Source organism: Humulus lupulus, chromosome 3, assembly GCF_963169125.1.
Source record: "Humulus lupulus chromosome 3, drHumLupu1.1, whole genome shotgun sequence".
In the NCBI taxonomy this organism is placed as follows: Eukaryota; Viridiplantae; Streptophyta; class Magnoliopsida; order Rosales; family Cannabaceae; genus Humulus; species Humulus lupulus.
The window spans coordinates 184,940,435-185,012,523 of record NC_084795.1 but is presented as its reverse complement, the minus strand read 5'-3'; the positions used below and the strand labels follow the sequence as shown (position 1 = coordinate 185,012,523).

The 72,089-nt window shown below is 41.1% G+C and overlaps 1 non-coding gene and 1 pseudogene across 1 annotated transcript; both read right to left on the bottom strand.

Moving 5' to 3' along the window:
- Positions 1-20,522: 20,522 nt before the first annotated feature.
- LOC133825263 (asparagine--tRNA ligase, cytoplasmic 1-like) lies at positions 20,523-65,151 on the bottom strand (annotated as a pseudogene).
- LOC133827857 (small nucleolar RNA R71) lies at positions 52,465-52,571 on the bottom strand. Its single transcript, XR_009890507.1, has one exon. It is a non-coding gene; the product is annotated as a small nucleolar RNA R71 (small nucleolar RNA).
- Positions 65,152-72,089: the final 6,938 nt, after the last annotated feature.

Here is a 72,089-nt window from a genome sequence, read left to right as displayed (position 1 = left end):
CAAATTTAGGGTAAGTTTCCAAGTTCAAATTCAAAGTTGTGATTTTAGCATTCTGTGTGTCTTTGAGTGTTTTGAGAAGGTTTCAATGGTTCTGGGCATTTGGGTAACTTATTGGGGTCAAAATTCCGTTAAAATCTGGTTAGAAAACTTGTATGGGTGATTTTTGGAGGCTTAGGCCAGTTTTGGGTGATTATGGGTTGGAGAAATCGCAGAAAAAAGGAACCCATACGTATGGGTTTGTGTACTAGTGCCCTTGCCCTTATTTTGGGTGTCCATGTGCTATGCAGGGGGAGTTTGGGGTGTCTCTGCCTATTTGGGTGCCCCTGCCCTTGTTTTGGGTGCCTCTGCACTATGCAGGGGGAGTTTGGGTATCTCTGCCCATTTGGTCGCCTCTGCCCTAGGGGTGGCGCCCCTGCCCTATGCCCATTTCAGCATATATTATTTTTAGGGTTTTGGGAAAAGCTTGGAGGCTCGGGGGACAATTCCATCACCTGGATTGGTGGAATTGAAAGTCCCGAGAGCTAGGGATAGTCCTAGAGTCTGTTTACGGGATTAGTTCTTAATGTGGATATTATTTATGTTGTGATTAGGAGTACCACAAGGCTCAGGAAAGGATCATGCTTGGGGTCGAATCATTTCTAGCATAAGACCTAAGGTAAGTGGTATATGCACATAGATCTAATCAATTGGTATGCTCATTAGTATTTAATTATCTACACATATGTGGTATAATTGATATTCAACCATCATGTTGAATGTGGGGCTGGACGGCCATCGCATTGAGCGTGGGGTTGGTCAACAAAGCGTGTGGAACACAGGTCGTGAAGGCGAGTCCAATATGAGGGTGCAGTCCCCACTCGCCCGGCATGAACCGTGAGCTGAGTGCCTGCGTATGCATCTCGCTCAATTGGGTCGCTCGGCAGGGCTATTTCACTAGGCCGTGTAATTGATTCGTGGGAATGAAATGGATCTCTCTGTAAACTGTGAAATGTGGTTACAAGTTATATGATTGAGATAAACATATTTGGTAACTATGAAGCATGTGTTTGTTGCTTATAAATAGTTGAATTACAATTATGCTATGTTGGGTTTTCTTACTGGGCCCTGGCTGACAGGTGTTATGGTGCAAGTAAAGGCAAGCTAGATGTCATCAACTTGCTAGTAGGTGACATATCACCTTGGTGGCGATACATCGCCTGCATGTAGACAACGTTTCGCCTGACGTATTCGTAAAAACACGTAAAATAAGCTCCAATTACCGAGTTAATTATCTTTAATCCTAATGATGGTGCCTACACTATAAAAGGGTTCTCATAGAGTTTTTGAAGACTTGATCACTCTCTCCAATCTCTTTCTAATATCTCTCCCTCTCTAGCTTTGAAGACCAAAGTTTTCTTCAAGAAACTCATCAAACATTGCTTGACTTGCATGAGTTTCAAGGCTTGTTCAATCCCAAATCTCATTCTACTTGGTTGAAGCTTCAAGCAATTACAGAACGCTTGGAATAGAGAGTTTGGACAACAATTTTCTTATTGTGTATAAGCCTTAGAAGTTCCCCAAGTTTTAATATTCAAGTTGATCAATACAAAATGTTGTATCTCTCTAACCCTAAATCTTTTATTTTGTCATTCTATTGTGTTTATGTTGTTAGTATTGATGATCATTTAATCACTTAATCCTTTGTTTTTAAGATTTACATTCATACAATGAACATGGTTCTTTGAATATCAAGATTTGCATTCATACATTGAATAAGGTTCTTGATTTGCATCTAGGATTTGTTATATTGAAAATTTTCTATTGTACATTGTTGATTAAGAAAGTGCAAAGCCATAAATTCCCAACAATGATTATGTGTAATTATTTAACTAATTCATTTTTATTTGAAACATTTTATATTAGTTGTAATTAATATTAATTAGTGTTTGGATTAATATTATAGATAGTTCAATATTATCTTAGTATAAGATAATTATTCAAACTAATAAATTAAGATAATATTAATTTTAAATTAATTGATATTTTATTTTGAAATAATATTTATATTATCTTTTAAATAAACATATTGTCTTAATTTTAATTAAACAAACAAATGAGAAAAATTAAGGACATAGAGTGTGGTACACGCCACTCACTATGCTTCATAGTGAATGGCGCCACACTCACGTGCCAAGCCTCCCTGTAATTTGAATTTTCAATTTCAAATATTATTTGTTTATTTAATTTGATTAAAATAAAAATCCAACTCTCTAGATTTTTGTAATAGATACATTGTTTATCAGACGTATCAGTTAGATAAGGTCAATACTCTGATAGTAAAACGTATTAGTCAAATTATAAGTTTGAAAAAGTATTAGTCAAATTATAAATAAAGAAAATAAAATTGTTTTATTATCTTTATAAGATTGAAAAAGATACAATCTTTATCAAACGTACCAGTCAGGTAAGTGGATAGATTTTTCTAAGTCTGAAAAATTCTCTAGAACACTCTAAAGCCTTCCCTTCTCCAAACTTTCTAGATCTCATGTGTTGAGAATATCTAGAAAGCCTAAATAATAAAACCAGTAAATCTTTCGTGCCCACACACGTCTTTATATTTTTGAGGAACAACTTGGAAGATTGTGGTTTGAGTCTTCGCGTTGATAGAAAAATCAATTGATTATACAAAAAGTCTCAAGGAACCTTGATAGGCTACAAGAGGTATTGTTCTTTCCTTTTTGTGTGTAGATTTAATGTATAAATATATTTATTGATCCTGGCTCGGTATTAATAATTTTTAAAACTACCACTCCCTTCTGTTGCATCCCTAATTTTATTAAATTAATACCAACAGATATTACCAAGTAACTTCCTCATTATGTCCTTCAATAAGATATAGTGTCTCTACTTGAGAGCACTTCTCACTTGATCCCAAGTCTTTGAGCCTTTGGCTTCTTCTAGGCAATAAAGGTTGCTCACCAACCATTTTAGGAGTCTCCTCTTAAGGCTCTCTAATTTGAATAGGTTCTTTTGATTTGTTGTCATCACATGGCATGCTCTCAAAGAACTCAACCTCTTTTGATTAAATTATCACATTAGACTCCAAGTCTAACAATCTATAAGCTTTGCTATTTAAAGCATAGCCCACAAATGCACATCTTACAGCCCTTGGACCCAATTGGTCCTTTTAGGAGTCGTTCTCTTGCAATAAGCAAGACACCCCCACACTTTAAGATAACCAATATTTGGTTTCTTTCCTCTCCATAACTTATATGAAGATATATTATTTTTCTTCATGGGAATACGATTCAAACTATGACATGCTGGTAACAAGGCTTCACCCCACATATTAAAACTCAATTTTGAATGTAATAGCATAGCATTAATCATTTCAAGAAATGCTCTATTTTTCCTTTCTTCTATACCATTTTGCTATGGAGTATATGGGGTGGTACATTAATGTATTATTCCATGCTCTTCACAAAACATGTTGAATTAATTTGAGAAATATTCACCACTCTTAACACTTCTAAGCACTTTTATTTTTCTTACTAATTGATTTTCAACTTCCGCTTTATCAGCTTTAACACATTAAATGCTTCATCTTTGTTCTTAAACAAATGTACATATGTGAACCTAGATAAATCATTTATAAAAGTGACAAAATATATACTTCCTCCTCTAGTCAACATGTCATTTAGTTCACATAAATCACTTTGTATCAAATCTAACAATTTAGAATTTCTGTTAACACTAGGAAAATGTTTCTTAACCATTTTATATTTTACACATAGTTCACACTTATCATGCTCAACATTATCATAATTAATCAATCCACATTTAATTGCTCTTTTAATTGTGCTAAATCCTATATGTGCAAGTCTAACATGCCACAAAGTAATAGAATTTGAGTCAAGCATATAACAAGAAGAACCAGAAGCTTTATTTTTCATATCATCAATTAAGGTACAAAGTTAAAACATGTCATCACAAGCACATCCGTTTTCTACAAAAACACCCCCCTTTGACAAAGTAAGCTTGTCAGAATCTATCACAACCTTGATTCTCAATTTGCAAGCAAATTGTCACTTACAAAGCTTCTACTCATTTCCTGTACATACAAAATATTGGTGAGTAGAACCTTCTTGTCGGAAGTGAAGAATAGATCAATTGTTCCCTTGCCTTCAACCTTGGATCTTTTCTCATTGCCCATTTTGGATTTCACGCCCTTCATTAGAAGTCCCAAAGGTCTTGAATAAAGATCTATCATAAGTAACATGGATGGTAGCACAAGTATCATATCACCATCCACTTACCTTTCAACGTACGACATTAATCCCACTTAGTGTTGTCACTAACTCTTCTTCGGTTGAATTAACCCTTGCCTCATTATTGTGGTTCCTCTTGAACCTACAATCTCTTGGAAAATGGTCATTCTTGCCACACACAAAGCAAGGCCCTTTGTAACTCTTGAATTGACATTCATTCTTCTTATGCCTAAGGGTTTGTAACCATTGCCTTTATTCTTCCCAATTCATTTGCCTTTGTTGTTGTTGGGAGGTTTAGCCACTACATTGGCTTTAGAAGTCTCTCCATTAGACTCTTCCACATTCTTATCTCTTGAGCGAGTTTCCTCCTCAATCCTCCAGTGTTTGAGAATTTCCTCCAAGGAAATCTCCTCATTCTTGTGGAGGATTTTCTTTCTATAGCTTGTCCAAGATGAAGGCAACTTGGCTATAATCACACCAACAAGGAATACAATACAATATTAAGTTTGTGATAGATTCCGACAATACAATATTACGATATTAAGTGTAGATAGCTTATTTAAAATAATTTGCAATTCATGAATTTGTGGAAGAAAGGGTTTCATATCATGAAACTTAAATTCCATATATTGAGTAATAAGGAATTTTTTTGTACCTTCTTCTTCCGCTTTGTACTTTTTTTCCAATTCTTCCCAAATCTTCTTAGCGGTCTTTGTATTGGTGTAGAGATCATACAACTAGTCTGAGAGAGCATTGAGAATGTTACGCCTACATATTAATTCATCTTCTTCATGTTTCTTCCTTTCTTTGATGACTTCTTGAGTGTCATCCTCATTAGCGGGTTCTATGGCCTTTAGATCCTTGTTTTGGAAATAGAACATCGTGAGAGTAGTTAGCAAGAACCTAATCTTGTCTTGCCAATGAACAAAGCTAGTTCTATCAAATCTATCTAATTTAACGAAGTCTTTTGTCATGAATTTCAAAGCCAAAATCGAAGATGATTCTTCAATGATGATGTACCTCAGATAATAAAGAATTTGAATGTTGGGAGAGACTGAGATTGCACCACCACAATAATAAATATCTACACACAATTATCCTTGAAAGAGTTCAATAAAAGATTGAGATAGAGAAATGCAAATCCTAGTTTTAGAACAAAACTCTTGGATCTTCTTGAAAGCTACAACCCTTGTTAGAACACAACTTGAAACTTCTTTTTCTTTGATGAGAATCAAAACCAATGCTTATATACGAGGAGTATCGCTCTCAAAATTCTCTATTTCCTAGCCATTAATGGATGCTTGATGCTTTGTCTAGTAGGAAATGGGAATTGGGATTGAACAAGCCTTAAAATTCACAAAGACAAGCACTTTCTTTATGAATTTCTTGGAGAAAAATTGTGATCTGAAAGCTAGAGAGAAAGAAATTAGAGAGAGATTTGAGAAAGTGATGAAGTATATCAAAACTCTAAGAGAACCCTTTTATAGTGTAGGCACCGTCATTAAGTCCAATTAATAGGATTAGAGATTTTGAACACATTATTTGGAGCTTAGAAAAAGTGTCTGTACGGACACGTCAGGCGACGTGTCTCCTACATATAGGTGATGCTTCGCCTACCAGCAAGCGATGCAACACCTTCAAGGTTGCAACACAACACAACCTAGGCAGGTCAAAACTCTCAAAACTGATTAAAAAAAGGATCATATATTTTCAGTAAGTATTTTTTTTTTTGTGTTATCATTTTACAATCTAATTCTTTTTTCGAGTCCATTAGAATAAGGCATTTACTATTTAAAGTTTTGTCTAGAGCTTTGACTCTATTTAGATATTTATTGCTTAGGTTTTTTTCTTTTTTCTTCATTATTATAGCTCCAATGATTATATAATTTATTGGAAGAGGGGTTCTCTGTTGTGAATAGATACATTTTTCTTTGTATCATTTCTAACAAGGTTGACAAACTAGGTGGATACGTAAAATATTTTCTTTGTTTTCCATAACTTTGACATCTATGAAAAAATATTGTGACATTTCATTTCTTACAGTATTTTCAAATAGAGTGTTTTTTATATATTTAAATGGACGATTCCATCGTTTATATAGTCGAAAAGAATAGTTTCTCACAAACTCTTTGGGCATCCTTTGATACTTCATTGTATCACTTTGCATCCAAAAACACAATTTTTAAATGCCTACAATAGAAACTCAAATTTCACATCTTCACTGTATGAAACCATTTAGTGTTTTACACCTAAGTTGCGTAAGAACACTTGGACTTTGTATTTCAACAAATCCTAATAGGAGCCAACATTAACGAAGGTTTATGATTGTAGTGTGGACCATTGATACACAAATAAAATAGGAGTTTTTTTCGCTTTTTTACGGTTCTTAATTTGTTTATTAAAAAATACGTACTCAAATTTTCAAAAATAAAATTTTCAAAGTTTCATGATTACAAAAATACAGTCTTAGGAAAAACAACTAGAAAGCACTCAATATAAATCACATCCATAGAAATAAAATACCAAAAATATGGAGCTTAATTCAGAACAATTATTTAGAAAAAAGAAACTTAATAAATGAAATATCACAACTCACACTTGGAGATAGCTGAGTTGTCGAGCCTACTGCCATCTGTTAGGAGTTGGTGTGGTGGTGCCATGGAGATAGTGGCTGGTGGTGGTGGCCAGCGAGGGAGGAAGACTACTTTGTAGTGTGGTGGTGCCGTGGTGATAGCTAGTGGTGGTTGCGGTTTTGAGAGTCGAGAGTGTAGGATCCCATGCATAATAGTTTAAGACAAGGTTCATATTTAGAAACAATAAAAACATGAAAACAACAAGAATATATTCATATTGAAAACTTAAATTGATATATATATAATACTCATATGTATGCAGCGGAAAATATGAACTCCTCCCTTTTGATTCTCTAACATTTTGTCCTTGTTGAATGCTAGGTATTGTCAAGAATAAAATACTGCAATAACAAACGAAACCACAATCTTCTAATTTTTTCTCTAGATCGAACCTAATTGAGTGTGGGCTTGTTCTCAACACATGAGATAAGAAAAATAAAGAGAGAAAGAGAGAGTGTACGGCTGGTGGCAATAGCAAGATTTGGAAGTGTTACTTACCCAAAATTGTGTAACCATATTCCTCTCATAAGCTTCCTATTTATAGCCAATACATAGGGCATTAACTGATATATTTAATTACCAACTAAATAATAAGTATTAAAAAAATAAAAGAGATATTCATTCAGCCAGAATACCAACCTCAGTCGACCTTTATAGTATAAGAAACCAAAATATCATTTTTGAATTTTTTTTCAAATTTGATTCAAAAATTCAAATCTTTATTTATTTATTTATTTTAATTAAATCTTTGTCAAATTAACTAATCATAATTTGAACCTTGATTTAATCTATTTTATTAACATTAATATTAATTTATCAATATTAATAAGATGACCCAAGTGACTATAAAATTACTCTTCAGAGAATTTGCAACTAAACCCTCAATCTTTCTCTTATTTCTTTTCTCATAAATGCCAATAAATAATATGATAGTATTTATTCCCGTTGACCCAGTCAACAAGATATTTATAGTTGATAATTAAATCAACTGTTTAAGACTATTATGTCTGATTTATTTAGAGACGACATGAGGACCATGGATCCATGAATTCAAGCTACAATAAGTTCTTGTGATTTCATTCTGTTGACCCTGATTTTGGCCAACTGACACGGAGTCAAATATGCTTGATGTGGACAAATACTTTGAAAGGAATGTGATGACAGATACAATAAAGAACACAAGAATTTATAATGGTTCGGCCCCAGAATCTGGTAACAACCTACCTCCACTTGAATTATTATTGATATAGGATTCAAAAGAGTGATCAAAGAACTAGGGTTCAATGAGTTTCACCAACCTTTGAAGAACAAGACAATATATCAAATAGAATAACTCTAATCTCAGATAATTAGAATGCAAAAAGTCCCTCTCCCTTGAGCTATCTTTCTCTATTTATAGGCTCAAGGAAGATTTACATTAATTTGTTACAGATATTATTTCCTAAATAATCGGATACTCAGGAAATCATGGGAGATAATTTCGGATTCTATCATAATTGCATAAGATTTTCTCTGTGTATAGCATGCGTACGACCAGGCTAGTCGTATATGGAGATCGAACGTTGTGACAATAGATGTCTTCCTGGTCAATAGTCGAGCACAAATTCTGCCAGATGTCAGCCACGTGTATTAAATGTTTGTCATGTCATCCATGCCTGTTTTTTGGATAACATTTGCCCCCCAAGTTTGTTTAATGCGACCAGCAATAAAGAAACTTTAGGGAAACAACCGTTCATATCCCCACGAAATCTGTCAGGATCCCCATGCGTTTTTTAAAGCTGTGACATAATTATGTCTAATCAAGCCTTTTCAGTTTTCAAGACAACAATTTGACGGCTTATACACTTCCCCACGTTTAGAAAATGGGAAGTAATGGGAAGTGGAACGAGATCTCCATTTAAGCGTGGAAGTTTGTAGGTGCCCGGATGAAGGACTTCTTCAATCTGGTAAGGTCCTTCCCAGTTTGGTCCGAGCACTCCAGCAGTGGGGTCGCGGGTATTCAAGAAAATTCGTCGTAGCACTAGGTCGCTGACGTTGAATTTCCTTTCTTTCATCTTTGAGTTAAAATATCAGGCGACCTTTTGCTGGTATGCAGCAACTCGGAGTTGGGCTTTTTCTCGTATCTCCTCAATTGAGTCTAGGGACTCCATCATCAGTTAGCTATTTTGGCTCTGGTCGTATGTGATGCGTCGATGTGAGGGGGGATCTAATTCAATAGGTAACATAGCCTCATACCCGTATGCTAAGGAAAACGGGGTGTGACCTGTCGCTGTTCGATGAGAAGTTCTATACGACCAGAGTACTTCAGGCAGTTGTTCTGGCCATGCTCCTTTAGCGTCTTCCAGTCTTTTCTTTAGGGTGTCCTTAAGCGTTTTATTCACTGCTTCAACCTGCCCATTTTCTTGTGGATGCGCGACTGAAGAAAAGCTTTTAATGATCCCGTGCCTTTCGCAGAAGTCTGTGAATAAGTCACTGTCAAACTGGGTGCCGTTGTCTGAGACAATTTTTCGAGGTAAACCATATCGGCAAACAATGTTCTTGATGACAAAGTAGAGAACTTTTTTGGTCGTTATGGTAGCGAGTGGCTCAGCTTCGGCCCATTTGGTGAAGTAGTCGACTGCTACAACTGCGTACTTCACTCCGCCTTTTCCCGTTGGCAGGGATCCAATCAAGTCTATACCCCATACTACGAAAGGCCAAGGACTTTGCATTTGTTTTAACTCGTTTGGAGCTACGCGTGGGATTTTGGAAAATCTTTTACACTTATCGCACTTTCGGACAAACTCCATTGAGTCTTCGTTCATAGTCAGCCAGAAAGAGCCCTGCCTCAGAATCTTTTTCGCCAAACTTTGCCCCTAGCGTGATCCCCACAGAAGCCTTCATGTACTTCCCTCATCAGCTCCTTAGCCTTCTCTGGTGTAATACATCTGAGCAGTGGCATGGAATATCCTCTACGGTATAGAACACCATCGACCAGAATATACCTAGCAGCCTGCCTTTGAAGAGTTCTGCCTTTGTTCTAATCTACCGGTAGTACACCATTTGTAAGATACTCCAAGTAAGGCGCCATCCATGTGTCTCCCATCCGAATTTCCATATTGGCTTTAGTTGCTTGTATGCTCGGCTCGCTCAATCTTTCTACTGTCACAATATTCAAAGTGTCAGCATCTTTTGCGCTTGCGAGTTTGGCTAAGGCATCTGCGTTTGAATTCTGATCCCGAGGTATTTGCTGGAGGGTATACTTCTTGAACTGGGCCAACAGATCTTTAGTTTTGTTCAAGTAGGCCACCATTTTTAGGCCTCATGCTTGATATTCCCCTAGAACTTGATTCACTACCAGCTGTGAATCATTGTAAATATCCAGCACCTTTATACTCATGTCTTTTGCCATTTTTAATCCAGCGAGGAGTGCTTCATATTCAGCTTCATTATTTGACGCTGTGAAGTCGAACCTAATGGCGTAGTGAAATCAATGCCCCTCTGGCATTACCAAGATCACTCCTACTCCTGCGTGAGATTCGTTGGACGATCCATCTGTGAATAACTTCCACGAAGGAGCGTCATCTTGGGGCTCAAGCGCACTAGGATTTTCGCACTGCTCATTGTCTGGGAGTTCAGTGAACTCTGCAATAAGATCAGCCAAGACTTGCCTTTTACTGCTGCTCGCGGTGAATATGTAATATCGAACTGCCCTAGTTCGACCGCCCATTTTAATAAACGCCCACCCGCCTCTGGTTTTTGGAGGACTTGCTGAAGGGGCTGGTCAGTTAAGACTGTAATGGGATGGGCTTGGAAGTAAGGACGTAGCTTCCTTGAGGCCAAGATTAAACAATAAGCTAACCTCTCGATGGGAGGATACCTCAGTTCTGCTTCGATTAGCCTCTTGCTTACATAGTAAATCGCCTTTTGTACGCCTTCTTCTTCTCGTACTAGTACCGCACTAGCAACAACTTCGGTGATCGCCAGGTAAATGAACAAAGTTTCTTCTTTGATAGGCTTTGACAAAATAGGAGGTTGTGCCATATGGTTTTTTAAGGCTTGAAAAGCTTGCTCGCAGTCTCCTGTCCATTCAAACTTCTTGTTGCCTCTAAGTAGATTAAAGAAAGGGACGCATTTATCCTGTGACTTAGAAATGAATCTACTTAGGGCTGTAATTCTCCCAGTTAAACTTTGTACATCCTTGATCTTCTCTGGCGATTTCATGTTGATCAGGGTTTTTATTTTGTCGGGGTTGGCCTTGATTCCTATTGAATTAACGATGAACTCCAAAAAATTTCCCGATCCAACTCCGAAGGAACATTTGGGAGGATTTAGTTTCATCTGGTACTTGTTCAATACATCGAAACACTCTTGTAAATCCTTCACATGTCCTTCTGCTTTTTTCAATTTTACCAGCATGTCGTCCACGTACACCTCCATGTTTACTCCGATCAACTCTTTAAACATGTGGTTAACCAGTCGCTGGTAAGTCGCACCTGCATTTTTCAGAACGAAGGGCATCACTTTATAACAGTATAATCCTGTATCGGTCTGAAAGCTAGTGTGATCCTCGTCAGGGGGATGCATACTAATCTGATTGTAACCTGAGTATGCATCCATGAAGGAGAGGATCTCATGTCCTGCGGTAGCATCGACCAGCTGGTCAATTCTTGGGAGCGGGAAGCAATCCTTCGAGCAGGCTTAATTGAGGTCTGTGAAATCCACACAGGTTCGCCATTTGCCGTTAGGCTTGGGAACCAGTACTGGATTAGAGACCCACGATGGATAAAACGCCACCCTGATGAACCCATTCTCCTTTAATCTTTCAACTTATTCTTTTAAGGCTCTCGACCGATCCTTATTGAGCAGCCTTCTTTTCTGTTGCACGGGTGGAAAACTCTTGTCTATGTTTAGGACATGGCTGATAACTGCAGGATCTATCCCAGCCATGTCTTTGTGTGACCAGGCAAAGACTTCCTAGTTCTTCCGCAAAAACTCCACCAGTGCACGCTTTGTGGTTGGTTCTAAGTTTTTCCCGACTTTTACGACTCTGGTCGGGTCTTTTTCGTCAAGTCTGACCTCTTCTAGGTCCTCGACGGGTCCAACATTTTCCTCAAAATCCCCAAAGCGAGGATCTAAATCTCTATCCTCACTTTGGGCAACACCCTATTTGGTGACCTCATCACCGGATTGGGCTTGTGTATCAATAGCCATCTGCAACCTATTTGGGGGAGTGCTCTTTGACGTTCCCTTCTTCGCCTTCGTGACTGAGGCATTGTAGCACTCCCTGGCCTCCCTCTAATTTCCCAACACACGTCCTACCCCTGCGTCTGTCGGAAATTTCATGGCTAGGTGCCATACTGAGGTGATGGCTCGAAGATCAACCAGTATAGGCCTTCCAATGACTATGTTGTACGCCGAGGGACAATCAACTACTATGAAAGTAGCGAGTAATGTCCTGGTAGCAGGCACTGTACCGGCTGTCACTGGAAGTCTGATTGACCCTACCGGGGCGAGTCCCTCACCGGAGAAGCCGTATATTATTTGGTTGCAGGGCTCCAAATCCTTAACGGACAACTTCATGCGTTCCAGCGAAGATTTATACAGGATGTTGACTGAACTTCCTATGTCAACTAGCACTCATTTCACCATCATATTGGCCATTTGAATATCCATGACCAGCAGATCAGAATGTGGGAACCGGACATGTTGGGCGTCGCTATCAGAGAAGGTTATATCACCCTCTCCTGATCGGGCCTTTTTTGGTGCGCGGTCCTCCACAGTCATCATCTCGATGTCCTGGTCATGGCGCAGAGTCCGAGCATATCCTTCTCTGGCCTTTCCGCTGTTTCCCGCGAGGTGCGGGCCTCCACAGATGGTTAACAATGTGCCAGTTACGGGGTCAGGCTACAAAGGTGGCGAGCGTTGGCGTGTGGGCGCTTGCTCGTTGCCACCTGGAGCTTCTCGTTGGGAATTTCCCGAGGCCCGTATATATCTTCTCAAGTGTCCTTGTCTAATAAGGAACTCGATCTCATCCTTCAGCTTGTTGCATTCATTGGTATCATGTCTGTAGTCGTTATGATAACGACAGAACTTGGTAGTATCCCTTCTCGAAATATCCTTTTGAATGGGAGAAGGTTTCTTATAAGGCACACTGGAACTCGTGGCCTGATAAACCTCTCCCCGAGACTTAATAAGGGTAGTGTATTTAGTGAACCGAGGTTCATAACGATTACCCTTGGCTCGTTTATTGTCAGAGGTGGAAGGCTCATTGTGCGGCCGTTTCCCCCCATTCTTGCCATTGCCGTTCCCGTTGCCTTTGCCGTTGCCATTGGGTTTGGACCCATTGGCGGCTTTGGCGGGCTCGGCAGTCCCCTTGTCCTTGCCTGGGGGCTTCCCTTCATTGGTGATGGCATCCTCGAGCTTGATATATCGATCAGCTCGATCCAAAAATTCCTGGGTAGTTCTGACCCCATGTTTTCTGAGGCTGTCCCAGAGAGGCGTGCGGCGCTTAACCCCTGCAATTATGGCCATCATTTTTCCTTCGTCTCCCACTGTTTTCGCTCCAGCAGCTGCTCGCATAAAGTGCTGGACGTAGTCCTTCAGTGGCTCTCTGTCTTGCTGGCGTATTTCGACCAGCTGATTTGCCTCAGTCAGGTGCACACGACCCGCGTAGAACTGTTCGTAAAACTCTTTCACGAACATTTCCCAAGAAACTATACTTGCAGGAGGGAATTTGAAAAACTACTCCTGTGCGGCATCAGAAAGTGTTGCAGGGAAGATCCTGCACCAAGCGTCTTTGGACACTTTCTGAATGTCCATTTTTATCTCAAACTTGTTGACGTGAGATACCAGGTCACCATACCCGTCAAAGTTCGGAAGCGTAGGCATCTTGAACTTGCTAGGAGTTTCTGCCATAGCTATCCTTTGGACGAAAGGAGTGCCCTTTCTCCTATCGTGGTCGATATAAGATGTTCTTCCCCCGACTAGTTGCTGCACTGCCTGGTTGAGGGCATCTATCTGGGCTTGCACGGTGCCAAGAATCGCCGGGGCCTCTGGTGCTGGGGGGACGTACTCGTCATGCCGCTCCCGGCGATCATTGAGTACGTCTCTTAAATCCTCGTCTCTTCTCCGTTGCTCGCTAGCTCCGAGCTGGTTGAAGACGTTATTTTGTCTGGGCTGCCCCCCTGCGTCCCGTCTTTTGAGTTGGTCATCCCGAGGTGGCAGGCTTCTGCCTCCACCTCTTTCTTCATTCCTCCGACCGGCATTTTCTTTGCCTGAGTCGACCTCATTATAACCATGGCCATCTCTGAATCTTGATTGGCTATGGTGGGATCGACTGTTCCCTCGGTTGCCTTCCCGGGCTGGAACCTCCTGAGCGTTAGAGGGTGGCCTGCGTTGGTCGATAGGTCCCCGTGCATTATCATGCCGTGGGGGGCCTCGGACCGCAGAGCTTGACTCTGAGTTCCTCCTGTTACCAGGAGGACGATGTCCTCTGGTCGGAGGGTTTGGCTCGTTGCCCCTATGGCGTCTAGGACTGCGAGGCGGCTGTCTGGCCCTATTCTGCCTTTGCTGCAGAGGGTTGCCGCGACCAGCTTGGGATAGAGGCTGTGCCTCAGGGTCCCTCAGCGAGACATCGTCCTGTGGCACCGATGGCTGCTTGGGCCTCTGTGGGCTCGAGGGTTTGATAGGCGGGCTAGGATTAGGACCCCTCTGTGGCGGTCCATTCGTAGGTTGATCAGGCTATGAGGCAGGTGAAGCCTGGTTCCTAGCCAGTTGTAGGGCTGCTTCGAGGGCTGTCATGGCCTCCCTCTGGCGACGGTCCATCTTCGCCTGTCTTTCACTCAGCTCCAGGCACTGCTGTTCAATTTCCTGTTGCCGTCGCGCCATGATTTTGGCAACACTTTCCTGGCTGGCCCTCAGATTGGCCAGTTCATCCTGTAATACCCCCAGGGTATTCTTCAGTGTCTCGGAGTCCATCTCTTCCTCATCGAATTCCAAATGTGGCTCATCCTCAGCCACGTTTGGAGGAGGCGGGTGAAATGGTGCAGCGGGTGAAATGGTGCAGCGGGGGCCGCCTGTCCATTTTTCTTGGTAGTTTTCGCCATTGATCTTTCAACGATAATGTATCAAGCTCTCAATGAAAGCACCAGAATGTTGACCCTGATTTTGGCCAACTGACACGGAGTTAAATATGCTTGATGTGGACAAATACTTTGAAAGGAATGTGATGACAGATACAATAAAGAACACAAGAATTTATAGTGGTTCGGCCCCAGAATCTGGTAACAACCGACGTCCACTTGAATTATTATTGATATAGGATTCAAAAAAGTGATCAAAGAACTAGGGTTCAATGAGTGTCGCCAACCTTTGAAGAACAAGACAATATATCGAATAGAATAACTCTAATCTCAGATAATCAGAAAGCAAAAAGTCCCTCTCCCTTGAGCTATCTTTCTCTATTTATAGGCTCAAGGAAGATTTACATTAATTTGTTACAGATATTATTTCCTAAATAATCAGATACTCAGGAACTCATGGGAGATAATTTTGGATTCTATCATAACTGCATAAGATTTTCTCCATGTACAGCATGCGTACGACCAGGCTGGTCGTATATGGAGATTGAACGTTGTGACAATAGATGTCTTCCTGGTCGATAGTCGAGCACGAATTCTGCCATATGTGAGCCACGTGTATTAAATGTTTGCCATGTCATCCATGCCTATTTTTTGGATAACACATTCAAATGATAAATGTCATCTTAACTTATTAATTTCGAATAACTCGACTATAGACTCTACTATAGACTCAAAATTGAACTATTGATTAATGGAACATATTTACTTGTAAAAAATGCAATCCATTGTTATAACCATTTATGTCGGTCAATCATCTATTTGCCACTTATTAACGAGCTGGGTGTAAATTATCGTTTTATCCTTCATTATTATTTTTTCCTTAACTCCCACTAAGTCCCTTATAAATGATAAATTCGTGAAGTGAATCACAAATATGAGCCATCAATATTTAACCATTTAGACTAAGTAATTGAGGAAGCCACATTTTCACTTCTTGTATAGACGATATAGATTTTATATCTATGATATATACTCATTCAATTATATTAATGAATCCCAAGATGTAAGTATGAGCCATGTCAAAGAGACAATCTTTAACGAACAAGTCAAAAGACTCAGATAATATAATCAATAGAAAGTTATCACTCGGAATTGAGATTGACTTGACCAATGATCAACGTTATGACATTGATTAGATTTGATAATAACAATACTTATTTATATATTAATAATCAATATCGATCCTAGTCCGATGTAACAAAATACATCTGATCTTATCTACTTATTTAATGTTCTAGATAGAACATCACCCCATTGTGTAAGTAGACTTTAACGTAATATACCAAATCAGCAAAAATCATATGCATTGATTTAATCTCGGGACTAATTCTTTTGAACATACAATTACAATTATAATTCATTGTGACCTAGTCACTATAAGTGTAATAATAAATATGTTCGTGATTTTGTAGATGTTTTCATTATAATAATCATATAATAAAATATGTAAGCAATGTGAACAAAATGATAATTCGTGTTACAAAATAAATTCGATTTACAGGGCACAAAACCCAACAAAGAATTGAGGGAGGAGGATAGAGAGAAAGCAACTGAGAGGGCGAGGAGGAGAGTGGTTGTTGAATTTTAGGGTTAGGGATGCCGAGATATTTAGTTTTTATGCTTAAGGTTTTAAGTGTATAAAATAAATTAAAAAATTAGAATATTTTTATTAAAAAGGGTCAGTTATATTGGGTTGGGTTGGGTTGGGCTATGAATTATAAGGCTCATTATTGAGCCGATTTATTCGGCCTATTCACTTCAACCACCGAATGGGCTTCAGCCTAGTAAGGATCGGCCTATTTTAGCCCATTTTTGGTGTGGGTTGGTTTGGGTTAGGATATCACCCCACAGTTATTGGGTAGCCCTATTGACCACTACATCTACTGTATAGTGGTATCATCAAGCAACTCTTCTATAGTGCACTTCATCCTCTTTGCATATTCTAGGACATGAGAAAGTGTATCTTTGTCCTTGCTCCATTGCAAATCCATCTTTTTCTCTGGTTGGACAACAAAAATCTCCATCTATCTATACTCTTACTCCTTCATATCTTCAGCCATTTCAATCACCTCTCTATCACCAATTACTATTTCAACAAAATTCAAATGCTTCTCCTTAGGCTCCCACAAAAATCCCACAAGTAATTTATACCCTAAGCATAGAACCATCCAGTCCAACTCATATCTATTGAAGTAATTAGTGTGATTACAGTGAAAGAAAGAAACTTTGTCTCCGTGATACCTTTTCTTGCCAAACGGAGTGAAGAAATTTCCTCCACGATGCATTGCTACAATAAAATGGCCTCCATGCAGATCTACCATTTCATAGAATGAAAAAAAAATACAAAGATAGTTAGTGGGAAAATGGACAAACTCATGTGATATACGACAAAGCACATTACCCAAACAAAACAGAGATTCCCCCACAAAAGTCCATGCACAACACAGTCAAACAGATATGTGAAACCCTTTTCCCCAGCATATAGGTCAAAAAATAGATTACAAAGTAAATGTTTCTCTGAGGTAGACATAAATATCTAACTCCCAAAAAAACAAACAAAAAAATAAAACATTTTTTGCACTTGCAACTATAAAAACCTCTCCTAAACCCATATTTTGTAGAACCATCTCATCATTCATAGAATGCCATACTTATTCAAAATTGACACAAAATGCCTTATTTACCACACCCAAAAAAACCCATCATTTTTCCCCAAAACAAAAATATTAGCATTAAGCTTAGTTCATGGCTTACCATATTCAAGGGGTTCTTTGCCTACATTCTGAAGCACGAGCATTTTTTGAAGTTCTAACCCCTCCTACTTCTCGTCTTCTTTACAGTCCCTTCTCCTCATCTTCTACAAAGTCTCATGAAACAGGTCTGAATAGAAACTTTGAGTGTGTGTTTGCTTCTTCTACACGAAATGTTGGTATTTTTCCAAGAGAAGAAGCATCTGGTTTTTAAAGATTTAAAATTAATTAATTATTTTTATAAAATAAAATTTGAAATTTAAAACCATAAATAATAATAACTTAACTGAAAAATGATTTGTCATATCAAGTGGTATGAACACGTCATCAAAATTTAACGCGTCATTGGGTATATAAGCATATTTAAAACTTTTAGGGGTTGAGTAGAGACGGAGACACTATTCAGGTGGGTTTGAGTATATTCACCAAAAAAAATATTGGGTGCAAAAGCGGAACAATGTGAAATATTGGGTAATTTTTCCGCCAAAAACTCTAAAAAATAAATTAGGATTATAATTATTCACATGCCGAAAACCGTAGGAGGTGTACCAACATACCCCTTTTGGGGGGGGTGCATTTTCCAATAACATTTTTACAATACTATATGTTTTGTTTTAAGACAGTGCTATATGTGTATTTTAAACGTTTTTACTGTAAAAAAAAAATTATAAATATGTTTTTGGGTAGTTCTCCAATGGACCAACAATGCACTCTTTGTGTTTTCGGCACATGAATAGTTATAATCCAAAAAAATTTATGTGACTATGTTTATTGTAGTTATAGCAAGCATCCCACCAGTTTTCAAAATAATTCGAAAAATTTATGATGCTGAAATCATAATTCAAATATTATGTTGTGCTTGTGTATAAAAAAACACGCACACGTGCAATAGAATATTTTGAACCCTATTTTTGGAACCTTAAATTATTTCAAATTTTTTGAAAATTGGTGGGGATGCCTGCTATAGCTACAAAACAATGTAGACAGTCATAAAAAAATTGGGATTATAACTATCCATACTCTGCAAACACAAGAGTATCTAGATAATTACCCTATGTTTTTAATATTGAGAATTTTTTTATGAAAATAATATTTACCAAATAAAATAAATATACCAAATTAGTTGCAAGTAGAGATGTAAATACGGGCCAAGCTTTTGAGCACGACATGAAACAGGCACAAGCCTGAAAGGCACAAGCATGGCACGACATGAAAAAAATATGGCTTTGGGCCAAACACGACACGAAGTTGCAAATTGGCATGACACGATATGAGTCTGAGCATGACACGATAAGCCCAAAGACACGACACGAAAGCATGAACAAACTAGCCTGAAAAGCATGACACGATAAAAAGCCTAATATTTTGACATTAATAATGATAATAAATTTTTATTTTTCAATTATATATAAATTAAAATGATAATAAAAGTATATTATTTTTCCCCATGTTTATAATTTTATAATTAAAATAATTATAAAATATAAAATTAAGACTATATTAATTTGCTTTACAATTTGTGAGTTAAAATTTTGAGCATTTATTATTAAATATTCAAATTCTAATAATTATCTTCAATATAATTTTGTGTAAAGTATTGTTGAAAAATATATAAAAATACCTCAAACTATAATTTAAACAAAGAAATGTATTTAGATTGGTGGTTAGTCCATTGATTGTTAAAGAGGAGGTGGGGGATTCAATTCTCCATCCTAACTTTTTTTAGCAATAATAAAATGAGCTTAAATATGAGCTTCAAAGTGGGTTCGAATTTGGGCCCGAATAAGGAAAAGTGGAAATTACATTTTATATGGCTTTTTTAATCAAGTTTACAAAAATATGAATAAAACTTATTTTATGGATTTTTTTTAAGAATTTTAAATTTTTGGATTTAGTTTCCCATATTTTTATATAAAAGTTTGTTTATGCCATAGTTTTACTCTTATTCAAGGCTTATTAAATTTGAAAGGATATTTTTGTAATTTGATTATTATTTTTTTAGCTTAATTAATTTTTTTATATTAATATTATATAACTATTTTTATATTAAATTTTACCGTGGTTGTTTTACAAAGTTTTTTTTTTAATATGAATTATGTTTATTAGTTTTTTATTTATTGATTATAAACATTGTTTTCTTTCTTTTTAGTTTGTATATTTTTTTAAGTCTAGGTAAGGTTACCAGTTACTTGTGTTACTCACGTCTTCATATATGAATTTTTTTCAAATACGGATGTCTCCATCAGGTAACCAGTTACGATTTTTGGGGTAACTAGTTACCTATATTTTTTGATATATTTTTGGTGAGTTTTTTTAAAAGATGGGTCACCAATTACACCTTATAGAGCTTTTTTTTATAAAAAAAATTGCAGGGCTTCAAATGATTTTTTTTGTGATATATCAAGGTAACTAATTACTTTTTTGTTTGATATTTTGTTTTTGGTGAGTTTTTTAAAGCAAAATAACCTGTTACAATTGGGATAACTTGTTATCCATCAGGGTAATTGGTTAATTGGTTACCATCTTATTTGCTCTTAAGTGAACTCCAAGCAATTTAAAGAGTTTTATAGCTCTTTGGTATAGAAAAAATATAATGACATACGTAGAGTTTGCAACAACAGAACTAAAAAACAAGCAAAAGTTTATAATCTTCAAATCCTTTTTACTTGTTCCCCACCTCTTTTTGTCCCTGTCCATTTTCTATGCCTGCATAGTATAACAAACACAACATTTTGAAGGAGAAACTTCTCATACGTGCTTTGAATAACATCATATCATTCCTCCTATCAATTCTCCCACCTGAAAATTAAAGACATGAATTAATAGATATACAGGAGAAACAATAACCTAACAAAATGCTTAACCAATGTTCTTGCTAAGCTTATATAGAGAAAGGAAAAAAATAGCCTACCTTTGGTATAAGAACATCCATAGTAGTAATTTTCTTACAATCATCATTCAGCCTCATGTAAAATGCTTTTATGCCTTTCGAGTAATTATAAACAATAACAGGCTTCTAGAATTTAACCTTTGTCGGGTATCTACAAAATTAGGCAACCAAGAAATATATAATTTATGATATGATAGGAAAAAAGTTGCAATAAAATTTGAATATCTTTCATGTTCAGATGCCAAATCAATGCCCCACTCTACCTATTGTCCGTGTTTTCACCAAGGGACATGTGGTGATCAGAAACAAGTGTGGTAAGGCCATGTCCTGCACGCTAGTAGCCGGACACGGTTATCTTCAAGTGAGGCCACCCCCCGAGGTCAATCCTCGGAGGGTGGATATCTTGAAAGAAGGCCACGTTCCTCGGATAAAGACAAGGTATGGACATCTCTATCTGAGGCCATGCCCTGAAGGCTAGTTAACTGTCCTCGAGCTCTTTGCAAGTCATTGTCCTCCAGGCTAATGATCTTGTCCTCAGGACCTCAAGGACAAGCCAGGTGTCAACCAGTGCGTGTTTGTAGCGTTAAAGGATCGCCTGGCAACCTTTTTGGTGATTCATCCAGTGTTGTCTAGTGTCAACTCGTCAATTTGCACTCCCACTATGCCGTCTGACACGGAAATACAGCCAGCATGCCCTGACAGTACCTGGGGCATGTTTCCCATAAAGCATGTACCTTTCTGCAGTGGGCCCCGTGAATCTCGCCTGGGTCGCGCTCTCTATTCGATGTAGCCTAATGCATTGAAGTGGTATTAATTCCCCAATAACGGGAAGAATGTGTATTAATTATAGATGATTAGTATTAATGACCCCAGCCTCTATAAATAGGGGTGGGAGCCTCATTTTAAAGGGTTCGACTCTTTAGAGAGAAAAAGACCTTATACTCAAAGCAATCTAAACGCTACATGAGAATACACCATTGGAGCTTGCATCAACAAGCTTTCAATCCTCTTAATACCAGAGACTCGTGGACTAGGGCTCTTTTATATAGCCTGAACCACGTAAAAACCTTTTGTGTTCTTGTTAATTATTTCTTTAATATTTCGTTTTAAGGTTGATAGCGAAAAAGGCAGTCAATATTTTGGTGCTTTCATTGAGAGCTTGAAGAAAGCATTCGGAAGACTTATAGCCATGGTAACTACTCGAAGAATTGTTGAAGATGACATATTCCCTCCTATCGGAGTTGAAGGAAGGGAACCTGTAACACCCCAAGTTGCTAATAAGGTTTAGGAACTTGATTAGCGTGCCTGGAGGGCAATAAGTGAATTAATATGTTAATATATGAATTTGAATGAATATGTGATTAGAATGCATGTTTAGGTGGTATAAATATGCATGTGGACCCCGTTTGTATGTTAGGGGTAAATTGGTAATTTTAGCCCGTTGAGGGCATAAATGTGATAATTGTATTATGTGATTTGTACCACGTGAGTGTGGTGATATTAATGTGATGCACGTGCCGAGATGGTCCTAGAGAGCTAGTTAACTTAAAAGTCACAACGGGATTTTATACCCAGCTCGGGAGGAGCCTAGGGGTACTTTGGGGAATTTCGTAAGTTGAATTGAGAATTAGTGGTTAATGGTTATTGGTGATTGAGTAACCTGGGTAACCATTAGTAACTGCTGAGAGTAACAAGTTTAGATGGGAAATGGTAGAATTGTAATATAGGTGAAAGGACAAAAGTGCCCTTGAGGTTTAGTTAGGAAAGGATATTTATGGAAGGGTAGAATAGTCATTTGGCAAAGGTTTGGATAAACTTCAGCTAAGGGACATATCACTCACATTTTCTCACCTAGACAACTCAGTTTATGCTGAAAGAAAAAGGAGAGCTAAGGGCAGAAAGGAAGAGAGTTGGGAATTTTGGGACTTAGGGGAGGAATCAAGGTGGTTTGATGCAGTTAAAGCCAAGCAGAAGTCAAGATTGGTTAGAGGTAAGTCTTATCTCTGAAATCTCTGTGTTTTAGCAAGTTTTTATAGAATTTAGGTTGGAATTGAAAGATGGTTTGTGGCTGGTTTGTTTGGGAATTCAGCTTGTGAAATCAGAGGGCTTAGCTTGAAGCTGGAATCAAGGGAGCTTAAGGTTGAATTCTCCACTTGAGGTAAGGATTATGTGCAATTATGAGGTTTATTTCCGTTGTGGTTTAAGGAATTTGAAGTATGGTTTAGGTTTTTGTAGGCTTTGGTTTAAGTTTCTAACTTACTGGTTTGAACTACTGAGATTTGGAATCAAAGTGTGATTTATGAAAGTGATCATGTGTTTATACTTGTGGATGGTGTTTATAAGTTGTTAGAGGGTTCTTTTGGGGTTTTAAATTGGTTTTGGAGCTTAGGTACTTGTTTGGGTTGAATTGGAGTTGTTTTGGCTCGGGAAAAACGCAGGGGAAAACCCAGATTTCTAGGTTCACGAAGGGGCGTCGCGGCCCTGTTCTTTGGCGCCGCAGCGCGAGGCTGCTTCAAGGTTGGGGGGTACTCTCTGACTTGCTGGGCGCCGCGGCCCTCAAGGGCAGTGCCGCGGCGCTAGGCTATTTTCAGGATAGGAAATTTTGCATTTTTGGGCATTTGCTCCGGGGGCTCGGGGGATGTTTCCGATACATTGTTTTAGGAATTTGGGGATTTCAAGAGTATGAGATTAGCCCCGAGCGGTGGTTTTGGATTGGTTAGTACTAAAGAGTACTTCCTATATGTTGTGGCTAGGTTTACGAAGAGGCTTGGGATAGAGGACCATGCTCGTGACCTTGGTGCATTATGAAGCTCGGGATACAGGTAAGAAAACTGTAACACCCATAGAGCAGGGCATGGGCCCATAGTGTGGTTGCAGGGCACAGCCCTAGATTGTATTATTGCTAGGATGTAGCTTTAAATGAATTATCATATGTTTGATTGTTGTTTGAGAATGCTATATGTGGTTATAGCAGAATGAACGGCAAAGGAGCCGGGAACGACGAAGGCTGAGAACGGCAGTGGGGCCGGGAATATCACTTAGCACATGGAGTGCTTGTGGTTAGAGTGAGACCCCAAAGAATACATGGGATATCCTTACGGTGTGGACCGAGAACCCAGGCTTTGGTAACGCTTCTAGGACAGCATGGCCGTATATGTGTTTAATTCTTATGGATTGTCTGATTAACTGTGAGTTATCTGTTATAGTGATTGTGTGATATGCATATGTTATGTGCTGTATGAGTTTTCTTGCTGGGCTTCGGCTCACGGGTGCTCTGTGTTGCAGGTAAGGGAAAAGAGAAGGTCAACCAGCCATGAGTACGGAGAGTGTGGGGCGGCGTGTACATGTTTGGCCTGCCCAACTGCTTTGGTTGGGGGCATTTTGAGAAATGGCTGTATTAAACTATGTTTCGATAATTAGTCATCTGCAAATCTGTTTTGAACTGTAAATATTTTGCATACCTCATTTTGGGATCCCATATGTAAAACTCTTGAACTTTTAATGAAATAGAGTACTTTTAAAGATTACAGCCTTGACTTTTTGTTTAATTACACTTTTGTTCTAAAAACCTCGTTTAGCGAGTTAATTGCACATTTTAAACCCACTTAGTAACGGCTCTAAGGTAGTAGGGCGTTACAGAACCCAGTTAGCAGCCACCTCAGGACATGCCTGAGATGGTGGAGGACTACGACGAAGATGCCGAATACGACGGCGAAGATGACAATGTTGACCAGGGGTATTATGAGGAAGAATACCCTCAGCCCATGGATGTGGAGGAGACCCCGGAGGTGGTGGTGCTCCATGATCAGGTAGCCACCCAGCACAAAAGATCGATGCTCAAGAGGGTAACATCGCCGCCCTACAAGAGATGGTACTTGCCATGAAGGCCACTCTTGCAGCCAAGAGGCTGCGAGTCGACCCCAATGGCAATGTACCAGCTGGGCACCCAACTGGCGTGCCACCTGCGCACCCTGTTGGAGTGCCACCTGTCAATACAGGCAAAGTGCCTCCCGGGCACCCAGCTGCAGCCGTGCGAGATCTGCCAGCTAGGATGCCCACCAAGCACCCAACAGGAGTTGGAACCCCAGTACCACCACAAGATCGCGGTAAAGGAAAAGTTGATGATAATCATGCTCCAAAGTAGAAAAGGGGCTAATCAAGACCCTGAGGGCCACCAGGTTCCCTAGTAGGCTGGTAAAGGTAATGGCCTAGGGGCTCGAGGACACTGCCAGGCTATCAGCGCTTGTGGAGCTCAGTGCGTTCCACCCCGACGCACCCATACAGATCGCATGAACCCTGGAGGTGGTGTTTCCTCGGGACCTTGCCAACCCCGTAGGAACAACGATCTGGGGGTCCGCCCAAGGAACTTCTCAGAGAACTGAGAATATGGCATTAGTATCTCAGTAAATGATGAAAATATTGAGTCTAACGGAGAAACCGAGGTGGCTCATCCCGAGAATAACGATGCGTCCCAGGGTCAAGCTGGCCTGTGGGACAACCTTAATGCCCGAAGATGTAATAAGGCCAATGGGCATGAACCCACCAGGAAAGGTCTTATCAGACCTATGGGACAACCTCAACAACCAAAGAAGAGATAACCTGACGCAGAGCGTCAACCGAGACCGAGATCCGCTCCGTGTGAAGTTAGAGAGTCTAAAGAAGATCATGCTAAGAATGGCCAGACGATATGGCCACGACTCAAACTCAGAAGACAAAGAATTGGAGCCATGTGCTCCCCACATTATGGAAGCCCCCTTGCCGCAGGGTTTCAAAATGTCGGCCACTCTGCCCTATGATGGCAGCTGGGATCCCACCGACCACCATTCTAAGTTCAATAGGTTGATGTCGGTACACTGCGTCTCCAACAATGCTAAGTGTCACGTGTTCCTGATCATCCTATGGGACTAGCAGATGAATGGTTCAAGAAGCATAGACCAGGATCCATTCATTCGTGGCATCATCTATCATCTTCCTTTCGAAGGCAATTCATAGGAGATCAGAAGGTGAGCTTTGAGGTCAATGCTTTGGCCAACATTAAACAAGGGCCCTTCGAGACCCTCAAGGCATACATCAAACGATTCAAGGAGGAGGCGGCGAGAACCAAGAAGGTTGTTGATGACCAGTAGTTGATGGCCTTACAGGCTAGCATCCACGCAGGGTCCTTGCTTTGGGATGACCTCCAGCTGAGGGGATGCCGACAACTCAACGACTTTATTCATCGAGCACAAGAATATATCAGCTGGGAGGATGTCCAAATTGGGGCATTTGGAGTACTCGTCGCTTTCCCTACTTCGACCATGCCTGACCCTATGGCTTCAGGAATCCAATATTCCCCTTACGCTCCCGTCCAACCAAGCTTGAGGGGAGTCCAACCCAGCCAAAGTGTTCCGCCTTCCGATTTTAGCACCATGCCCACTCCTGGATTCAATATGGCTCCAATAGGATACGGAGCGGCGCCCATTGGATACAGTGTTTTTCAGCCTGCATTCTGTGCTGGAGTTGTTGCACCATTCCTGCCTGCTAAATCTAGTCGAGCTCCCAGTAGTAGTTGACGCGGGGGGAAGGACAAGGGCCAGAGGCCCAAGGGAAATGGAACAACACAGGTTGAGCAGGGAGCTACCTATGGCGAGAAGTATGTCTCGCAATACTCCGAGTATATTGACTTGGTAGACTCCTGAGAAAATATCTTCGTGGCCACGGTACAACATGCTCACTGTAGGAAGCCGAAACCCATCCAGAGAGACAGGGAAAGATGAGACCCTAGAAAATTTTGTCATTTTCACAATGACATAGGGCACCACACCAATGAGTGTCGCCAGCTCAAGGATCAGATCGAGAACCTCATCAAGCTGGGACATCTCCACCAATTCGCTAAAGGTGGAGCACGTCAGGCGCAACCCCCTACAGTAGGAGCGCTCGTGCCATCTATTGCTCCGCAGGTTCCAACAGTTGCTCATGTGGTCCCACAACATCTAGTGGCCCAAGGACCTCCTCCAGTGAATGGGAAAGTAGGAACCATCTAGGAGGACCCCACTTGGGTGGTACCTCTCGAGGCTCGCAGAACAGATATGCACGAGCTTTGAATCATGACAACGAGGTGATGGCTTTGGCTCAGTTATCTGCCCAAATGCCCCGAATGACTAACCAAGTCATAACATTCTCCGAAGACGATGCTCGGTGAGTGCACTTCCTGCACCACAACCCGTTGGTAATTGAGAACCAAGTCTCCAACAAAATGGTGGTGCGAATTCTGGTAGACAACGGGAGTTTGGTGAATATCCTGTTTAAATTAGCCTTCGAGAAAATAGGGCTGACCACTACAGACTTGTCCCCGTGCGCCTCGACTCTCTAGGAATTCTCGGGAGAGGCCCTCATCTCGATGGGACAAATAAAGCTCCCTATAACACTTGGAGAGGTGCCTTTCCATGCCTTCAAATATTGCACCTTTGTGGTAGTAGACTGTTCCTCGGCGTATAAAGCCATTTTGGGATGACCTGCATTGGTGGAGTTCAGAGTTGTCACTTCCATCCGCCACCTATGCATGAAGTTCCCCATAGAGGCAGGAATTGGTACTATTCGCGGAGACTAGAAAGAGGTGAGACAGTGTTACAATGTCTCCCTCAAAACTCTCATAATGGTAGTGGCGGAAGAAGTCCCTGAGAAGCCCGAGGTGTCGGAGGTATCAACTGTCTAGGTGATCAGGCCCGACGAATTGGACCCGAGGGTTCAAGATGAGAGATCCAGTGAACCAATAGAGGAGGTGGAGGAGGTAGTTCTTGATACCTCCGCCCCTGATAGAAAAATAAAAGTTGGGGGAAGCTTGAAGATGGAAGTCCAAGAAGCATTGGTGGACTTCCTCTAAGAAAATCAAGATGTGTTTGCATGGTCGCATTCCGACATGACTGGCATTGATCTAAACATCATATGACATGCCTTGAATGTCGATCCCAGCTTTGCTCCCGTCCAACAGAAGCAAAGGACGTTTGATCAAACTCAGAAAGAGGCTTTCAAGGCCGAGGTAGACAAGCTCATCTCCAATAGGTTTATCCGAGAAGCCCAGTACCCTAGATGGTTGTCTAACCCTATTCTTGTGCCAAAACCAAATGGCACCTGGAGGACGTGCATCGATTTCTCAGACCTTAACAAAGCCTGTTCTAAAGACTTCTTTCTGCTCCCCAAGATACATCAGATGGTTGATGCCACATCTGGCTATGATTTGTTGTCGTTCATGGATGCATACTCGGGATATAATAAGATATTCATGCATGTCACAGACCAGGAACATACTAGTTTTTAAACCGATAAGGGTGTCTACTGTTACATCGTGATGCCTTTCAGACTGAAGAATGCCAATGCCACCTACCAGAGGATGATTAACAAGATGTTTAAGAACCAGTTGGGGTGAAACATGGAGGTTTATGTGGACGACATGTTGGTCAAGTCTAGGACAGCTCCCGACCATGTGGGCGACTTGGCAGAGGTTTTCACAGTGCTCTGCTAGTTTGGAATGAAATTAAACCCCCAAAAGTGCACATTTGGGGTTGCCTCCGGTATGTTCCTAGGCTTCATTGTCATTGCTTGGGGAATTTAGGTGAACCTCGAGAAGATTAAGGCCATAATCGAGATGCCATCTCCTCAGAAGCATAAAGACGTTCAGAGCTTGATAGGGAGGATCGCAGCTTTGAGTCATTTTGTCTCCAAGGCAACAGACAAGTGCATCCCTTTCTTTAATGTCCTCCGAGGAAGTCAAAGATTTGAGTTGTCAGAATAGTGCGAACGAGTAGCTTAAGGCACACATGGAAAATCCTCCGATTCAGTCCAAGCCAGTAGAGGGAGAACCTCTTTTGCTCTATATGGCTGTCTCAGAGAATGCTATCAGTGCTGCATTGGTGCGGGAGGAAGGTCGTGTCCAGCACCCCATTTACTATGTTAGCAAAAGACTGATCGGTGCAGAATCTAGGTACTCGCTGATGGAGAAGTTAACTTTTTGCTTAATGGTGGCTTCTTGAAAGCTAAGACAATACTTCCAGGCACATCCAATTAAGTTCCTCACAAACCATCCCCTTACACAAGTCCTTCAAAAGCCAGAATCGTCGGGAAGACTCTTGGAGTGGTCGGTGGAGTTGAGTTAATTCGACATCACCTGCCATCTGAGGACTGCTATAAAAGTTTAGGCACTCACCAATTTCATCACTGAGTGCATAGGAAATCATGAGAAGACTGATGGTACCCCAGCGGTCGGACCAGTCTGGAGGTTGTTTGTGGACGGGTCTTCCAATGAAAATGGTGTAGGGGTTGAACTTATTTTGGTTTCTCCCAAGGGGAACAGTTCACAGTGCCCTCCGCTTTGGGTTCAGCGCCTCTAACTATGAAGCAGAGTACAAAGCCTTAATCGTTGGACTCTGAGTGGCACTTGAGCTCAAAGCTGAAGGCCTCAAGATTTTTAGCGATTCCCAACTCGTGGTGAACCAAGTACTCGAAGAGTACCAAGCCTGGGGAACAAAAATGGCAGCGTATCTGGCAAAGGCTAGATAAATGCTGCATAACTTCAGGAGATTTACTATTTAGCAAGTGGCGCGAGAACATAATTCCAATGTTGACGCCCTGGCTAAGTTGGCCACCACCAAAGACGCTGAGTTGATCAATGTGGTCCCCATTGAATACTTGGAGGCTTCGAGCATCTCAGCTCCTGACGAGGTGGAAACTATACAACCTTAGGATGGGTGGATGGAGCCAATAGTAAAATATCTTGTCTCCGGAGAGCTGCCCCAAGATAAGAAAGCAGCTTGGAAGTTGCTCTATCAGGCACCTCGGTACGTAATCATGGACAGTAAGCTATATCAGCGAGGTTATTCTTTGTCTTTGCTATGATGTGTGTCTAAGAAAGAAGCCAGTCTGATTCTCCAAGAGGTACACGAGGGCTTTTACGGAGACCACGCCGAGGGGTAAAGCCTTTTCAAGAAGATCTTGAGGCAAGGATACTTTTGGCCCTCCATGAATGGAGGTGCGATGGATTATGTCAAGAAGTGCGATAAGTGTCAGCACTTCACGAACATCCCCCGAGCACCTCCAAATGAACTTACACAGATGACCAGTCCATGGCCTTTCGCTGTATGGGGTATCAACCTTATCGGGTCCCTGCCCACAGGAAAGGGGGGAGTGAAATATGCCATAGTTCTCATTTACTACTTCACGAAGTGGGTCAAAGCCAAACCTCTTGCTACGATCACCTCTAAAAAGTCCTTGGACTTCGTCATTAAGAACCTAGTTTGTCGATACGGGCTCCCGAGGAAGATAGTCTCCAACAATGGATTGCAGTTTGACAGTGAAGTATTCACGGACTTCTTTCGATGGCATGGAGTTATCAAGAGTTTCTCCTTTGTGGCCCATCCATAGGTAAACAACCAAGTGGAAGTAGTTAACAAGACACTCAAGTCCATTTTGAAGAAAATATTGGAACAGGAAAAAGGAGCTTGGCTCGAGGAGTTGCCTAGGGCATTGTGGAGCTATCGCACCACTGCCAGGACCTCCATCAGCCATTCGCTCTTCTCGATGACCTACAAGTATAAGGCTATGCTCCCAGTTCAGGTAGCAATCTCCACACACCGACGGGACACGTATGACTCGACCACGAACCATGCTTTACTACGAGAATCCCTGGACCTCGTGGAGGAGCTACGCGAATTTTCTCAACTTCGGGTAGCATCCTACCAGTAGAAGGTAGCCAGGTGTTTTAATTCTAAAGTGAAGGATAGAAAGTTTGGGGTCGAAGAATTGGTATTGCGAAGAGTTTTCTTAGCCACCTGAGACCCCGGTGCAGGAGTGATGGGACCTAAATGGGAAGGCCCATACCAAGTCTAGAGCGTTGTGTGTCCGGGAACATACAAGTTAGCCCGAATAAGTGGGGAATTGATTCCCCATGCCTGGAATGTTGAGCATCTTTGCTAGTATTACCAATAATATGAACAATAAACCTTACTTATTTCTATAGTATCCCTTGTAGCCTTTAGGCACATTTAATGGAAACCGTGTATGTAAAACACGGTAAGAAATTTATTGTCTGCTAATATTTTTTGGTTTCCTTTACTCTATTAATGATATATAAGAGCACCCGCTCGCCTGGATGCAGAATGAGAAAGTTATAACGTATGCATCGCGACAGTTGAAGGAATATGAGCAACGGTATCCTACCCATGATCTAGAACTAGCAGCAATGGTGTTCGCACTGAAGGTGTGGCGACATTATTTGTATGGGGAGAAGTGCGAGATATACACTGACCATAAGAGTTTGAAGTATTTCTTCACCCAGAAGGATCTAAACATGAGACAGAGGCGTTGGCTGGAGTTGGTTAAGGATTATGATTGTGACATTCTTTACCACCTAGGGAAAGACAATGTTGTGGCAGATGCATTGGGGTGGAGGGGCTCGGGGCAGTTATTTAGTTCTGTTCAGATCTCTAGAGAGTTAGCAGATGAGAAGGCCAGGGCAAGGATAGAGCTGGTGGTGGGCCAGTTAGCCAATATTACCTTGCAGTCGACCCTGCTAGAGCAGATCAAGGAGGGTCAATTAGTAGATGCGTAGTTACAGGAAGTTAGACAACATGTCTTAGCAGGGATAGCTAAGGACTTTACTGTTTCTGAGACTGGTATTCTTCGCTATCAGGGGCGGATTTGTGTTCCGACAGATGAAGGGATCAGACAAGAGATACTGGATGAGTCTCACACTACGTCATACTTGCTTCATCCGAGTACCACAAAGATGTATCAGGATCTACGGACATTATATTGGTGGCCTGGGATGAAGAAGGATGTAGTGGAGTATGTGGCCAGATGTTTGACGTGTCAGCAAGTGAAGGCTAAGCATCAACGACCAGCGGGATTGCTTCAGCCTTTGGGTATTCCCGAGTGGAAGTGGGAGGACATTACCATGGACTTTGTGGGAGGTCTACCCAGGACAATGGGACTTTATGACTCGGTGTGGGTAATAGTGGACAGATACACCAAGTCAGCTCATTTTCTGCCAGTAAAGTTGACTTACACAGTGGAACAGTATGCAGAGTTGTATGTTAGGGAGATAGTTCGTCTCCATGGGGTTCCTAAGTCTAGTGTATCTGATCGAGACCCTATCTTTACCTCCAAGTTCTCGGAAGCTCTGCAGAGAGCCATGGGGATTTAGTTGAAATTTAGCACAGCCTTTCATCCTCAAACTGATGGATAGTCTGAGAGGATGATTCAGGTGTTGGAGGATTTGCTTAGAGCGTGTGTGATCGATTTCGAGGGATCGTGGAGTAAGTATCTCCCATTGATTGAATTTTCGTATAACAACAGTTATCAGTCCACGATTAGAGTGGCCCCTTATGAGATGCAATATGGAAGGAAGTGTAGGTCGCCTATTCATTGGGATGAGATGGGTGAGAGAAAGTATTTGGGGCCAAACATGGTTCAGAAGACAAGTGAAGCTATTGAGAAGATCCGAGCCAAGATGCTTGCTTCACAGAGTAGATAGAAAAGCTACGCTGATCCCAAGCGTAGGAACGTGGAGTTCCATGTTGGGGACCACGTGTTTCTACGAGTCTCACCACTGAGAGGGTGAGGAGGTTTGGAGTAAAGGGCAAGCTGAGCCCTCAGTTTTTTGGACCTATCGAGATTCTAGAAAGGATTGGACAGGTGGCTTACAGGTTGGCCTTGCCACCATCGTTGTCCAGAGTTCATGATGTATTTCATGTCTCTATGTTGCGGAGGTATGTCTCAGATTCCACATGTGCTTAAGTATGAGGACTTAGAATTGCAGACAGATTTGTCCTATGAGGAGCGACTGGTTCAGATTTTAGATCGGAAAGACAAAGTTCTACGGAATAAGACGATTCCGTTAGTTAAAGTATTGTGGAGAAATAGCAAGGTCGAGGAAGCGACCTGGGAGCTTGAGACAGTGATGCGAGATCAGTATCCCGAGCTCTTCAAGTAAATTTCGAGGATGAAATTCTCAGTAGGAGGGGATAGTTGTAACGAACCAAAATCACTAATATGGCTTAAGGGCCTTGATTAGTGTGTCGGGAGGGCATAATTGGTTTATGTGTGAATTTATTAGTTTAATGTGTGTAACGACCCAAATTCAGTGTTAAGGCTTAAGGCCTGGAGTAGTATGCCTGGAGGGCATGATGGGATTTTATGTATGACTTCATTAAGTTTAATGCATCATTATGATTTATTGCACGTTATATGACTATTTGATTATTTGAGATGCATGACTATGTGAATCAGTATGCATGTAGAACTGATTGTCTTAGAATGAGCATGATTGTAACTTGGCCATGTTAGGGCATAACTGTGATAATTGTACTATGTGAATTGTGCCATGTGAGTGTGATGTTTTATCAGGATGCACGCATCGAGACGGTCTTAGTGAGCCAGTTAGTCTAAAAGTCACAACGGGATGTTGTACCCGGCTCGGGAGGAGCCTAGGGGTACTTCGGGAATCTCATAAGTTGAGTTTAGAAAGAGTGATTAGTTATTGGTATTTGGTAACCATTTGTAACTGCTGTGAGTAACAAGTTTTAAGATAGGAAGTGGTAGAATTGAAATGAAAGTGTTATGACTTAAGTACCCTTGAAGGTTTAGCTTAGAAGGATTAGTAAGGAGGGGTAATTTGGTCTTTTGGCAAGGCAAATAGAAATTTTGCAGCTGGGATTTAGGGGGTACGGTTTGGGCATTTGGGTTCACTTGTGGCTTTGATAAAATTAGAAGAGAAGGTAAAGAAGAGGAGAGAAAGGCTAGGGCAAAGAAGAAGAAAGAAGAAGAAGAGGTGTAGAAGGGGCTGAAGTGGGAAGCTTAGAAGGAGATTAAGGGAACTTTTAGGGTGGATTCTACTCTTGAGGTAAGGATCTTATGCTTATTTAAGTTTGTTTTCTGTGTTGGTTGAGGAATTTAATGCTTGAGTTAAGATTTTCATGGGTTTTGGTTTGGGTTGTTGAATTTCAAATCAAAGGAGTGGATCTTGTGTGTGTTGATGTTTTGGATTTGATTCTAGTGTTTATGGGGTGTTAGATTGTTCATATGAGGTTTGGATTTGAGTTTTGGGGTTTAGGTTTTGGTTTGGGGTGATTTGGAGAGGTTAAAGCTCGGGAAAAATTGCAGGAAAAACCCAGAATTCTGGGTCTGCGAAGGTGTGCCGCGGCAGGGTTTTTGTGTGCCGCGGCAAGGGAGCTTCTGTCTGATGGGTGCCGCGGCACAAGGATGTGGTGCCGCGGCACAAGGCAATTTTCAGGATAGCTTTTTTGGCAATTTTAGGTCTTAGCTCCGGGGGTTCGGGGGATGCCTCCGGGGTGTTGTTTTAAGGTTTTAGAGGTCCCGAGAGTGCGGGATTGGTCCCGGGAAGTGGTTTTGGGTTTGGTTAGTATTAAAAGTGTTTTATGTGTGTTGTGACTAGGATTTTGGAGAGGCTCGTGCTAGAGGACCGTGCTCGTGACCGTGGTGCATCGGAAAGCATAGATTACAGGTAAGAAAACCGTAACACCCGAGATTAGGGCATGGGCCCATTGTGTGATTGTAGGGCACGGCCCTAGCTTGTATTGTGTGCAAACGTGTAATCTTAGATAAACTATTGTATGTTTGAATGGCTATTTCATAATGTATGATATGTGTGATTGTAATTGAATGAACGGCAAGGCCGAGAGCGGCAAGAGCCGGGTACGGCAGCGGGGCCGGAAGCAACGCTCAGCACATGGGATGCTATAGCGAGGGTGGGACCCAAGGGATACGTGAGTTATCCTACGGTAATGACCGAGACCACAAGCTTTGGTAAGGCCTCTGGGGCGGCATGGCCGTGCTTGTTTAAATCGATGATTTTCCTATTTATTTTAGTAAATTATGCCAGTGATATTATTGCATATGTTATGTGCTATTTGGGTTTTCTTGCTGGGCTTCGGCTCACGGGTGCTCCGTGTGGCAGGTAAAAGCAAGGAGTCTGTCAACCGGCCATGAGTATGGAGAGCGTGGGGGTGGCGCGTACATGTTCGGCCTGCCCGACTGTTTTGGTTGGGGGCATTTTGTAAATGGCTGTATTGATCCATTCTTTTGATAGTTAACCTGATGTAAATCTATTTTTGAGTTGTAAATATTTTGTAAACCTTATTTTGGGATACCAGATGTTTTATACTTACGTTTTCAATGAAGTTAAACATTTTAAAGAGTACAGCCTTAAATTCTGATTTATCCACACTTTTGGTTTTAGAAACCACTTAGAGTCAGTCAAAAGCACGATTTCTATTTTAAACTCACTTAGTAACGGCTCTAAGGTAGTAGGGCGTTACAATGTGTGATTATATAATAAGCATGCTTGTATGGTTATATGAATGTAAATGTGATTATATGCTATAATTGTGGGGACCACATTATTATGTGGATAAATCTGCAGCATGTGACTTGAGGCGATCCTAGGGAGCTAGTTAGCGGGAAAGTCACAACGAGACCTAATACTTGACTTGGGGCAAGTCAAGAGGTATTTCAGGTATTGAATGGTTATTTAGGTTATCGGGTTATGAGAATAAATAATTGGAGTATATTTGAGGTTAGGAAGCTTAGGTGGGAATACTGGGGAATTTACCATTTTGCCCTTGGGGACGTTTCCGGTACCCCGAGCCTCGGGATTGACTTAATTAACTAAGATTAGACTAAGTAAAACACAGAACACAGTGGAAACATTAAGAACCGACCCTTTTCTCTCTCTCCCTTTCTCTCTCAAGGAAACTAAAGGAAACCAAGGGAATTAAGCTGGAATTCAGAGAATTGGAGCTATAATCCAGGAGATTAGCTCAAGAATTAGCTGAGGATTCAATCAAGAATTAAGGTAAGTCACAAGCTTTGTGCATGGTGGTTAAATTCTATGTTTATGGCTGAGTTTGAGGTGTTTATGGGTTTTGATATTGAAGGATTGAATTGAAGCTTGGAACTTGGGAGTTAGCTCATAAATCTTTAAGAGAGTTGGTTCATCAAGGAAGGTAAGCTCCAATTCATGATTTCGTGTTTGAATTTTAAGTTTTTATGACTAGTTTTAGTGTTCTTGAGTGTGTGACTTTTAGAAATTGAAAAGGGATTTTGATGAGTTTTTAGCTTAGGTTTTTGCTGGCTTGTGCTTCTGAAATCATGCAGGAATGTTTGTGATAATTGGGGTATATTATTGGGATGGTTTTGGATGGTTTTGAGTGAGGTTTGAGAGTTAAAATAGAGTTTTTTCTGGGTTTAAAGGGGTTGGGCCGCGACATAGTTCTTGGTGAGCCGCGACCCTCTGAGGCTGATGAATGCTAGGGAAGGAGGGCGGGCCGCGGGCCGTGTCTAGTTCTGGGTGTGGATGGGCTTCTGTTTGGGGCCATGCCACGACATGGGAAGCTTGAGCCGCGGCCCATAAGGGAATTTGGGATTTGGGGATTTTAAGCATGGGAATTTAACCTAGGGTGCTCCTAGGGTGCTCGGGATCTAATCTACAACCATGTTTGGTGGAATTCGATGTTCTGGAGACTAGAACCTTCTCTAGAAGCCCTTTTACGATTATTAATGGTATCCCTTATCTTGGTTGTGACTAGGTATAAGTTAGGGGCTCGGGAAATGGACGTACTCAAGAGGGATCTCGCGTAACCAGTACACTTAGAAACTAAAGGTAAGAAAACTGCACTCGGTTGTGGATTTATAATGGGACTAAGGGTTCCCTGTTTTGTATGCTTTGTGAAGGATGGTATTATGTCATGTAAATAGTAAACAAATGGCCTAAGAGTGCTGAAGTTTACATTAGCGCACAGGGCGCGACTCGGCCACTGGTAGCTGAGGATAGCTTATTATGCACTGAGCTCGATTTAAGAGGGTCGGAGCCAGTGGGGTAAACAGAGGGTGCGACCTAAGGTGTTGACCCTGATTATCATGTGATTTGATTGTTATTATTAATTGGTGGATTTGTCATGCTAAATAGTTGAGTGTTGATTGGCTGAATCTTTGGTTGTATCTACGTGCTATGTGATTAATGTGGTATGTTAAGTGTATGATCGTGCTTAAAGGGTTATTCAATTGTTATGATTATTTGTTATATAATGTTATGTTTTCTTGCTGGGCCTTGGCTCACGGGTGCTACGTGGTGCAGGTAAAGGCAAGGGCAAGCTTGATCTGCCCTGATTCGGAGAGCTCTGAGAGCAGAATGTACATGATCAGCTACTCAGCCGCCACGGTTGAGGGGGAGACAGGAACAGGAGAACCAGAAATGTCTGTTTTGCCCTGAGAGTGGCCATTGGTTGGTTGTACTCTGGAAATTTTGTAAACTAACTTTTTAAACGTTGTTTCTTTTGGGATCCCTTGTGTAAAATATTTGATTATATGAAAAGTATCTTTTGAGACCAAAACTGTAACGACCCAAAATCACTAATATGGCTTAAGGGCCTTGAATAGTGTGTCAGGAGGGCATAACTGGTCTATGTGTGAATTTATTGATTTAATGCAAGATTACATGATAAGCATGCTTGTATGATTATATGTATATAAATGTAGTTGAATGTTATACTTGTGAGAACCACATTATTATGTGGGTAAATCTGCAGCAGGCGACTTGAGGCAATCCTAGGGAGCTAGATAGCAGGAAAGTCACAACGGGGCCTAATGTTTGACTTTGGGCAAGTCAAGGGGTATTTCAGGTATCGGGTGGTTATTTAGATTACCAAGTTATGAAAATAAATAATTGGAGATATATTTGAGGTTAGGAAGTCTAGGTGGGAATATTGGGGAATTTTACCATTTTGTCCTCGGGGGTGTTTCTGGTACCCCGAGCCTTGGGATTAACTTGATTGTTTAAGGATAGACTTAAGAAGATTTTAGAAAACTGTGGAATATAGCAAACTGACCCTCTCCTCCTTTCTCTCCCAAAGAAAAACACAGAATCCTGGAGGTCTTGGCTGGAATTCTAAGAATTAAAGGCTAGGGTTTAAAGGATTAGCTCAAGGATTGTCAAAGGAACTTAATCAAGGTTGAGGTAAGCATTGAATCCTACTTTCTGTGGTTGAAATTCTGTGTTTTTGAGTGTGTTCTAAGTGGTTTTTGGGTTTTGGATTTGAAGATTAAATTAAGGATAGAACCTTGGAAGTTAGCCCAGAAAGCTCTTGGAGGATTGGTTCTGCAGCTGAGGTAAGCTCGAATTTAAGGTTTAATGGCTGAGTTATAGTGTTTCCATGGCTGGGTTTTGAGTTAGAAAGTTTCAGTGATTGAAGTGGGTTTTTGATGGGTTTCTAGTCTAGTTTTCAGCTGGGTTGTGTTGTTGGAATCTTGTGGGAAGTTTTTGGGTAATTGAGTTGTGGAATTGGGGTAGTTTTGGGTGAGTTTGCAGGAGGTTTGAGAGTTAAAAATGGAGGTTTTTCTGGGTTCGAAGGGGTCGGGCCGCGGCATGGTCTGAGTAGGGTCGCGGCCCTTACCTGTTTTTGGGCATTGGGAGGCCTCTAGTTGGGGCCATGCCATGGCATGGGTGCCTAATGCCGCGACCCTTAAGGGATTTTGGGATTTTGAGATTCTAGACTTGGGAATTTTACCTAGGGTGCTTGGGATTGAATCTTTTACCATGTTTGATGAAGTTCAATGTTCCGGAGACTAGAGCTTTGTCTAGAAGCTCTTTTAAGATTGTTGATGGTATTCTTTATCTTGGTTGTGACTAGGTGCTAAGCTAGGGCTCACGGAACGGATCGTGCTCAAGGAGCATCACTCGTAACTAGTACACTTGGAAGCCAAAGGTAAGAAAACAGCACCCAGTTGTGTATTGGTAATGGGACTAAGGGTTTCCTAATATGTATGCATTGAAAAGGATGGTATTATGCCATGTAAATAGTGAACCAACGGCCTAAGAGTGCCAAAGGTTACACTTGCGCACAGGGCGCGGCCCGGCCACTAGTAGCCAAGGACAGCTTATTATGCACTGAGCTTGGTTTAAGCGAGCCAGAGTCAGTGGGGTAAACAGAGGGTGCGGCCTAAGTTGTCGGCCCTTGTTATTATGTGACTTGACTGTTATTAATGATTGGTTGCATCTTTGATTATGATTACATGCTATGTGATTAATGTGGAATGTTAAGTGGTTGATCATGCTTGATGAATTATTCTCTTGATATGATTGTTGAGATGTGTATTATGTTTTCTTGCTGGGCCTAGCCTCACAGGTGCTGTAACGCCCTGGATAGCCTAGACCGTTACACTGTGTGTTTATAAAGTGCTAGACTTGCTAATCAAGTCATTTAATTAAAAGTGTGTTATGAAACTATAAAGGAACTATGGTTAAAATGTTTTGGTCTCAAAAGTCACATTTTCATAAAAGAAATGTTTCCTATATGCACGAGATCCCAAAAATATTAAGACTAAAGACCATTTACAAAAGACAAAAGGTTTAAATACAATATCAAGCCATATTAAGGAAAAACGGACAGTTAGGCAATCCCTGTCCTGATCCACTCCTCGACCATGGCGATCGAACAACTGGCTATGTACATTCAACCCCGCAGCTCTCCATCTCAGGATTGGTCCAACTTGCCCTTGCCTTTACCTGCACCACGCAGCACCCGTGAGCCAAGGCCCAGCAAGAAAACACAACAACAGAGCATAAGCAATCAACAGACAAATCAATATCTCATATCGCATCACATATTCTCAACCATATAATCATATAGTATAAACAAGTATTCAACATACTAACATATTAACTCATATCATATAACAGTTCACAAATGATAACTAGGGCTAGTGCCCTCAGGCCGCTCCCTCCGTTATCCCACTGACTTCGACCCGCTTAAACCGAGCTCAGTGAATATTAAGTTGTCCTCGGCTACCAGTGGCCAAGCCGCGCCCTGTGCGCAAATATTATGTACGGCACCCTTAGGCCGCTATCACATGTCCCATGGCATAATACCATCATTGACATAATACAAACATCAGGAGCACTTAGTCCCATCACAAATATATAACCGGGTGCAGTTTTCTTACCTTTTGATTCGTTAGCTTTGATCACTTGACTCCTTGAGCACGATCCCTCTCGAGCCCTAGTGCTCACCTAAACACAATCATAGGTCAAAATCAACACCAAACCTCAAGTCCAAAACCTAGCCTTGGGACCAATCCCGAGCCCCCAGGAAGTCCTAGTTCCACCAAACAAGGTGGTGGAATCAAACCCCAAACCCTTGGTCAAAAACCCTTGCAAACAACCCTAAAATCCCTTTCTGAACGCAGGGCAGCACTACAATGCTCTTAGGAGGGCGCTACAGCGCTACAAACAGAAGCAAAATCCCCCAAGAAGCTTGGCCTAGCGCTACAGCACCCAAAGGCTACCGCTGTAGCGCTAGTCACAGACAGGCAACCTCCAAATTTTCCCTCCTGCGATTTCCTCGAACCAAACTCAACCAAGACTTCTCCAAACATTCACCAAACTCAAAAACAACCTTATTAACACACTCCACTCATCCCAAGCACCCCAAATACCCAAAACTCAAGCACATGCATCCCAAATCCCAAAATTCACCATAGCTGACTCTAAACTCAAAACTTAGCAGAAACCAGTCAAAACATCAAAGTTATAAGCTTAGAATTTCATACCTTTAATGGGATTTCAATTTCAAGACAACCTCTACACCTCCTTAGCTTGCTCTTCCTCACCCTTTGGCCTGAATTCCCTAAAGTTCCCATCAAATCCAGCTTATGCACCATAGGTTAAAAACTAAAACCAGAAACTGAAGAAGCTACAAGGTCTTACCTCAGGTGATGGTGTGTTCTTGCTAAACCCCTGTCAATTCTTCAAGCCTAGCTTAGGATCCTTGATGCTCAGCCTAACCCAGCTCTCCTCTGAGCTTTGCTCCAAGAAAACCCAAGAAAAGTGGTGAGAGAACCACAAACCGACCCTAGAGAATACAACTCTGTTTTCCTTTCCTTTTCTCTTTTCTGTCTTTTCCTTCTTTCCTTTCTTTCAGACTTCAATATTTTTCTACAACTTCCACTAACATAAAGCCTCAGTTTTACTTATCTCTATCTGCCAAATGACCACAATACCCTCCCCTTTAATTCCAAGTCCTTTAGTCCACTTAAGGGCATTTTAGTCATTTCACCCCAATTCCCGCTAACTCCTCGAGTGTCTAATATTTACCGCTTAATTCCCAATACCTAATTAATCTCCAATTATATTCCTCGATGTCAAAATAGACTCCGATATACTCACTAAGTTCCCATTTATACCCCTAGGCTCACCCCGAGCCGGGTATAAATCCCCGCCATGACTTTTTCGCTAATCTGCTCACTAGGATCGTCTCAAGTCACAGATCACAGATATATCCACATAATAATGTGGTCTCGACAATTATCACATACATCAGTACAATTATGCCCATAATGGCCAAAATTACAATTATGCCCTTCTAACCTAGTCAGGGCCTACATGCATACTAATACACATTGTCATGCATCTCAAATAGTCAAATAATCATATAACATGCTTTAAATCATAACCATGCATTTTACTCATAAAAGTCACACATAATTCCCATTATCCCCTCCAGGCACACTAATCAAGGCCCTTAAGCCTTATTAGCGAATTTGGGTCGTGACAGGTGCTACTTGATGCAGGTAAAGGCAAGGGAAAACTTGATCAACCCTGACTTGGAGAGCTCTGTGAGTAGAATGTACATGACCAGCTGCTCAGCCGCCACGGTTGAGAGGATAGCAGGAACAGAAGAGCTATAAATGTCTGTTTTGCCTTAGAGTGGCTGATGGTAGTTTGTACTGTGGAAATTTTGTAAACCAACTTTTGAACACTGTTCCTTTTCGGGATCCCATAAGTAAATCTGTTTGAAAATATGAAATGTGTCTTTTGAGACCAAAACCATTTTAACCCTAGCACATTTATGGATTAGTGACACGTTTTGACTAAATGACTTGATTAGCAAGTCCTGTACCTTTATAAGTACACAGTGTAGCGGTCCTGGCTATCCAGGGCGTTACAAAAACCTTTTAACCCTAGCTCATTAATGGTTTTAGCAACACATTTTTAACTAAATGACTTGATTAGCAAGTCCTGCACCTTTATAAAATACACAATGTAGCGGTCTTGGCTATCCAGGGCGTTACAACTTGGTATCAGAGCGTCCTAGGTTTAAGGGTTCCTGAAGACCGGCTGGACATGTACATTCGCTGCTAGAGACAAGCTCAATTTAGGGTTTGGTAATATGTATATGTGCTTATATGCTTGTATGTTTGGAAAGAATTATGATTGTTGTTATCTGTTGGATTTATAGGAAGCATGAGATACTGATAGGGCCTAGCCCTTGACTGTTGTGTGATAATATTGAGGCTTGCATATTAGCATTGTTGTGCATGTGAATGAATATCTGAATGATTCTCAATTATTGTGTGGTGACGTTGGGGCATGCTTATTAGCAATGTCGGTGCATGTGGATAAATGCTTATATCTTGGTTGTTTGTGATTGATTATGTTTCATTGGTGGATTTTGGAGAAGCTTTTACCTTGTCATCATGGTCTGATTGTCGAGTCATTAATTGCAGATTGACTTGGATAGTTATGTGTCCAAGAAAATCTACGCGACTAGCCAGCAGTAGGTCTGGGACCGGAGGTGATCACTAGGGCCAGACTCCTCCGCCAGTCCTTGAAAACTAGCAGCAACTTATGGCAGATATGCAAGCACGACTACAGAGCCAGGATGAGCAGATTCATATTTTACGACAGCAGGCTCCATCAGGGGGTGCTTCCCCTATTGTGCCACCTACAGTGGTACTAGTTGTACAGCCATAAGAGATTGGGAACAGATGGGAGCCATTGTATGAGCAGTTCTGAAAGCTGCATCCCCCAACTTTTGAGGGAGGACCTGACCCACTGAAGGCCGAGCAGTGGCTGACTATGATTACTACTATCCTGGACCTCATGAGGATAGAAGGACATGACAGAGTGGACTGTGCCACATATATGTTGAGAGAGGATACCCGCATCTAGTGGGAAGTGGCATCACATACCAGGGACGTCACTGCTTTGAGTTGGGAAGGATTAAAAGATTTGTTCAACCAGAAATATTACAATGTTGCCATCCGGCCAACAAAAGTTAATGAGTTTGTGGGTTTGGTGCAGGGCAACATGACAGTTACTGAGTATGCCCTAAAATTTGCACCAGACCTTGTGCCAACAGATGCAGCCAGGCAAGACATATTCATTAGGGGGCTTAATGCTATGATAGCCCGGGATGTTAGGATCACAACGGTACCTGGGGGAACAATTTATGCCCAGGCCGTTGAGAAGGCTCTTACCACTGAGGAAGCAGAGAACAAGATTTGGAAGGAAAGTACAGTGAGGTGCGAGGGTTGCAGAGTGGTGCCTCCTTATTCCAGGTCAGGTAGGGGCGGAGGCCCCAGTGATTTTAAGAGAAAGACTCCTGACACTTCGACCGCTGCTGGTCCTGATAGGAGGGGTCGGGGTGGTCGGGGTAGCCGTCAGGGCGGCGGTGAGGCGTGGCGGAGTTATCCAGAGTGCCCGAGGTGTAGAAGATGCCATCAAGACGAATGTCGGGCCAAGGCTTGCTATGTGTGTGGAGCAGTGGGGCACCTCAAGAAGGACTGCCCAACAGTGAAGATAGGGGAAGTAGGAAAGGTGGACAACTTGACTCCAGCTCGAGTATTCACCTTGACACAGGCAGAGGCCGAGGCTAGTTCCTCGGTAGTGACAGATCAGCTTTCTAGGGCTGGCTATCCTTTTACTGTATTGATTGACTCTGGTGCTACACATTCATTTTTTTCTAGTAAAGTGATTGATAGATTGTGTAGACCTAGTGAGTATCGAACTGCAGGGTTTGGGACTTTATTGCCTACAGGGGAACTGGTAGTTTGCAAGAGGTGGATTAGGGCACTGACAGTGATGGTTGATAGTAGGGAGCTTTCGGTAGATCTGATTGAGTTAGACATGGAGGATTTTTACATGATCTTAGGGATGGATTAGTTGGTCAGGTATGGGGCTACTATTGACTGCAGGAAGAAGATGGTGACTTTTGAGCTTGAGGGCGAGGATCCTTTTGTCTTCGTGGGTGCAATATGTGGACCTCACGTACCCATGATATCAGTATTGAAAGCTAGAGACTTGTTACAGGGTGGATGTATAGGCTTTCTGGCTAGTGTGGTGGATACTACCATGGTTTTGCCAGTGGGGCTGGGAGAGACCAGGGTGGTTTGTGAGTTTTTGGATGTGTTTCCTGAGGAGCTACTAGGATTTCCGCCGCGCAGGGAGATTCAGTTTGTTATTGAGTTAGCACTGGGGACAAAACCAGTATCAAGAGCACCATATAGGATGGCACCAGCAGAGTTGAAGGAATTGAAGATACAACTACAAGAACTTCTGGATTTGGGATTCATCAGGCCTAGATACTCTCCATGGGGCACTCTAGTTTTGTTTGTTAAGAAGAAGGACGGGACTCTGAGAATGTGCATAGACTACAGGGAATTAAACAAGTTGACCATCAAGAATAAGTACCCTCTACCAAGGATCGATGACTTGTTTGATCAGCTCCAGGGAAAGACAGTGTTCTCAAAGATTGATCTTCAATTTGGTTATCACCAGCTGAGGATCAAGGACGAGGACATACCGAAGATGACCTTCCGAACGTGGTATGGACACTATGAGTTCTTGGTCATGTCTTTTGGTTTGACCAATGCCCCGGCAGCTTTCATGGATTTGATGAACAGGGTGTTCAAGGACTTCTTGGATCAGTTCGGCATTTTCTTCATCGACGACATCTTAGTGTACTCCAGTTCAGAGGCAGTGCATGAGCGACATCTTTGACCGGTCTTACAGAGGTTAAGAGAGCATTGATTATATGCCAAGTTTAAGAAGTGTGAGTTTTGGTTGCCAGAAGTGACTTTCCTTGGGCATATAGTTGGCGCAGATCGGATTAAGGTGGACCCATCCAAGGTGGAAGCAGTGACAGATTGGCCGAGGCCAAGGAATGCCTCAGAGGTGCGGAGTTTCCTCGGGTTAGCGGGTTACTACAGGTGGTTTGTAGAAGGATTCTCGAAGATTGCTTCACCGATAACAGAGTTAACACGGAAGAATCAGAGGTTCGTTTGGTCAGAGAAGTGTGAGAACAGTTTCCAAGAGTTGAAGCAACGACTTATTACTACACTTGTGTTAAGTCTTCCTTCGGAGGAAGGAAAGTTTGTGGTATACTGTGATGCATCGAGGATGGGCCTAAGTTGTGTGTTGATGCAGAATGAGAAAGTTATAGCGTATGCATCGCGGCAGTTGAAGGAGTATGAGCAGCGGTATCCTACCCATGATCTGGAACTAGAAGCAGTGGTGTTCGCACTGAAGGTGTGGCAACATTATTTTTATGGGGAGAAGTGCGAGATATACACTGACCATAAGAGTTTGAAGTATTTCTTCACCCAGAAGGATCTAAACATGAGACAGAGGCGTTGGCTGGAGTTGGTTAAGGATTATGATTGTGACATTCTTTACCACCCAGGGAAAGCCAATGTTGTGACAGATGCATTGAGCCGGAGGGGCTCGGGGCAGATATTTAGTTCTATTCAGATCTCCAGCGAGTTAGCAGATGAGATGGCTAGGGAAAGAATAGAGCTAGTGGTGGACCAGTTGGCCAATATTACCTTGCAGTCGACCTTGCTAGAGCGGATCAAGGAGGGTCAATTAGTAGACGCAGAGTTACAGGAAGTTAGACATCATATCTTAGTAGGGATAGCTAAGGACTTTGCTGTTTCTGAGACTGGTATTCTTTGCTATCAGGGGCGGATTTTTGTTCCGGCAGATGAAGGAATCAGGCGAGAGATACTAAATGAGTCTCACACTACGCCATTCTCACTTCATCTGAGTACCACGAAGATGTATCAGGATCTACGGACATTATATTGGTGGCCCGAGATGAAGAAGGATGTAGTGGAGTATGTGGCCAGATGTTTGACGTGTCAGTAAGTGAAGGTTGAGCATCAGCGACCAGCGGGATTGCTTCAGCCTTTGGGTATTCCCGAGTCGAAGTGGGAGGACATTACCATGGACTTTGTGGGAGGTCTACCAAGGACAGTGGGAGTTTATGACTCGGTGTGGGTAATAGTGGACAGATACACCAAGTCAGCTCATTTTCTGCCAGTAAAGTCGACTTACACAGTGGAACCATATGCAGAGTTGTATGTGAGGGAGATAGTTCGTCTCCATGGGGTTCCTAAGTCTAGTGTATCTGATCGAGACCCTATCCTTACCTCCAAATTCTGGGAAGCTCTGCAAAGATCCATGGGGACTCAGTTGAAATTTAGCACAGCCTTTCATCCTCAGACTGATGGATAGTCTGAGAGGAAGATTCAATTGTTGGAGGATATGCTTAGGGCGTGTGTGATTGACTTCGAGGGATCGTGGAGTAAGTATCTCCCATTGATTGAATTTTCATATAACAATAGTTATCAGTCCATGATTGGAGTGGCCCCTTATGAGATGTTATATGGAAGGAAGTGTAGGTCACCCATTCATTGGGATGAGATGGGTGAGAGAAAGTATTTGGGGCCACACATGGTTCAGAAGACAAGTGAAGCTATTGAGAAGATCCGAGCCAGGATGCTGGCCTCATACAGTAGACAGAAAAGCTACGCTGATCCCAAGCGTAGGAACGTGGAGTTCCAGGTTGGGGACCACGTGTTTCTATGAGTCTCACCACTGAGAGGGGTGAGGAGGTTTGGAGTAAAGGGCAAGCTAAGCCCTCGGTTTTTTGGACCTTTCGAGATTCTGGAAAGGATTGGACAGGTCGCTTGCAGGTTGGCCTTGCCACCGTCATTGTCGGGAGTTCATGATGTATTTCATGTCTCTATGTTGCGGAGGTATGTCTCCGATTCGACACATATGCTTAAGTATGAGGACTTAGAATTACAGACAGATTTCTCCTATGAGGAGTGACCGGTTCAGATTTAGATCGGAAAGACAAAGTTCTACGGAATAAGACGATTCCATTAGTTAAAGTATTGTGGAGAAATAGAGTTAAAGTATTGTGGAGAAATAGCAAGGTCGAGGAAGCGACCTGGGAGCTTGAGACAGTGATGCGGGATCAGTATCCCGAGCTATTCAGGTAAATTTCGAGGACGAAATTCTCAGTAGGAGGGGATAGTTGTAACGAACCAAAATCACTAATATGGCTTAAGAGCCTTGATTAGTGTGCTGGGAGGGCATAATTGGTTTATGTGTGAATTTATTAGTTTAATGCGTGATTATATAATAAGCATGTTTGTATGGTTATATGAATGTAAATGTGATTATATGCTATAATTGTGGGGACCACATTATTATGTGGATAAATCTGCAGCATGTGACTTGAGGCGATCCTAGGGAGCTAGTTAGCGGGAAAGTCACAACGAGACCTAATACTTGACTTGGGGCAAGTCAAGAGGTATTTCAGGTATTGAATGGTTATTTAGGTTATCGGGTTATGAGAATAAATAATTGGAGTATATTTGAGGTTAGGAAGCTTAGGTGGGAATACTGGGGAATTTACCATTTTGCCCTTGGGGACGTTTCCGGTACCCCGAGCCTCGGGATTGACTTAATTAACTAAGATTAGACTAAGTAAAACACAGAACACAGTGGAAACATTAAGAACCGACCCTTTTCTCTCTCTCCCTTTCTCTCTCAAGGAAACTAGAGGAAACCAAGGGAATTAAGCTGGAATTCAGAGAATTGGAGCTATAATCCAGGAGATTAGCTCAAGAATTAGCTGAGGATTCAATCAAGAATTAAGGTAAGTCACATGCTTTGTGCATGGTGGTTAAATTCTATGTTTATGGCTGAGTTTGAGGTGTTTATGGGTTTTGATATTGAAGGATTGAATTGAAGCTTGGAACTTGGGAGTTAGCTCATAAATCTTTAAGAGAGTTGGCTCATCAAGGAAGGTAAGCTCCAATTCATGATTTCGTGTTTGAATTCTGAGTTTTTATGACTAGTTTTAGTGTTCTTGAGTGTGTGAGTTTTAGAAATTGAAAAGGGATTTTGATGAGTTTTTAGCTTAGGTTTTTGCTGGCTTATGCTTCTGAAATCATGCAGGAATGTTTGTGATAATTGGGGTATATTATTGGGATGGTTTTAGATGGTTTTGAGTGAGGTTTGAGAGTTAAAATGGAGGTTTTTCTGGGTTCGAAGGGGTCGGGCCGCGGCATAGTTCTTGGTGAGTCACGGCCCTCTGAGGCTGATGAATGCTGAGGAAGGAGGGCGGGCCGCGGCATGGGGCTTGTAGGGCCGTGGCCCGTGTCTAGTTCTGGGTGTGGATGGGCTTTTGTTATGCCACGGCATGGGAAGCTTGAGCCGCGACTCTTAAGGGAATTTGGGATTTTGGGATTTTAAGCATGGGAATTTAACCTAGGGTGCTCGGGATCGAATCTACTACCGTGTTTGGTGGAATTCAATGTTCTGGAGACTAGAACCTTATCTAGATGCCCTTTTACGATTATTAATGGTATCCCTTATCTTGGTTGTGACTAGGTATAAGCTAGGGGCTCGGGAAATGGATCGTACTCAAGAGGCATCTCACGTAACTAGTACACTTGGAAACTATAGGTAAGAAAACTGCACCCGGTTGTGGATTTATAATGGGACTTAGGGTTCCCTGTTTTGTATGCTTTGTGAATGATGATATTATGCCATGTAAATAGTAAACAAACGGCCTAAGAGTGCTGAAGTTTACATTAGCGCACAGGGCGCGGCTCGGCCACTGGTAGGTGAGGACAGCTTATTATGTACTGAGCTCGGTTTAAGCGGGCGTGAGCCAGTGGGGTAAACAGAGGGTGCGACCTAAGGTGTCGACCCTGATTATCATGTGATTTGATTGATATTATTGAATGGTGGATTTGTCATGCTAAATAGCTGAGTGTTGATTGGCTGAATCTTTGGTTGTATCTACGTGCTATGTGATTAATGTGGTATGTTAAGTGTATGATCATGCCTAAAGGGTTATTCAATTGTTATGAATGTTTGTTATATAATGTTATGTTTTCTTGTTGGGCCTTGGCTCACGGGTGCTACGTGGTGCAGGTAAAGGCAAGGGTACGCTTGATCTGCACTGATTTGGAGAGCTCTGAGAGCATAATGTACATGATCAGTTGCTCAGCCGCCACGGTTGAGGGGGAGACAGGAACAGGAGAACCATAAATGTCGGTTTTGCCCTTAGAGTGGCCAGTGGTTTGTTGTACTCTGGAAATTTTGTAAACTAACGTTTTAAACATTGTTTCTTTTGGGATCCCTTGTGTAAAATATTTGATTATATGAAAAGTATCTTTTGAGACCAAAACCTTTTAGCCCTAGCTCATTAATGGTTTTAGCAACACGTTTTTAACTAAATTACTTGATTAGCAAGTCATGCACCTTTATAAATACACAGTGTAGCGGTCTTGGCTATCCAGGGCGTTACAGGACAAGTGATCACAAACTAGTCTCCGATCACTTGGGGGGCATGGAGATAGGGCAGCATCACGCCTCGGAGGGAACGCCCTAGGAAACTGATAACTCTACAAAATAGAGTTATTGTACCATAATTTATATGCTAATTGTTGCTTAGTTCTTGAATTTTTAATTGATTTATTAAGTTTTTAAGTAATCTTGAATTTATTGAGTTTATTTTGATTTTATATATTTTTGTGTGTTTTTATAGTTATTTTATTATAATATGTTGTGGTTTAATTATTTGAAGTTAGTAGTATTAAGATTAGAAGTAAAAAGTTGAACTTTTGAGCTTAAGTGTTAGGTAAATTAAGTTTTAATTAATATTTCATGAAACTTTTATTGTATAATTTATTATTGAAAATATTTAGTTTTAATTTAATTTATGTTTGTTTTATAGGGAATTTTTTGTATTTTATGCTCTTGAAAAGCAAGGAAAATGATGAAAAAAGTAGCATTTTTTGTGAAAAAACAAAGAAAAGTGGCATTTTCTCAAAGGCCCAACAGCAAGACAGCCATTCGGCCCAGCCACCAGAGGCCCGCCTGGCCCATGCCTCCAATTCCAGCTGCCAACACACCTCTACCTTCACCAGCAGCTGCCTCTTGATGCCCCTCACGCCTGACTCCAACAGCAGCCTCCTTCAGCACTTCCAGCCCACCGTGTGCCTGCCAATCCAGCTGGCCCAATCTCACCAAACCATCCCTCTACTTCCCAACCGAGCCCACCATTGCAGCAGCCAGCTTCCCACACCCACAACTCTCCTCTCCCAGCCACCTTTGTATTTTTTCTTGAGCCCATAAATAGCTCAAGTGTACTCTTTGTCCCCTATGTCCAAAATGCCAACTTTTTACCCATTTTTCTACACATTTTCACCACAACATCATCATTACACCCTAAAATTTACCTCTACATACCATATTTATTTTATTTAATTAATCTAATCAATTTAATTAATTTAAATTGATTATTTTAACAATCTCATTTTGGCTATAAATATGGTATTTCAAGACCATTTGGGGTGTGGTTAATTTTTGGTTACCATCTTCTTTTCTCTCATTTTCTCTCTTCCATTTTGGGTTTTTCAAGAGCATTTGTAAGTATGTATGTCATTTATTTTGTAATTTCTACTCTAGTTATGTGCTTCTAATCTTTTTCATAAGATTATTAAGATCATGATGAAGCAACTTGTAACTAGGTAATATTTATGTTGTATGTTGATTTCCCTTGTAATACAACAAAGTTTATGGATTTTTCTTCTTCATATATGTCTTTTATCTTTAATATCTCATATTTTTTATTGGTAGATAATATGCACTTTGTTCTTCATTTCGCAAAAATATAATATTATTTGGGTAAGATGTGTCATTAATTGTACACATCCATGCTTAGAACAAAAATATTATGTTTTTCCTTATAAATAATGTTATTTTATTTTTTGTTGTTTCATTAGGTTGATTCACATTAAATACTTTGAAATTATAATTTTTGAAAAGTGAAGAAAAATCTTATCTTTTTAGAAGTAATTTGTGCTTAAAATTATAAATGTATTTGGAAAATGATAGTTTGATTTATTTTAACTATCACTAAAACTTGGGAATCAATATACTAATAAATATTATTAAACTTACATTTTGTGGATTCTAGTATCTTAATAATCTTTCCTTTTAACACTTATTTTAAAATCCTTATTGAGTTATTTTCATTTTCTTAAATAGCTTTATTTTCAATCTTTTATTTTATGTTCATAACATTAAAACTCATCAATCTTTGAAGCTAGGTTAGAATTTATTAATTTTGGTTTAAAATAGTTTTCTTTTTTATTTTAGAAAACTCCCCTGGGTTCGATCTCGTGCTTACACGAACACTATATTCCATATACGATTCGTGCGCTTGCGAGTATAAATTTTTAAAACATACCCGTTTTTGGTCCATCAAGTTTTTGGTGCCGTTGCCGGAGGGAGTTGCAAGAAAGGAAACAAAAATTATCTCAAGGTTAGTAAATTCTTCTACTAGTTATTTTAATTTTTGCACTTTAAAAAAAAAGAGAAAAAAAATATATGTATATAAAAATATATATCTATAAAAAAAAAAGATAAAAAGAAAATTTGGGACGGTTCTACCACCCATAAAAAAAAACTCACTTATATATTTATATTTATTATTTTTTTTAGTTGACGACACTTGTGCCTCCTATCTATCTTTTTAATTTTTATAGTCAATGGCACTTGTGCCTCCTAATTTTGTTATAGTTTTTATTCCTTGTATTTCTTTGTTAGTTGACGGTACTTGTGCCTCCTAGCATTTATTGTAATTTTCTTTATTTATCTTGTTGTTATTTTTATTTAATTATTGCAAGTTACTAGTTGATGAAAATTTTGCCTCCTAGTCTTTTATTTTATGTTTTAGTTGATGGCACTTGTGCCTCCTAATTTTTACCTTATTTTTGTTATGGTTGATGGCATGCTATGCCTCCCTACTCTTGCCTAATTTTTATAGTCTTATTTAATTTTACCTTATTTTCTTTGTATGTTATCATATTTTAGTGTAATTGTGAAAAATACCTGGAAAAAAAGAAACCTAAATCTTGTCCTTCCACCATAAGCAATTTTCGCTTAAAGGAAATTTGAACAAAATTCCCAATCCGCCTCTACTAATTAACCTCGGGGAGTTGTTAGTAGTACGTGAGTAAGTGGAATCAAATAGGCCTGGGGACAAGTAAACCATAAAAATTATATTGTTGTGAAATCTCTAAAAAAAAATTTTTAAGTATGCTCTGTGGTTGCGGTGTTAACTGATTTTCCACATCAGAAAATTGCTTGTTTGAGATTATCCTTGTTGCCTTGTTTGTGAAAATTGTATGCATCATTGGGAACGTAATTCTAAAAATCGATTAGTAAAAAGACGCTTATCTTTGTTTGAAATTGAAAGTGTTAGTAAAAATTTGAGCATCATGGAACCAATTGCTAATCCTGTTGATGAAAATGTTGTGCCTGAAAAAACTTTGCTTGAATATTTTGCACCTATTTCATCTAATGCTCCTTCATGTATTGTTCTTCCAACCACTTCTGCTACCCATTTTGAGGTTAAGCCATCAATCATTCAATTGTTGCCATCTTTTTATGGGTTAGATAGAGAGGATCCTTACATGCATGTCAAAGATTTCTTAGAAATTTGCTCAACATTTAAATTTCAAAAAATTTCTGATGAGTCGGTCAAACTAAGATTGTTTCCTTTTTCATTAAAAGACAAATCAAAATCTTGGTTAAATTTCCTTCCCACGGGGTCTATAACTACATGGGATCAACTTTATAATAAATTCTTGCTGAAAATTTTTCCTATGTTTAAAACTGATAGTCTAAGGAGAGAAATCTCCGAGTTTTTAAAAAAATATAATGAAGAGTTTTATGAATGTTGGGAAAGATTTAAAGATTTATTATTAAAATGTCCTCATCATAGTTTTGAAAAATGGAGACTTGTAAAATATTTTTATGATGGTTTGACTCCCTCTAATTGTCAAATGATTCAATCTATGCATACTGGAAATTTTTTAAAATTTCAAGGACAAGAGGCGTGGGATGCCCTTGAAGATTTATCTGTCAATTCACAACAATGGAATTATTTTGATCCTAGGTCTAGGTCAACTAATTCACCAAAAAGAGGAGGAAGGTATGAAATAAAATAAGAATTAGACTTAAGAACATCCTTAGACAAATTAGCGAGAAAAGTAGAAGCTTCAGCCATAAGCCAAACTATAAACTCTCCAATACAACCAAGAAAAGATGTTTGTTCTATATGTTCTAGTCCTTGCCATAATGCCCAATCATGTCCTTCCTACCAAGAAGCCTTTTCTAAGGAGGCCAATGTACTTCATGCTTATGGGAAACCAAATGATAGCTCATTTTCATCCATCTACAATCCAAATTGGAGAAACCATCCGATATTTTCATGGAGACAAAACCAACCCCAAATGAATCAAGGGCACCAATACAACACACAAAACCAAACTCATGCCCCACAAAATCAACCATATCCTCAACAAAGGAAACCTTCCTTAGAAGATACTTTACAACAATTTATGCAATCCACTCAACAAATCCTACAAAATCAATCTCAATCAATTACCAAACTCGAGACACAAGTAGGACAACTCGCCACTGCTTTAGTTGATAGACAAAAAGGAACATTCCCTAGTCAACCTATCCCTAATCCAAAAGGTCAATATGAGATAGGAAAGTCTAGTCATAATAGAGAAGTCAAATCAATTTCAACTCTTAGGTTCGGAAAGAACATTGTCAAACCCGATTACATACCTGAGGTTGAAAAAGAGAAAGAAAAAGAAAAGAGTCAGCCTTATAGTTCTAATGCCAATGACTCTTCGAACAAGGAAACTCTAATCCATCCTTTCATTCCAAAAGCCCCATTCCCACAAAGATTACTTCTAATTAAAAAAGGCGGCCAATATAATGACATCTTAGAAGTTTTAAACAAGTTAGTATCAATATCCCTTTCTTAGATGCCATTAAACAAATTCCTGCCTACTCTAAATTTTTAAAGAATCTTTGTACTGTTAAAAGAAACACTAATGTTCCTAAAAATGTGTTTTTAACTGAACAAGCTAGTTCCATTATTCAATATAAGAGTCTTGTTAAATATAAAGATCCTGGGTGTCCCACAATTTCATGCATTATTGGTGATCATTTTATTAACAAAACTTTACTTGATTTGGGTGCTAGTGTGAATTTATTGCCTTATTCTGTTTATAAGAAACTAAGCTTGTCAAGTGGAGTAAGCCTAGTGTCGCCACCCCGAGAATAGAAAAACCTAGGAAACTAGTCGAGTCTAGCCTAGAAGACTAAGCTTGTTCCAGGCAGAATAGGGCTTATCACCTAGGAGTTAGATAATCTTAGTAGCATGAGAATAGAATTTTGTCACCTCTCGTGGACACCGAGCCCAAGGAGCTCTGACCAAGTCTCTTGATCTAGAGATACAAACAAAAGACCGAGTATCCCGTACTTGGTCCCGGGGCAGACTTGGGATGCCTCCCGTGGACATTGCGCTCGAGGAGTTTATGCCCAAGTCCCTTGAATGCCTCGAATATTATAGCATCAGGAAACCCATGACATGGGGAGCTTGGCTAGTCGACGAGTGAAGCACCCCTAGTGTCGCGGGATCCCATAGCTAGAAAACCTAGAGAAATCCCAGTGTAAAAAGTCCAGTAACGCGAACTTAGAGATTTAGGCTACCTCTCAATGACAGCGCACGCCCGAGGAGTAATAACCAAATCCTAATCTTTGAGATGGGAACAGACTTCTGAGTCATTTGTACTCGAACACCTCATTAGCATCACCTCCCGAGGACATCGAGCCTGAGGAGTCGTGAGACAATCCTAAAAGGCGAACGGAAGCTCTGAGATATACACTTGGGGAGCAAGAATCGTAGGGACTTAAGAACGCAGAGTTGTGTTAAACCAATGCTAAATTTTGCGTTAAAGTTACTTCTAGGACTACGAGCCTACAAGAGACAATAAACGCTGAATCAAGTATTTAAAACGGTTTGAGTTCTTGTTCTCGTGGCAGTCATGCTACGTTGAATTTATAGAACTGGGTGTTTAAAATTGTTTGAGATTTTGTTCTCGTGGCAGTCATGCTACACTAAATCTATAGAACCAAGTGTTTAAAATGGTTTGAGTTCTTGTTCTCGTGGCAGTCCGACTATGTTAAATTTATAGAACCAAGCATTTAGAATGGTTTGAGTACTTATTCTCGTGGCGATTAGGTTACTTAGAGATTTAGGTTACCTCTCGATGACAGCGCACGCCTGAGGAGTAATAACCAAATCCTAATCTTCGAGATGGGAACAGACGTCTGAGTCATTTGTACTCGAACACCTCATTAGCATCACCTCCCGAGGACATCGAGCCCGAGGAGTCGTGAGATGATCCTAAAAGCCGAACAGAAGCTCCGAGATATACACTTGGGGAGCAAGAATCGTAGGGACTTAAGAACGCGGAGTTGTGTTAAACCAATGCTAAATTTTGCGTTAAAGTTACTTCTAGGACTACGAGCCTACAAGAGACAATAAACGCTGAAATCAAGTATTTAAAACGATTTGAGTTCTTGTTCTCGTGGCAGTCATGCTACGTTGAATTTATAGAACCAGGTGTTTAAAATTGTTTGATTTTTTGTTCTCGTGGCAGTCATGCTACGTTGAATCTATAGAACTAAGTGTTTAAAATGGTTTGAGTTCTTGTTCTCGTGGCAGCCGACTACGTTGAATTTATAGAACCAAGCGTTTAAAATGGTTTGAGTACTTATTCTCGTGGCAATTAGGTTACGTTGAATTTATAGAACCAAACAAAATAAAACAGTACCTAGGGTTCTGGTTCTCGTGAATGCAATATTACAACGAACTAAAAGAATCAAATGAGTCTAAAAGTAGTGCAAGCTGCATAGATTTTAAATGGAAAAATAGTTACAACTATGCTCGGGGGCTCGAGCGTTGTGTGTCTATACCCCAATAAGCTATGGCACGCATGCCTACTCAGTTTAAAAAGAAAGAAAAAAAGAGAAATATTAACAGTTACTGGGGCCCTTTGCTTGGGGACACCTCTACCACCAGCTCGATCACCAGATCAGCTTCGGGAACGCGACCCGCTGCCAAGGCATCTTTCTTCTGAGCTGCCTGGGCAGTGTCTGCCTCGAGACGTGCCTTGAACTTTGTCCTCATGTTGGGATCCTCTGTGAACGAGAGATCCATGTCTCTGTTGCTCTACCATGCAACGAAGAGCATGGCCTCGCCATCACATCGAGATCTTTGGATAGTTCTTCGATGATTCTCCCGACTTTCTCTAGCTCATTGGCACAGGCTAGAGACTCGACCCCACTTAACCGGAGCTCTTCGCGGACCTTGGACAACTCCTCTTCCATGGACTGGGTGTGCCCTGCGGCATCCTCTAGTAACTTAGAGGATGTTTCCTCCAAAGTAGACAACTTTGACCGCTCGGTGGCCAGTAGGCCCTCCACCTCAAGGACGCGGGCCCTCGTGTCCTCCACTTCTTTTTGGACCTGGGAGTGTTCCCCAGGGGGACTACAGTCTCCTGAAGTTGGACAAGTTCTGTTTGGGCCTGAGCCAACTCCTCTTGAGTTTTCTTCAGCTCAAGAGACCGCGTAAGCACAAGGTCCTCGAGTCGTTGAGTGAGGGTCCCAGTCTATAAAATCAGAATACCAAGTCAGTCGAAGAAACAGAAATACACTGAACTTTGGCAAAAGTTAGAAGACTTACCCTCAAGGAAGAGTGATGACTAGTGGCGACCAGTACGATTTCGTTGTCGCTGTCGCATCGGGCAAAAGTGCTAGCGGGCATTTCGCATAGGGACACTGTTAGTCCCTGCAGGAGCTCTGTGCCGAGTGGAAGGGCCCTATCTCCTATTCTCCCCATGAGGAGAGGTTCCAGCTCTTCACGGAAAGGAGGAGCAAGGGCTTCCTTTGGCCAATACTCATGTAGATAGTCGGCTAGGATTCAGTTATCTCCATTGCCCTCCCCGACGCAGGCATTGTAGTACTCGACGACCTCCCTGTGCAGCTCTGATTCATCTCCTTCAAAATGCTCCGGGAAGATGACCAACTGAGGTACCCTGGCTCGGGAGGACTAGGAAGGGACTTCGTTACCCTTCTCAGAGAAGCCCTCATCCTAAGGGGAGGAGGCCTTCAGGTCAATGACCTCATCGGCAGCAGCTGTGCTCGGGGCAGAAACTGGTGGTACAGCCGTAGAGGACGCTTGAGCAGTTGATGCAAATGTAGGTGCTACTATTTGAGCTGTTAAGGCATCTATCTCAGAAGGCTCGCACCCTCTTCTGTTTCGTCTAAACCAGGTCAGAGAGGCCCATATTTTCTACACAAAGGAAACAAATTGGTTAGTCCCAGAAAAGAAAGAAACCACAATAGAAAAAAATAAGACCCAAGTATAAAAATCCTCGAGAGTCCCACCACGATCAGGCTCCTCGGAGTGGAGGACAAAATGAGCGAATTCGTGTATAAGTCAACCCATCTCCTGTGTTAGATTTGTCTTGTATTGACAAAACCAGGAGGCATGTATGGCCGTCATCTCATCAAGAGGCACGAGGCCTTGGGGGTGCCTCTTTCTCTTTGAGTTTCATAGAAACGCGTCAATGAGGTCCTAGTAATCTTGATACTCCTCCTCAGACCAACAACGCTTCAAAACTTGGCCACACTCAAGAAGGGAGGGAGAAAAGGACGAATGGTGGGGACTAGTTCCCTCCCCTACACGCCTAGCGTAATGAAGAATGATCAGAGATTTACCTTGAGGCATGGAAGACGATTTGATCCCCGCCTCGAGCTCTGCCTTGAGCTCTTCATCTTCCCTCGCCTCCGTGACTGCCTTGATAGCAAGGACGTTCTTCGCATGCTCCTTGCGAAGACGCTGCTGGTATTGATGCTGTGCCTTGGCCGCCATGTACTCCGTATGTAGCCTCGCCTCAATTCGAGATTTCTTCGAATCCTGAAATTGTGTTAAGACTACCAGATTTATGCTCTGCCCCACCTGTAGTAGCCCATACTGTCTAAGACGGGCATCGGTAATGAGGAGGGGGAGTTCTAGTTCCTCGTTGTGGAGGGAGCCTATCACCTGAAGCCTTTTGTCAAAGGAGTCAATGAAAGGAGTGTGGTGATACAAACCTGATTAAGACATGAAAAGAGATAAGTCGCGAGCTAAATACACTTATGCAAGAGCAATACTTACCTAGGGTGGTGAAGTCCAGAAGTAGAGTGGGATTGGATCTCGTTGGGAAGCCATCTGCCCAAAAGAATTGGTCTTTGTAAGCCTGAATATGGTTCACATTGCTGCACGGGGCTTTATAGCCTTTCCATGGACTTGTGTGCTTCATCAGGGTGTAATATCCCCCTTTTTCCACCTTCTTTGAGCATTGCAGAAAACTATAGATATATAGTATTTCAGCAAGGGATGGAGTGGGCCAATTCTGCATTTTGTACAGAATGTAGAGCCCTGTCAGTACCCGATATCCGTTCAATGACAGTTGGAATGGAGCTATGCTGATGAACTTAAGGAAGTCGACATAGTATAGGTGTAGTGGCAGGGTTGCACCCGCTTGGAGATGTGAAGCACTCCAGGGCCTGAGCCCGTGAATACTTTCATGTGCCCTCTCATCCTCTCGAGCTAAGCGTACTAGTATTTCACTGTCATCTACCCCGTAGTTGTTGAGTATTTTAGCCAAGGCACCCCTGTGCCGTAGCTTGCTTGGAATGTCTTCTGCCTCGAATCCTATGGCAGGATATGGGGTGTTCGATGGTGTCAGACCAACGTTGGCCTCTTCTTCCGAGAGGCCAGCTCTGCGAGGCCTCACCATTGCCGGCTCCAAGCTCTCTCGTACAACAAGAGCTTGGCTGCTACCAGCCACTTGCCTCCCATTCTCGGTGTCAAACATGTAAAAGCCTTGTTGATGGTGTTGATAGAGCTCTTCAGACATCTAAAACAAACACCAAGCAGTTAGCGTTCTGACCCGAAGGAAGTTAGCCCAAAACAAGAACCCCTAAGACTATTGCTCGAGGAAAAAGATAAGGAAAGAAAACTAATGATATTAGGGTGTCCTCAGAGCCAGGCGCCTGGCGTCGAAGACACCAATGGAAAAGATGAAAACCATCGAAGAAGATGAACATCACCGGAATCTGGAAATTTTCCAGATTTCGGTTGAAGGCCCATAATGACGAGAAAAGCCCGAAAACACTTCATAACATCTAAATGAGGAAATTAGGCCATTTTCGACTACAAATAAGGCAAAAACAGCCTCTAAAAGGCTTGAAAAACAACTCCTAAGCATGCATCCTAAATTCTCAAACATGCACAAAAAAAGTCATAGTTTAAAGATACTTACTCAAAATGTAGCGTCGGATGGTGCTGAATCGAGTATGAGCTCTGAAAAAATGCTTGCCATTTACCCAGAAGTATGAAGATTCACACCAATCGTCTAAGGTGACAGAGAAATTAAAAAAGGATGCAAAACAGGGAAATGTTGGGAAGCCGAGAGAAGTTAGAGAGTAGAAAGCACAGGAAATTCGAAATGAGCTTGAGTAGTGTGGAAAGTTGGTTCTCGATCTTTTGTATGCCCAATGCTTGGGGATAAAGTAAGTTCACCCCAACCGATGGATCACCTAGGATATAGGTAATCGAGAGCAATCCAAGGGCCAGGATCCCAAAAGGTGCGGATCGTGAACATTGGAAAAGGAAACCCTCGAGTACAGGCTGAAAGGACACCTAAGGTACGAAAAAGACGCTTTGGGCCGTGGACATGACCCTTCATTAATGGAACATATTGATGGGCCCAACCATAGGGGCTCAACAAGTGGTAAGAAATCTCGTAGTGACGTCAGAAGAAGTCCAAGCAAGGATTGCTTGATTTCTCCCCAGTTTTAAGTCTCCACTGTCCGAGCATGAGTAAAGATTTGGGGGGCAAATGTTGTCCGTGATTTCACCAAGGGACACGTGGTGATCAGAAATCGGTGTGGTAAGGCCATGTCCCACATGCTAGTAGCCGGACGCAGATATATTCAAGTGAGGCCACCCCCCGAGGTCAATCCTCGGAGGGTGAATATCTCGAAAGAAGGCCACGTCCCTCGGATAAAGACATGGCACAGATGACTCAATCTGAGGAATGCCCGAGGACTAGTTAACAGTCCTCGAGCTCTTTGCAAGCCATTGTCCTCTAGGCCAAGGATCTTGTCCTCAGGACTAGCCATGTGCCAACCAGTACATGTTTGCAGCGTTAGAGGATCGCCTGCCAACCTTTTTGGTGATTCGTCCACTGTTGTCGAGTGTACGACTCGAAAATTCACACTCCCACTACGCCGTCTGACACGGAAATATGGGCAGCATGCCCTGATGGTACCTGGGGTGTAACTCCCTACCACCTTAGAGCCGTTACTAAGTGAGTTTAAAACAGAAATTGTGCATTTAATTGACTCAAAGTGGTTTCTAAAACCAAAAGTGTAATTAAACCAGAGTTTAAGGCTGTATTCTTTTAAAATGGTCAACTTCATTGAAAACGTTAAATATAAAACATCTGGGATCCCAAAATAAGGTTTACAAAATGTTTACAACTCAAAAATAGATTTACACTTGATCAGCTATCAAAAGAATGGTTAAATACAGCCATATACAAAATGCCCCCAACCAAAGCAGTCGGGCAAGCCGAACATGTACGCGCCGCCCCCACGCTCTCCATACTCATGGCCGGTTGACTGACTCCTTGCTTTTACCTGCCACAGGAGCACCCGTGAGCCAAAGCCCAGCAAGAAAACCCAAATAGCACATAACATATGCAAATCAAATAGCTGGCATAATTCACTGACACATAGGAAAAACCATCATAATAAACAAGTACGGCCATGCCGCCCCCAAGGCCTTACCAAAGCCTGGAGTTTCGGTTCTCACCGTGAGGATAACTCATGTATCCCTTGGGTCCCACCCTGAATATAAGCATCCCATGTGCTGTGTGTTACTTTCGGCCCCACGGCCGCCCCGGCCTACGCCGTACTCGGCCCTTGCCGTTCATTTCATCATAATCACACATATAGTACATTCAAAATAAACATTCACACACATCACGGTTCATTTAAGGTTAAGCATTTGCACGTAATACAATCCGGGGCCATGCCCTACAATCACACAGTGGGGCCATGCCCTAATCTCGGGTGTTACGGTTTTCTTACCTGTATTCCGTGCTTTCCGATGCACCACAATCACGAGCACGGTCCACAAGCACGAGCCCCTCCGAAATCCTAGTCACAACACACATAAAACACTTTCAATACCAACCAAGCCTAGAACCACTTCTCGGGACCAATCCCGCACTCCCGGGACCTCTAAATCCATAAAGCAAAGTATCGGAACCATCCCCCGAGTCCCCGGGCAAAAGCCCCAAAAACTCAACTTTTGGGCTGCCAAAATTGCCTAGGGCCACGGCACACCCCTCAAGGGCCGCGGCGCCTAGAGCCCATGCCCCCATCCTGAAGCCTCCTCGCGCCGCGGCGCCCAAGAACAGGGCCGCGGCGCTCCATCGCGAACCCAGATTTTCTGGGTTTTTCCTGCATTCTTCCCGAGTTTTAACCTCTCCAAAACACCCCAAACCAATACCTAAACCCCAAAAGTCAAATCCAAACCTCATATGAACAATCTAACACCCCATAAACACTAGAATCAAATCTAAACATCAACACACTCAAGATCCACTCCTTTGATTTCAAATTTCAGCAACTAACCCAAAACTCAACCATGCTTAGCTTAGGCATTTAAATTCCTTAATTCAAAACAAAATCCAAACTTAAATATGTATAAAACCCTTACCTCAATGAAGAATCCACACAAAGTCCTTGATCTCCTCCTAGACTCCCACTTCTCCTTCTCTTCTTCTTCTTCTTCTTGCTTGCCCTAGCCTTTCTCTCCTCTTCTTTTCCTTCTCTTCTAATTTTTATCAAGACACTAAATGAGCCAATGCCCAAACCGTATACCCCATATACCCAGCTGAAACTTGCCTATTTGCCTTGCCAAAAGACCAATTTACCCCTTCCTAATAATCCCTCCTTAGCTAAACCTTCAAGGGCACTTAAGTCTTTACACTTTCATTTCAATTCTACCACTTTCCATCTTAAAACTTGTTACCCACAGCAGTTACAAACGGTTACCCAGGTTACCCAATTACCAATAACCAACCACTCATTCTCAACTCAACTTATAAGATTCCCAAAGTACCCCTAGGCTTTACCCGAGCCGGGTACAACATCCCGTTGTGACTTTTAGACTAAATGGCTCACTAGGACCGTCTCGATGCGTGCATCCTGATAAAAACATCACACTCACATGGCACCATTCACATAGTACAATTATCACAGATATGCCCAAACATGGCCAGATTACAATCATGCTCATTCTAAGACAATCAGGTCTACATGCATACTAATTCACATAGTCGTGCATCTCAATTAATCAACTAATCACATAACGTGCAATAAATCGTAATCATTCATTAAGCTCATTAAAGTCACACACAAAATCCCATCATGCCCTCCAGGCACACTTCCCCAGGCCCTTAAGCCTAAACACTGAATTTGGGTCGTTACATGGGGCATGTTTCTCATAAAGTAGGTACCTTTCTGCAGTGGGTCTCGTGAATCTCGTATGAGTCGTGATCTCTATTCAATGCAGTCCAATGCATTGAAGTGGTATAAATTCCCTAATATCAGGAAGAGTGTGTATTAATTATAGACGATTAGTATTAATGACCCCAACCTTTATAAATAGGGGCTGGGAGTCTCATTGTAAAGGGTTCGACTCTTTAGAGATAAAAATATCTTATACTCAGAGCAATCTAAACGCTGCTTGAGAATACACGATTGGAGCTTGCATCAACAAGCTTCCAATCCTCTTAATACTAGAGACTCGTGGACTAGGGCTCTTTTATAGCCTGAACCATGTAAAACCTTTTGTGCTCTTGTTAATTATTTCTTTAATATTTCGTTTTAAGGTTGATAGCGAAAAAGGTCGTCAACACTACCTTATTCTCAAACTGCTTGCCATTCTTCACAGCCTCCTCTACAAGATCTGCTTTCGTATATGTTATTTGTTCAAAGGGGGTTGAAGCAACCATTTTTAATCGATTGATGCAACCTTTATCAAAATTGTCAGCCATAAACTCCATATCATCATAGCAATTGTCAACTAACCACTGGCAAAGAAATCTCACATATGCCTCTGCTCAGTTCACATCATCCTACTCATATAGGAAGACTATAGGGTCTTACTTAGCAGTGTTATATTTCAGATCGACAAAGGTGCATTGACAACATAGATTTTCTTACACACGTACCTTATTTTAAATTTTCCATAACCATTATAATATACGAAACAATCTTGAACACAAGATAAAGGGAATACAAAGGAAAGAATAAACAAGGCCAAAGAGTAAGGACAAATAACATAAGTAAAAGAAGCTATTGCTAAGAGGCAAAGCATGCTTAAAAGTACAAGGCAGATATGTTATGTCCATAGCTTTGTACAAAGAAGTTGTGATACGCTGATGTATATGATGGTTTTGAAAGGACAAGAAGAATTACAACAATACCATGTTTCTATAAACACAACAACCAAATCAACATTTTTCCTCAATTCAACCCCTACATAACTCAATCTCTAAAGAGGTAATTAAATGAAAATACTAGGAGGGAATATGAGAAAAATGATGATGAAATAATATAATAACTAACTAAAAACTGCATTCCTACAGCAAAAATAAATAAATAAAATTTGCATACTAAACAATATCTCATTTCTCCTTGACAACAAGCTAGGCAACTTCTAAGTTAGACACAATGGGGGAGGAATCTTAATGAGCTCCTTCTCTAGCTTTTTAGCTTCATTAATCAAAGTTGTCACTGAAACATTTCACCAACATTGTGGTGATGATTGGTGTGTGCACATAAAGAAAACTATGCTTTTGAAAAAATGTCTCGGTGGCATATGCAAGGGCATTTTTGACACGGGCAACTGCAAAAATCTAAAAATATGTACCAAAAATTAAAACTTTCATTTGAAACACATTGCAGAATAATTACTTTCATTGAATTCTACAACCTATTTCGTCCATTTTCCTTAAAATATTCTTTCTTTCGTAAACCAATAACAATTGTTGTTTGTTTCATTCTGTACGCCCTGGTTTTCCCACGGGCTGATTAGCAGGCCGAGCTACGGACTAATCACGATTAGCCCATTAACATCCCCAAAACCGGAGCTCCCATTTCAAGGTCATACCTTGTTAGCTCGAGCAATCCCTGAGGACTCGCCAAGGTTGCCCAGGACTGGGTGAAGGGATCCAAAGGCCGAAGGTCGAGTCAAGGGAGCAGCTCGTGGCACGAGCTGTGTCTAGAGCTCTGACCCTCTGAAGAGTCAACACACGCAAGATAAACGTGCATATATCTGACATCACATGTCCAATATCTCTCTGACTTCTCGGACACGCAGCAGGAACGTGCGTGTTCAGATATCCACGGCTGGGTTGGGTCGTGCGGCCCATTATCTCCTTACCTATCAATTTGACCATACTTATGTGTCAGGTTTAGGAATTAATCATGAATGTCACAGAGTTGATATGACATATAATAAGGTCATGGGATGACCTCCTGACCAACCTCCAGGTGCCTTCTCCTATAAATATGGAGAACCTGGGAGTTGATAGGGGTTGGGAAAAATAGTATATGAAGAGATATAGGCTTTGTAACCAAATACCCAGAATATATCAATAATATTGACTAGTGGAGTAGAGGGATTTTAACCTTCGAACCACTTAAAAACGTGTCTGGAGTCACCTAGTTCATTCTCTAAGATTCTGTATCTGCGACGGTTCTATATTCAGCACTAATCCCTTTCTCTTCTTCTCTTAATTACCTGTTGCCGAAGAACCGCGTCAACACATTCGAAATTGATTAATCAAAATTAAGCTAAATAACAAAATGTATTATTGTATTGACCCTGGGACGAAGATGAACAAAATCCCTCAAAAACTCAAGCGTGAGCCTTGTCTTGGGCAATGGGTACTTGGCCGGGTCAACTGGACCCACGTGAACTACCTTCTCGACCCGGAGCTCCACTTTATGCTTGGTCCCAACGAGGGGAAGTTTTAGAATGCCATCCACAGACACACATGTGTTAGTTGACACGAGCTGGCCAAGGTCGGCCTTGTCCGCCTCCATAATAACCTGTAGATTCCCGGGGCAAGACCCATCGTTGAGCTCCAAGAAGGAAAATGCGTCCTTGTTCGCCTTTCGACCAGTCTTGTCCCACCCGCCTATTCGTACACGTTCCCATACGAGTCTGGATCAGCCATCAGATTGGACATAATGGATCGAATCAGAAATCGGTCGAAGAACTCAGCTATCAAATCTTCATAGCTGGAAACTCCGTCGTTCGTGGTCATCTGGGCGAGCTGAGACGACAACGTCATTGAATCGTCTGCCATTGTCCCAGTGTTGGTCGAATCTGCCATTTGTTTTCTGAACGAATTTTGGTTATATAAGGTTTGTTTATTTATTTTTATCTGTCATTTAATTCCCATAAATTTCGTGTTTTTATTCAAAGTATTCCCATAAAATTTGAGAAAAGTTTTTCCCCGCAACATTTCAGTATAAAAACCATAATTATGAAAAAATTCCTAAGGAAAATTGGTAGGCACAAAACACGACAAGACATATGTCATGTTGGAATTAAAATATGGACTAGGGGTGCACACGGGTCGGGTTTTCGGGTTTCAGGTGCATCGGGTTCAGGTTTTGTGGGTTTCGGGTGGAGGTAAGTGGTACCGAATCCGGTCCAAAATTTTTGAGTTTCGGGGTGATTTCGGGTTTCGATTTTGGTCGGGTTGGGTTTGGTTGGGTTTCGAGTGGGATTGGTCCAAAAATGGGTCTTGGTAAAAAAATTTCAAAAATACCATTTGTTTGACACTTTTTGAAATTTTTTTTACTTTTCACATGTTTTTTTTTAACTTTGTTGTTAGTTTGTAAATGTTGATTTTTTATAAATTGGGTCTTGGTAATTTTTAAATTTTTTTTTTTTTAATTATGTTTGGGTTCGGGTCACCTGAACCTGTGTGCCCTTAATTTCAAAATCTGAACCCAACTCGAACCATGTTTGGTTCGGATCGAATTTCACTCGAATTTGACAGGTTTTGCAAAAATTCGGGTTAGTCGGCTCGGGTTTGCAAATTTTTTGGATTTTTCGAGGTAAATGTTCACCCCTATGGACTAGTTCCGGCCGAAACAACTGAAATTATTAGGAGGCATGAAAACATGGGTTTGCCGGGCCACTTTTACATCTTACAGCTTAGTTGCAAGAAACTAAATTGTATCTAAATGTACCAAATTAAACTCGAAAATAAACTTACTAATGATCTGATTGGCAGCTTAGCAAAATCAAGTTGACAAAATCCAAAATCTGGCGAGAAAGAAAGAATGAAGGGAAAAAGAGAAGAGAATGGCGAGTGATGAATGATAGATCGGGAGAGACAAACAATAGCTGATGTGAAGATGTGGGAATAGTTTCTCCAAATCCCAACTAATTCTGTTAATGAGTTGTTTGGTTCTCAACAATCATAACAAACCTCATTAGCTTTTAGTCCTTGGTCTATAAAAGGACTTGTGGGTTTCACTTGTTACAAGACACAACAAAAAACAGAGAGAGAAAAACGTAGAGAGAGAGAACACAGTGAAGAGCACTACACAGATGAAACAACAGAAAAGCCAGATTAGACGAGAGAGCTCAAGTGTGGAAATCAAGATTGAGTATTGAGAAAGGTTGTGAGAGCTGGGTTTGGGGAACTGTATTGAGAAGCACAACTGTTGGGAAAGTGCTTGCTCAGGGATTGAGAGGAAAACACCTGTGAGATTGAGTGTTTAGAGAGTTTGATCCAAGATTGTTCCAAGAAGCTCCATTGAAGTCTTGTACTCATTTCATTGATTGAATAAAGAAGAGATAGTGGTTCCTAAAACTGGATTAGGTTCAAGATCACATTGATCTTGTTCTGAACCAGTATATATACTTGTGTTGATTTATGCTTTCATATTTTTCGTTTTCTAATTGTTTGATAATTAGTCTTACTGATTTGTGTTCTTAGATTCATCTCTGATTTTCCGAGATTCATCTGAGGTTCTTGAACTGGGAAATTTATCCTCATTTCCAACAATATCAGAGCCAGGTTCCACGATCAAGAGGAGAGATCAAGATTCAAAGCTTCCGCATAAAGATTTGTTCAAGAACAGAATCAAGAAAGTATGTCAACAATGGCAAAGTTTGAACTGGAGAAATTCGATGGCACCAATGATTTTTCCTTATGGAGAGAGAGTTTAAAAGGTATCTTAGTGCATCAAAAGATGGCTAAAGTGCTCAGAGATCAAAAGCTTTTGGCAGAGAAGAAACCAGAAGAAATCGCTGAAATGAAGGAGATGGCTTATTACACGATCATCATGTATCTTTCCACTGGAGTAAGAAGGAAATTAACTTCAGAAAAGACTGCAAAGGGTCTTTGGGACAAGCTGGAACAATTGTACCTGAAGCCATCCATTTCGAACAAAATAAATCTTCTTGAAAGATTATATGGTTTTAGAATGAACTCCTCTATCTCTTTAGATGAAAATATTGATAAATTTAATGAGATTATTGTTGGTTTGGCTAATATTGAACATAAGGTAGATGAAGAAAGTCAAGCAATTATCTTGCTCAGATCATTACCAATTGCCTATCAAGAAGTCAAAGCAGCAATAAAGTATGGCAGAGATGTGATTGCTTTGGAGGATGTTCTTGGAGCTTTAAAGTCGAAGGAGTTCGAGTTACAACTTGAGAAAGAAACCAGGGAAGATGAGGCTTACTTTGTTCGAGGAAGAAATCTAAAGAGAGGCTCATCCAGAGGAAATCAATCACACCATTCAAGGTCGAAGTCAAGAGGGAAAGACTCAAGACAGTGTTATCACTGTGGGAAAACTGGACATATTAGGAGATTTTGCAATCTGTTAAGAAATCAACAAGGGTCCAGATCAAACCAGGACCAGAGAAGACCAATCTACAATCAATTTCATAATGAAAACAAACACCAGCAAGGAATGAAGTCTCATAATGATTCTGCAGCTGTGGCAGAAACCAAAGATGACTGCTCATCAGGAGGAGAACTTTTCTCAATATCTGAGAAATCAGATATAAAAGAGTGGATCCTTGATTCAGGATGCACTTACCATATGTGTCCTAACTTGGATTCATTTTTTGATTATAAAGAAACTGATGGTGGTAGAGTACTAATGGGGAATGATGTTTCTTGCAGGGTAATTGGTCTAGGAAAGGTGGCAATTCGACAGTTCAATGGAGAGGTGAAAGTGCTCAACAATGTGAGACACATACCCGAATTGAGAAGGAATTTGATATCCTTGGGAGCTCTTGAAGAAGAAGGATATGGCTACAAGTCTACAAATGGCATCTTGAAAATCACTAGTGGCTCTCTAGTAGTGATGAAAGGGAAGAAAGTTAATGGACTGTACGTACTGGAAGGGGAAACTGTAGCAATTGCTGAAGCATCTGCTATTAAGACTCAGGAAAGTGAGATGCATCTGTGGCACCAACGGATGGGACATATCAGTGAGCAAGGGCTGAGAGAGCTTCACAAACAAGGAAGCATAGACAAATTGAAGACCTGTGCATTACCTTTCTGTGAAGCATGTGTATTTGGAAAGCAGCATAAAATTAAATTCACTGTAGCAAAGCATAATACCAAAGGAGTCTTGGAGTACATTCACTCGGATTTATGGGGGCTTAGCAAAATACCAACACACTCAGGTAAACATTACTTTCTATCTATAGTAGATGATTATTCTAGATGTGTTTGGGTATATTTACTTAGGACTAAAGATGAATGTCTAGAAAAATTTAAAGTATGGAAAAATCAGGTGGAAAATCAAACAAACTCTAAAATTAAGACTCTTAGAACCGATAATGGTTTAGAATTTATAAATCATGAGTTTGACATATTGTGCAATGAGTATGGTATCACTAGACATAGGACAGTAGTTAGTACTCCAGAACAGAATGGAGTTGCCGAGAGGATGAATCGTACTCTACTGAATAAGGTTAGGTGTATGCTAGTAAGTTCAGGGTTGTCTAAATCTTATTGGGGAGAAGCACTTGCTACTGCTTGCTATTTGATAAATAGGAGTCCTAATAGATCTATAGATTTGAAAACTCCATATGAAATGTGGTATAGAAATGCCCCAAGCTTGAAACATTTGAGAGTTTTTGGTTGTGCAGCATATGCACATCAGTCCAATGATAAACTAGGCACTAGATCTGTTAAGGGAATTTTTCTTGGTTACCCTATAGGAACTAAAGGTTATAGACTTTGTGTTAATCAAAATGGTAAGCCAAAAATTATAATTTCAAGAAATGTTATCTTTAATGAGCATGATTTTCCTCATTTGAAAGCCGAGATTGGTAGTGTTTCAAATGATGTAGGTGGAACAAATAAAAGGAACATGGCTGAGTTTGAAGTTAAGCTGAGAAACTTTGAAGGAAATACTCAAGCTACTACTGATATGAATGACCAAGGTGAATCTGAAACTGAACTAGATGCAACAGAACAACAACCTGATCTATCTGGGTATCAACTGGCAAGAGATCGAGAGAGAAGAGTTATACAACCTCCAGCAAGATATGCTGAAGCTGACTTGGTGGCCTATGCACTTGCATCAGTGCAGCAAACTGACATACCAGAACCCAACAATGTTGAAGAGGCTATTTCAGGGAAGAATAAGGCTGAATGGAGTCAAGCAATGAAGGAAGAAATGGATTCATTGAGCAAAAACAGAACATGGGATTTAGTTGCAAAACCAAAAGGTCAGAAAGTGATTTCATGTAAATGGATTTTCAAGGTGAAGGAAGGTCTGAGTAAAGATGAGCCTTTGAGGTTCAAAGCAAGGCTTGTCGCAAAGGGGTTTACACAAGTGGAAGGAATTGATTTCAATGAAGTGTTCTCACCTGTAGTAAAGTATAAGACTATAAGATTGATGCTTTCTCTTGCAGCACAACAAGATTTAGAAGTAGAACAGCTTGATGTCAAGACTGCCTTCTTAAATGGTTTTATAGAGGAGGACATTTATATGCATCAACCACCTGGTTTTCAGGTGGAATCAAGCAACAAAGAGATGGTGTGCAAGCTTAGAAGGTCACTGTATGGGCTTAAACAGTCACCACGACAATAGAATAAGAGATTCGACACCTATGTTCAAGACATTGGATTTGTTAGATCAAAGTTTGATCATTGCCTATACTACAAAAATCTTGAGCAATCTACATCAGTTTTTCTCTTACTATATGTAGATGATATGCTCATTATGGGGAAGGACAAAACAGTGATAAAAGGCATCAAAGACAAGTTGAAAGATGAATTTGAAATGAAGGAGCTTGGTCAAGTCCAAAAGATACTTGGGATAGAAGTGACAAGAAACAGAAAAGATGAGATTCTGAATCTTAAACAAGCAAGTGATATTCAGAGGGTACTTCAGAGATTCAACATGCAGGATTCTAAGAGTGTGTCAGTACCTTTAGGAGGACAATTTCTACTTTCAAAAGATCAAAGTCCAAAGACTATCGAGGAGACAAAGGAAATGGCAAAAGTCCCTTATGCTATGACTCTAGGATGTTTAATGTACATCATGGTCAGCACTAAACCAGACATAGCACATGCTCTAAGCATTCTTAGCAGGTTTATGTCCAACCCCGGATTAGAGCATTGGAATGCTCTTAAGTGGTTACTTAGATATCTAAAGGGAACCACTGAGATAGGACTGAGATACAGACAGATGGATCAGAAAGTTACACTTGAAGGTTTTGTAGATGCAGACTATGCAGCAAGTAAGGATACAAGGAGGTCAACTACTTCATATGTATTCACAACAAATGGAGATTGCATATGTTGGAAGTCCCAACTACAGTCAGTGGTGTCACTATCAACAACTGAAGCTGAGTTCATGGCCACCACCGAAGCATTCAAAGAGGCAATATGGTTACAAGGAATCTTAAAGGAGCTGAAACTTCTCAAAGGCAAAGCTACTGTGTACTCAGATAGTCAATCATCGATTCATCTATGCAAGAACCCGGTTTACCATGAGAAAACCAAGCACATCGATATTAGATTATTCTGGATTAGAGAGAAGATTGAAGAGGAAGTAGTTGAGCTAGAAAAGGTGAAAACAGACGAAAATCCTGCTGACATTGGTACTAAGGTGTTATCTGTAGGCAAATTCAGGCATTGCTTGGATTTGCTTAACCTTAGTAACTAAGCAAGGATTTTATGGTCCACTATTGGAGTCAAAGACAACTTTGATGAAGCTAGGATTTGAAGAAAAGAGGAGATTTTGCAATCTATTAAGAACATCCAGAATTTTTATACAGGTTCGAACCAGATCAATCTGGCCTACATCCTGTTTGATCCACTGTCATCATCATCAATATCTCTTAATACAATTAAAGTTGAGAACAAGCACTTCAGGACTCCCAAGAACCTTTCTCTCTCTAAGGTTCTAATCTCAAACACTTTCTAACAGTTGTGTTTCTCTCTCGGTACTCACAATACACAAGCTCTAATTCTCTTTCTCTGTATTCACTCTTTCCCTCAAAACAACTTCTCTCCTCTTTCTTTCACACTTTCCTTTTTCACGCTCCTTGTAATGTGTTATCCAGATTTCCGGATAGCGTTTAGATTGATGTCCTCGGGGAAGCAGAATTATCGATCTCTTTCACGGTAGGTGACCAGAGCTCGCGGATGGACAGAAAGGCTTCGCCTCTCCTGTTTAGTGTCCGGATTACTCTTCCAAGCAAACACGACACGGAAACTCGTCAACCCTCTCGGACTCCCGAAGGGGTATCCTTCGGGGAAGCTCCTTCCAGGAGAAGCTCTTCGAGTGTTCTTCGCGGAAACGGTTCCGTGCCTCGCACGGAACAACACCAAGCGGTCGAGTCATGGAGGAGGCATATTTGGAATGATATCCACCTGACACAGGATCCCGCCTGACACGCCCGATAGGTCAAAGCCGCACACATCCCAGCACGCCTAAGGGTACCTTTTCGCCTACTGTTCCGCTGACAACTTGGAAAAGACGGCTGACTTTGTGTGTTCCCCATACTTTCATGTAAATATACCCACATAGAGTTTTGTAGCCATGCTACTACAGTAATTGTATTCCCTATTTATGGCTGGAGTAATTAAGAATCATGTACGTAGAGAAAAACCCTAATCCAAAACCCTAGCTATAAAGACCCCTTCATTTTACAAGAAGGGGGACGGCCAACAGATCACATAGCAAAAACTCTACAAAAATCTCTCTAGCTTCATCTTCTTCAAGAGAACCCGAGAGAAACACTGTG